Genomic DNA, 72,089 nt, shown 5'->3' on the forward strand with positions numbered 1-72,089 from the left:
ATAAAGTTCTTACACAAAGCAGTTTTCCTCTCCGTAAGTCAAACTCAATGAAAGGCCGCTTCTAGTCGTGCAGGCGCGAGCTGGAGCTCGGCGAGGCGGCCGTGAAAATGGGTCACTGTGTGCAGTTGCAGTCTCTCGTGCTGCACGCGCCATAATGTTGGTCAGGCTTTCTGCACAAAAGGTTTCTTCGCTGGCAACCCCCGCCGCCCGGGAAAAGCATGTCCCAAAAGGGCATAGGTGACGTGTATTTTCCAAATTCGAATTCTGACTACTCAAGCACAGCTCGTTTCAAGAATAATATTATTTTTTGTTAAAACAAACTCTCCGTAAATCATGGTCCTTTTTACTGACATTGTGCATTCTGGTGACTTCTATTTACATGTTTTAGGTAAATAAATATTTTTGAAGGGAGTCAATGATTTAACGGTTTATTATGCATAGGTTGGTCTAGTGGCTATGTCGCTCTTATGTGCCTTCGTTTATTCTGCTTGTATGCTACTCGAACCCTTCAAGTAATGCTGCTTTAATTTGTTTATTACATTGTATTGTGGGTATTTGCAAATCCTGCAGATTGCTGCAAAGGACAATGGAGTGCTGTAAATAGCAACAGGGTACATAACCAACATTCGAGTATACAGAGACATTCCGATATGTTACTATGAGAATCAAGACAATAAATACAGAGAGATGGTTATATGTAGCATGACATAGTCATTATAATGACGCACATATACCCGAAGGGCATCTTGGGGGGAATAATAGTTTTATTGTTACACTACTCAATCGCACTCATTTTATTGCCTTTGGAAGGATGAAATGCTGTGAGGACCCCCTGTGACTCAAACCTGGGCACTTTACCATTGCTAATCAGTGCTAAAGTGCGTGTGCTCGCTCCACTATAACTTGGTATAATTGTTTTACACCTGTTTGGCTTATTTAATTCACCTGTAAGTCCCTTGTAAAGTGGTATACCATATACCCCAGACCTGTAAATTAAATGCTATTAGTGGGCCTGCAGCGCAAATTGTACCACCCACAGAAGTATCCTTTCAAACATGTTTCAGGCCTGCCACTGCAGGGCCTGCATGCACAGTTTACTGCCTCATTGACTTGTCAAGTCAAACTATTTGCCAAGGCCTAAACTCCCTTTTTACTACACCTAAATCACATCCGAGGTAGGCCCTAGATAGCCATGGGCAGGGTGCTGTGTACGGAAAAGGTAGGACATATATCTTCATGTACTACATGTCCTAGTAGTGACAAACAGTCTATTTAGTTTCTCACTACTGTGAATGCTGCTCCTCTCATAGGATTGCATTGGAAATGCCCTGACATATGTCTAAGTGGTATCTTCTGATCTATGGGGAACACGTGGACATGTTTAGTATGTTTGGAATCGTAGTGAGAAATCTTGCTTATTGATGTAGGTGAATTTTTCATTACTATTGTAGAAATGACACTTTTAGAAAGTGGCCATTTCTCTGTGCTTATAATTCTAGTGGTTTTGCGACCTGAATCCAATTCATGTCTGGGGTAGAGTGAAAGTTCCACTTGGTGCATACTTTCCAGACATACATCACACAGGAGAGGGTGGGTGTGACAGTAGAGGTACCGGCATACTGATAGTCTTCCTGGGCTGGGGAGAGGGAGGGTCGTTCACACCTTTCCTGTGAATAGGCTGTGTCCTTCCCGCACACAATGGACTGGTTCCTCCCTACTGATGTCTGGAGACAGGGCTGGATTGAAAGGGTGTTTTGCATGACTTGAAAGGACTCCTTTGAAATTACCCCCTGAAAAAATACATTTTTGAGTATACGTAGAAGGAGCTCTGCCCCTGACAAGAGAGCACTTTGGAACTGGGACTGAACCTCTGCCAGGGGGACTGCTGGACTACACATAGGATCATCTGGACTGCTCTTCTTTTCTTTCTATGCTGCCTGGTGTCTGCTGGGTGGCCCAAAGGACTCATTTGGATTGCTTTTCTGTATGTCCTACTTCCCTGCTGAATTTGACTGCACTATGCACTGTGGGACTGCCAGGAGGAACTGCCACATAGCCACCAGGTATATTGTGCTGGCCTCCCTGCTACTACTGCTGACCTGGGCTGTTCACCTCCAGCACTCTCCAGGGCTTGGTGGACTTCCCACACCCCATGCTCATTTGGGATACCAGCAACTGGAAGGATTCCCCCTTTTTCCCCTTCACTGCTTTGCTCATTGTGGTCAATTGAAGTGCTTTTCCTGTCTTCCCCATTAAGTGCTGGAAGAGTACCACCGAACCGGCATCCACGGCCATCACCCTCAACAACTGGTCCCACATCAACACAGAAGAAACCAAATCCATCATGAACTCTATCCACTCCGGCGCCCCTTCGGACCCCTGCCCGCACTTCATCTTTAACAAAGCCGACGACATCATCGCCCCGCACCTCCTCCTCAACTCTTCTTTTTCTTCTGCTACCTTCCCCGAATGCTGGAAACACGGCGAAGTCAACGCCCTACTAAAGAAACCTACGGCTGACCCGAGCGACCTGAAAAACTTCTGCCCCATCTCTCTTCTGCCTTTCCCAGCCAAAGTAATAGAGAAGACCGTCAACAAACAGCTGACCACCTTCCTGGAAGACAACAACCTGCTCGACCCCTCACAAACCGGATTCCGAACCAACCACAGCACTGAAACCGCCCTCATCTCAGTCACTGACGACATCAGAACCCTGATGGACAACGGTGAAACAGTCGCCCTCATTCTGCTCGACCTCTCGGCTGCCTTTGACACCGTCTGTCACCGCACCCTAATCACCCGCCTCCGCTCCACCGGAATCCAAGGCCAGGCCCTGGACTGGATCGCCTCCTTCCTCTCAAACCGTTCCCAAAGAGTTTACCTCCCTCCGTTTCGCTCAGAACCCACCGAGATCATCTGCGGCGTACCGCAAGGCTCATCACTCAGCCCGACACTCTTCAATGTCTACATGAGCCCCCTTGCCAACATCGTACGCAAGCACGACATCATCATCACCTCCTACGCCGACGACACGCAACTTATACTCTCCCTCACCAAGGACCCCGCCAGCGCCAAGACCAACCTACAAGAGGGTATGAAGGACGTCGCAGATTGGATGAGGCTCAGCCGCCTAAAGCTGAACTCTGAAAAAACGGAAGTCCTCATCCTCGGCAACACCCCGTCCGCCTGGGACGACTCCTGGTGGCCCACAGCCCTCGGCACCGCACCGACCCCCACAGACCACGCCCGCAACCTCGGCTTCATCTTGGACCCTCTTCTCACCATGACCAAGCAAGTCAATGGCGTGTCCTCCGCCTGCTTCCTCACCCTCCGCATGCTCCGCAAGATCTTCCGCTGGATCCCCGCCGACACCAGAAAAACCGTGACCCACGCCCTCGTCACAAGCCGCCTGGACTACGGCAACACCCTCTACGCCGGGACCACAGCCAAACTCCAAAATCGCCTGCAACGCATTCAAAACGCCTCGGCCCGCCTCATCCTCGACATACCCCGCAGCAGCCACATCTCCGCACACCTGAGACACCTGCACTGCCTCTCAGTCAGCAAAAGGATCACCTTCCGACTTCTCACCCATGCACACAAAGCCCTCCACGACAAGGGACCGGAATACCGCAACAGACGCCTCAGCTTCTACGTCCCCACCCGCCTCCTCCGCTCCTCTGGCCTCGCACTCGCTGCTGTCCCTCGCATCCGCCGCTCCACGGCGGGTAGGAGATCTTTCTCCTTCCTGGCAGCCAAGACCTGGAACTCCCATCCCCACCAGCTTCAGGACCACCCAGGACCACTCCGCTTTCCGGAGACTCCTAAAGACCTGGCTGTTTGAGCAGCGATAACCCCCCCTTTTTCCCCTAGCGCCTTGAGACCCGCACGGGTGAGTAGCGTGCTTTATAAATGTTAATGATTTGATTTGATTTGATTTGAAGAGCGAAGAACTCGACTGAACCAAACGCGAGGAGGGCGCTTCCAGAAATCTGGCGTGAAGCACATGGGAAGCATTCTACTTCACCTGCCTGGCACCCCATGGGTGTTTGAGTACATTGTGAACTGGACGCACAGCCTTTCCAGGGACGACCTCACATCAACTACTGCAGATTGGGTCCAAGAGCTCCTTTCCAAGGCCGGCACCCGGGTCAGGATCAACCCCGGGGAACATGAGTTGCAAGGGGGCTGAGGATGTCACCTCAGAGCTTGTCAGCTGCACACCCACTTGTGGGCAGCTGCATTAGGCAACCCCTTCAACAGGGTCTTCTCACCCTGTGCCTCCCTGAAACCAGGCAACATCCACCCTGTGGGAACCCCATAATAGGGCCTGATTCCTTGACAGAGGCTATCATCATCTTGTAACCATCAGCAAGCTTGGAGGGACTGAGTGCAGGGTTGCACCCGTATCTTGCAAGGGACCTGGAGGGATGGGCATGATTTGGTCTGGCACACACAGAGAGAAGTACTGGCCAGTCCAAGTGCCTCAACAGGAACTTTGTTCCTAGTAGCCGTGGTGGAGTCTCTCCTCCCAACCTGAGCCTCTGAACCTCTCCTCTGTGAGGATACATTACTGTAATTCTACTGATAGGGGCACAGTGCTCCCTGTGCACACATGAGCTTACTGATTGCTGAGGGGGTTATGCTGATTTGTTTTTCATGCTTTTGGTGCTTACCATGTGGCCTCTTGTTACAGGGCAGATCTTTCACGAAGGCCCAGTGTATCTTTCCCCACCAGATTCTCCCAGAATTACTGTAATCCTACGCATAGGAGGGCAGGTGAGAATGCCTGGGGATTTGGGTACTTGTGATCGCCATTGCTAATCTATATGTTGACGTTCCAACCTACTGATGTATTTCATGACCTGAGGGTAGGATACCTGTCTTGTAGAAATCTGTACAACCTTTATGATTTGACAATGACGTATGGTGATCCTCAGGCTTCTGTATAACCAGAATGGCAAATCAAATCAAATCAGGATTTACAGAGCGCAACTACTCACCCATAAGGGTCATCCTCTGTGCTTCAGTTGAAGAACCAGGTTTTAAGGTCCTTACTGAATAGCAGTAACAATGATGACTGCCTGAGGTGCAGGGCCAGGGTGTTCCAGCTCGGCAGAGAGGAAGGAGAAGGATCTTCCTCCAGCCGAGGTCTTCCATATGCGGGGTACGGTGGCTAGTGCTTGTTGAGCAGAGTGGAGAGGACTGGTGGAGGAGTAGAAGGTGATGCAGTGGTTGAGGTAGGTGTGTCCTAAGTTGTGGAGGGCCTTGTATGCATGGACGAGGAGTTTGAAGTTAATTATTTTCTCAATAGGAAGCCAGTAGGTGTCTCTTAGGTGACTGGTGATGTGTTTGCCTCAGAGAACGTCCAAGATGAGTCTGGCGGAGGCATTTTGGATGTGCTGTAGTTTCTTCAGGTTCTTCTGGGTGGTGCCGTCGTAGAGGGCGTTGCCATAGTCAAGTCTGCTGGTGACCAGGACATGGGTTAGGCTCTGTGGCAGTCCTTTGGGATCCATTTGTAGATCTTCTGGCGAAGCCGGAGTGTGTGTAAACAGGACGATCTGACTGAGTTGACTTGGTGGGTCATGGTGAGCAATGAGTCCAGGATGAAACCAAGGTTGAGTGCGTAGTTTGTTAGTGTGTGAGGGGTGGTGCCAAAGATGGCTGGCCACCAGGAGTTGCCCCAGGCTGATGTGGAGGGTCCCAGGATGAGAATCTCGGTCTTGTCAGAGTTGAGCTTGAGGCAGCTATCCTTCATCCAAGTGCCAATGGCTTCCACCCCATTTTGGAAATTCTACTTGCCAGCTTTGGGGTCTTCAGTAAGTGAGATGATGAGCAGGGTGTTGTCGGCGTAGGAGACAATGTTCAGTCCATGTTTCCTAACAATGAATGCAAGAAGGGCCATGTAGATGTTGAAGGGTGTGTGGCTCATGGAGGAGCCCTGTGGAACTCCGCAGCTGATCTCCGTAGGTTCCTGACACGTATGGCTGGAGTCTGCCTCTCTGAATTCTGCCAGGCAGGAAGAAGCGTATCCATTGTATGGCCTTTCTGCGGATGCCGGCTGCAAGGAGTCCAATACAGAAGGCAGCCGATATGTCCAGTAGGATGAGGGCTGCTGTATGCCAGCAGTCGAGGAGCGAGCGGATGTCATCTGTGGCAGCGAGGAGGGTGGTCTACGTGCTGTGGTTGCTCCTGAAACCAGATTTGGAGATGTCCAGGATGTTGTTGTCCTCAATGTGGTTACCGGGCTGTGTGTTGATGGCCTTTTCAAGGACCTTGGCTGGGAAAGGCAGCAGAGAGATGTGGTGGCAGTGATTGAGGTCCAGGGGGTCGGCTCTGGTTTTCTTCAGGAGAAGGCAGATCTCGGAGTGCATCCAGTCCTCGGGGAAGGTAGCTGTATCTATGAACAGTTGAGGGTATGGCAGAGGTCAGGTGAGATGGAGGTGTTTGCTTTGTTGAAAATGTGGGGAGGTCAGGGGTCTATAGGGGCTCCAGAGTCAATGGTGCTAATGATGAAGCAGGTCTCGTCTGTGGTGAGGGTGGGCCAGCGGTGCAGGATCTGTGAAGGTTCAAAGCGTTGGACCTGGGGGGGTTGTTGGAGGGCTCGGAGGGTCTTGAGGTCCAAAGCTGTCATATATGTCTTTGATTTTTTGGGGGGAGATGTTGGATAGTCTGTCACAGAGGTCTTGAGATGGAAGGACGTTTGCTGTTTCTGATTGGGGTTTGGCAAACTCTTTGACCACGGCAAAGAGCTCTTAGGTGTTGTGAGTGGTGGAGCTGATATGGTCCTGCAGATGAGGTGTGGTGGGTTTTGACCTTGAAGGCCTCGAAGTCTTCTGGGGACTTGCTGTTTCTCCATCTTTTCTCTAGCCATCTGCAGGTGTGCCTGCAATTCTGGAGTCCGGGGCAGAACCAGCTGGCCTTTTTGAGGTGGTTTTTAGCTGAGGTCTTACGGAGAAGTGCTAGGGAGTTGGCACATTCAGAGATCCATTGGTGGAAGTTCTGTGCTGAGGTGTGGGCGTCTGTGGTGAGGGGCAGGGGAGACTTGCTGAGGGTGTTGTGAGCTGTTCCTCGGTGATCTGGTTCCATTTTCTGCTAGGGCCTTGGTGTGTGCGGAGGTGGGTGGTCAGTGTGTTGATGGTGAAATGAATGCAGTGGTGGTCAGTCCAGTGAAGTGTGGAGGTGTTATCAATGGTGATGTTGTTGCTGGTGGAAAAGATGGCGTAGAATGTGTGTCCAGTGATGTGTGATGGCAAGGTGACTAGTTGCTTAAGTCTTATTGTGGTGAGGTTCTCAAGCAGGGAAGCGGAGTTGGTGTCGCTGCTGTTGTAAATGTGGTAGTTGAGGTCACCGAGAAGGAAGTAGTTCGTGGAGGCAAGAGCTTGGGGAGAAATTATGTTGACAATGGAGTCTCTGAAGGCTGGGTGGGGGCTTGTAGATGAGGGTGCTGCTGAAGTTAGAGTTCGGGGTGGCGTGATCTGGAAATGGAGGTGCTCCATGAGGGGGGAGTGTTCTTCCGAGTTGGTTGTCAGGTGGAGGGTGGATTTGTGTACGATGGCCAGGCCACTGCCTGGGTGAGAAGGTCGGTCTTTACAGAGCAGTTTGTAGTCACTGGGGATGGCAGTGGTGATGTCCGGTGCAGACGCTGGATTTGTCCATGTTTCGGTGAAAAAGGCGATGTCCGCGTGGGTGGAGTCTAATGGGTCACAGAGTTCTATGGCGTGTTTGTGGAGGGAGCGAATGTTGAGGAGGATGCAGCTGAGGTGCTCCTGATTGGTGTTCAAGGGCCCAGTGGCAGTAAGGTCTGATTCTTCGTGTAGGGTGAGGTGGCAGTAGAGGAAGGAGAACGGTCCATGGGTTTCTCTGGGTGATGCAAAATGACAGGCGGCGGAGTGTCCTGTGTTCAGCGCGTGGAGGGTCTCTGCGCTGTAGCAATGGAAGGTCAGAGGCCCAGTGTTCGTGGCACTGGGCGCAGTCCAGGCGTGGATGGGTGCAGACGGGCTCGTTTTTGGTGCGCCTTCAGTGCACCAGTGCCAAACCTGCTGCTCGCAGCCGTGCAGCGGATGACATTAAGAAGGGGAGGGAGGTGTGCGGGTCCAGTCAGCTGGGAGGTCAGAGGGTAGGAAAGCGCTTTGCAGGTAGGGAGGAGGGCAGGCTGCAGGGGCAGCAGTGGTAGGGAACGGAACACAGGGAGAGTGAAAGGCTGAATGAAGAGAGAAAGAGACAAGAAAGAAAAAAAATAAAGATGACAGAAAAATAGGCAAAAGCAAAAGTGACAGCAAGATACTTCATCGCAGATGGCCACTGGGCCACCAGGGATGAGGCCTAGGCGGGAGCCTGTGGGTGGAGGTGGGCCTCGAACTGAGAGTCAGGCAGGCTCTCAGTTCGAGCACAGCAGAGGCAGCAGCAATAGGAGCAACAGGTGGAGCTACGCAGAGGAGAGCGAGCAGACGCTGAACAGGAGGTCAGAGGAGATGCCCTCTCAGTGTGCAGCAGCCACCATTAGGAAGGGGAGCGAAGCGGGAGGGTCCGGTCAGCTGGGAGACGGGGTGGTGGGAGAGCGCATCACAGGGAGGGAGAAAGGCAGCGGCAGCAGCAGCATGGAACAGAACGCGGGGAGAGTGAAAGGCTGAAAGGAGAGAGAAAGAAGCAAGAAAGAATAAGAAAAGAACAAATAAATATGACAGAAACATAGGCAAAAGTAAAAGTGACTGCAAGATACTTACATACAGATGGCCACTAGCCCTGTGATTGAGGGGACAGTGAGGATGTGGATACCAGAGGGACGATCAAGAATGTACCTCTACATATAGCACCTCTTTTTACTCCTGCGCAATGTCTGGCCTGTGCCATCGCCCTTTCTCTCAGCCTGCCCAGGGGCACGGCCTACATACCAGCCTGCAGAGGTTGTCTCCCACTTGTCGCCTAAAAATCTTCCACTTGTCTGCTTACCTGGCAAACAAGATGGGGCACAGGGACCCCAAAGAAAGGAAGATATCCTTCGACCCAGCCGGGGATCGATGCATCAACATCCCCTATCAGATACACAGCAGCCTCCCCATATTGATTCAGTCACTTTGCCTTCAGACAGCACATCTGCTATTGTGGCCAACCTGAGTGCGGGGTTTCAACTGATTGAAACAAATTTTGACACAGTTAACAGCCGCTTAGACTACATGAGCGAGCGCTTAGACTGCTACACAACTTGCCCAGATAGGGCAGAGTGTAGAATCTCTGAAATGGAAGATGATGCTTGCAACATGGTCAAACGCTTGCTCAAAACTGCCATGGTAAAAATTGAAGACCTTGAGGCAAGGTCTAGGCGCAATGACCTATAGATCATGGGACTGGTTGAATCTACAAACATCGGGCACCCAGACATTTTTATTGAAAAACTACTTACTGAGGTTTTCTGCTGACAAGACTTCACTGATAACTTTGTGTTTGAGAGGACTCGTAGTTTTCTGAGCCCCTACCCTCTTCCTGGGGCCCCACCACGCCAGATTATTATAGAATGTCTTCTTAACTTTATGGACAGAGACACAGCCCTCCATCGGGCCCAAGAACGTGGTCCACTTCAATACCAGGGTTCAACATTGTCACTGTTTTCTGACTTTAGGCTTTCAGTCCAGGAAGCTCGATGTACATTTTCTGACATCAAAAACACCCTTAGGAAACAGGACCTCAAGTACAATATGCTCTACCCAGTGAGCCTCCGTGTGGATGTCAATGGACATCAACAGATATTCAACACTTCCGTTGATATGACTCAGTTTTGAGGGCAACATGGTGTAGGCAACGGCCCCTCACGCCGAGGGACACCTGATCGCTCGCCCACTTCTTCGGCCACCATGGCCTAGCAGGACCCACAGAAAGAGATGGCTCAACCTATGTTTAATTGCTCTCTGCTGAATGGAACATTACATAACTATAGCTCCTCAACTTAACAGTGATCCTTGGCCTCTTCACATAAATCTGGTATGTCTGGGTGCTGGCCATGAACCGCCACTTCCAGTGCTTATACTCACCTAGAGTGAGCATAACTCCCCAAAGCGTTGCCACCCCTCTGAGGTCTACACTGCAGTGTTTGATTTCCTGTTGTTTGTATTGTTAAACGGTATTCACCAGTTCTTGGTATTACTGGTGTGGATGGGGGAATGGGTTATTGTTGAATTATTAAGTTTTTGATAGCATGCTGCCCTGGTATTACATTGCACTAAAATAACATAGCAACTCGCTAACTATAGGATTATGTACCCCACTACAACCATGGATCCCTATTCTAGAGGTGTCCAGGGTCTGGACTTGAAATGCATAACATGGAACATTTGAGTCTTGAACAACCCTAGGAAAGGGAACCAGGTTATCTCCTATTTAAACAGACACAGCATCAAGTTGGCGTTTCTACAAGACACCCAACTCTCTCCTCTGGATACATGCATGTCTTCATCCACTTGGGGAAACAATTGTTTCTTTGCATATTATAGCTCATACTCAAGAGGAATCTGTATTCTGATCCACAAAAGTCTTCCATTCATGTGTCATCATAATCACATAATTGATAGCAACAGCACTCTAGCTGGTAATACAGTGTTACACATCAACGTATATGCCCCCAACACTGATTCCTAGGAAATCTATCAGACCAAGTCCACCCTGATGGGTCGCAGACTTGATTCTGCTCAGGGGTGACTTTAACATGGCCTATAATTCATATTTAGACTCTTTTAGTTCCACCACTGTTACCAAACCTCGCTCCTTACACGGTCTAAGATACTGTTGATACCTACCAACTTGCAGATGCCTGGTGCACTCGACACCCCCACTCCAAAGACTATGGTCCTCATTAAAACATTGGAGGTAAATGCCGCATACCGCCGTGGCGACGGCCGCTAAAAGACCGTCGCCGCAGCTAACAGCCGTCTGCCAAATAATGACCACAGCTGGATTTTCGCCACAAGGAGGGCGGAAATCCTGCTGTGGCCATGCTGGAGGATGGCGTTAAGGTGGCGCTGCTACCACCAGCAGTGCCACGCCAGTAGACCGCTGCCAGCCGTATTATGAAAAATAATATAGCCTGGCAGTGTTCTGCTGGAGGGCACTGCTGGCGGTAGCAGCACCCAGTCCTGTCCCATGCCGGAAGACCCCCTGGATTCAGGTAAGTTAGGTTTCTGACAGTGGAAGAGGGTGAGTGGTGTTATGTGTGTGTGTGTGGGGGTGTGTGCATGAATGTGTGAGTGTGTGCATGAATGTGAATGTATGTGTAGTGTTGTTTGCATGTGTGTATGCATGTGTGAGAATGCATGTATGAATGGATATGTGAATGCATGTCTGCGTGTCAGTGTGAATTTTGTACGGATGTGTGCATGAATGAATGGATGCATGCATGTATGAGTGCGTGTATGCCTGTGTGATTGAGTGTGTGTAGGCGTGGTGCGTGTCTGCATGTGTGTGTGTGTAGGGGGATGGGGATTGAAAGGAGAGAGCATGGATGGAGGGGGGATGTGGGGAGTCTGGGAAGTGTTTGGGGGCGGGACCTCCTATCAGTGACAGGAGAGGAATTCCCTGTCACTGGTAGGCCCTACCACCATGGGTTTTGTGGTGTTACAAACGCCACGAAAACCATGGCGGTAGGCAGGGTCAAAATGCCCGAGGCGGTACAATAGTGGCCACCGGGCTGGAGATTCTTATCTCCAGCCCAGTGGCTGCTACCGCCATGGTGGTCAGAGTGGTATATTGGCGGGTTTGCTTCAGCCAACCCGCAAATGTCATAATGTGGCGGTACATTACCACCGACCGCCGGGGTCAAAATGACCCCCTATATGTTCTATTCGGCCCCACACAATACTTGGACTCATGTAGACTACTGGTTCATCTCCAGAGGTACCCTTCTTCAGTTGGTTGATGTGACACACATGCCTTGCACTCCTTCTGACCATGCCCCAGTCAGGACCACACTAAAAGTCCCATACCCAGACTGTGTACCCAGGAAAAAGCGCTTCCCTGAGAATGCACTACATGACACTGTATTCAAATCCGAACCCCAAGGCACCATAAATGATTACTTAAAATTAAACTCTGGCTCTGTCACTAAAACTGACACACTTTGGGAAGCCTTCAAGGCATATACTCATGGAGTCTCCATCTCCAAACACGCAGGGGCCGTCAAGGGCATCCGTGGTGACCTGAATGCATAGAGGGGGACCTATGGGCCACAGTTTAGCTACCACAGATGGTGACAGAACTCACTGTGCCTGAGCCCTAGGCGTGGTGTATTACACAATCACTCGATCCTGCTACAAGAATTTTAAAACTTGGCTGAACACGAACTGGCCTATTTGGGCAAATATGCTTACGCTCAGCAATATGGGGAGAGGAAACATTCAGGCCACACTCTAGTGCGGCTCTTTCATCCTAATTATCAGAACACCTATATAACTAACCTTCTCAAGGAGGAGGGCACGACAGCTATAGATAACACCAATGTACCTAAAATGCTCCTAGCCTACTATCAGAAACTCAATATGACATGCTCAACAGACGACAGGGAGGCGATTGCTACATGCTTAGCTGAAGTAGCAATGGTGTGGCTAATGGTGGGGGTAACACCAGTTCTTAGTGGCCCCTATCACCCATGAGGAGATTGGCCAGGCAATTGATGCCTTGGGCGGATCAAAGACCCCTGGCCTGGATGGGCTAACAGGCAACTTTTATAAGGCCCACAAGCATATCCTGGCCCTGCTTCTATCAGCAGTATATCTTGAAGCCCTTGAGGAGGGCATTCTCCTCATACCTTATGAGAATGTTTTATCACCCTCCTCCTCAGTCCTGGTAAACCAGCTCATCCATGTATCTCATACAGACCATTATCCTTACTCAATAATCACAACAAGATACAGGCAAATGTTATTGTGATATGCCTTACTTTGCTCACAGAGCAAATAATCTCCCCCATCCAAACTGGTTTTGTGCCACACCACTCCACTGTCATTAATCTACACACTATGGGGGTCATTCCGCCGGGGACCGCGGATGCACCGCCAACAGGCTGGCGGTGCATCCTTGGGCATTCTGACCGCGGCAGTATAGCCGCGGTCAGAAACGGGAAACCGGCGGTGTCCCGCCGGTTTCCCGCCGCCCTAGGGAATCCTCCATGGCGGCGCTGCAGGCAGCGCCGCCATGGGGATTCCGACCCCCTTACCGCCATCCTGTTCCTGGCGGGGAAACCCGCCAGGAACCGGATGGCGGTAACGGGTGTCGTGGGGCCCCTGGGGGCCCCTGCAGTGCCCATGCCAATGGCATGGGCACTGCAGGGGCCCCCTAACAGGGCCCCACCAAGATTTTCAGTGTCTGCCAAGCAGGCACTGAAAATCGCGACGGGTGCAACTGCACCCGTCGCACCCCTTCCACTCCGCCGGCTCCATTCGGAGCCGGCATCCTCATGGAAGGGGGTTTCCCGCTGGGCTGGCGGGCGGCCTTTTGGCGGTCGCCCGCCAGCCCAGCGGGAAACTCAGAATAGCCGCGGCGGTCTTTTGACCGTGCAGCGGTATTCTGACGGCGGGACATTGGCGGGCGGCCTCCGCCGCCCGCCAATGTCAGAATGAGGCCCTATATTTGCAGTCCTAAACTATATCTACCTGACTCCCCCAGCTGCAGTTGCCCTGCTGGATGCACAGAAGGTGTTCGATTCATTGGAATGGCCATTCCTGAGGGCGACATTGACCAAAATCGGAATGCCCCCCAGTTCCTGTGATCTTATTATGCTTTTATATACTGGCCCTCCAGCCCAGCTAAGAGTGAAAGATTTACTCACAGATGTCTTTCCTGTAAACAGGGGCACTTATCAAAACTGTCCCCTTTCCCCTTTGATTTTTATTATAGCCATGGATCCTCTGACCCAACACTTACAAGAACGCCACTTACATAGAGGACTGCAATTTTCTAAGGGATTGCTACTGGCTTCAATGAATGCTGATGACATCTTACTGTTTGCACGTGACCCACCCACACACCTCCCTCTCATTTTCTGAGAAATAATTAGATATGGGCATCTCTCCGGCCTTTCCATAAATTGGAGCATATCCAAACTTTTCCCGTTTACAGACTCTACTGTCCTCGGTGATCTTGAGTACCCTCTTTGCTGGTGCTCGGATTCTCCCAAGTACTTAGGAATTGTCTTACACAGACAGAAGGAGGAAGTGATACAATGGAACTATAACCCTGTTATTGATAAATTCGCTACCCTGATAGATAGATGGATTAAACTGCCATTATCCATCGCATGACGTATTGTCATAATGAAGATGGTAGTACTCCCACACTTCTTATACCTTTTTAAATGTTCTGATCACAAAAACTAATGCTTTGTTTGCTACCCTGCATAGACTCTTGGGCCGATGTCTTAGAATAAAATGGGAGACACTGACCCTCCCACATGACAGAGGCGGTTTTGGTGTCCCAGGTTTTGAATTGTATTATTTAGTGGCGCAATGCCATTTCTCCTATTATTGGTAACACCAGGATGCTAGACTCCCCTATTTAAAACAAGAACAAGATCAGGTAGAACAGTTCCCCCTATCTTCAATCCTGCTCTAAGGACTCCCACACAAGCCTTCAGATATACACACACTTTCTATGACCTGTTGGGCTTGATCCAAGCTCCAGAGATACCTTGGTGGCAGTCTATTGTATTCCACCGACATACTTCTCATCAACAGTCCATGGCTACCACTGACCCAGGACGTGCTTATACAGCATACACTTGCATCTAGATCATCAGCTGCGTACAATGGGAGATCTCTTCACGAACGGCAAAGTGGAGAGGAGCACTGCATTCACAGCCACAGGGGGCTCTACAAATGTGGACAGTTTTTTGTTCTTCTCCACCGACACCGTACCCTGCAGGAAAAAATGCCTACCTACCCCAGGGAATCGGCTCACTCCACCCCCCAGCCTTAGTGATATTGGCCACAGAGGATACCAAAATTGTCTTCCAATGATATCAATCTTGCCTAGCACAAAAGCCAACACGAACACTCAAATCCAGACAGGCATGGGAGAATGACTTAGGACAACCCATACCGGACATAACCTGGAGGTACTGTGGCACACAAACAAAACTGGTTTCCACCAGCATCAGGCATAAACTACTCCATTACAAATATTTACACAGGGCATCCACCACACCTTGGGCTCTGGCACAGTTAGCTCTGTCACATTCAAAATGTTGCCCTAAAAGCTCAACCAATTATGCTGAATTTGCACACTTTACTTGGAATTATACTGTTATTCGTGCATTCTGGGTGCTGTTTTCACCTTGCTTTCTACCATGATAGAACACACTGTCAATCCAGAACTGCTCATGGCACTCCTAGGTTATGCCAAGCCATTGAGCCCTGGACTGAGATGTTTTACCGCTGAAGTATTGCTCCTGGCTAAGCGGCGTATAGCCCTATTACAGGGTAGCAGCAGGACCCCAACCATAGGTGACTGGCTGAAAGACATGACATACTGCGAAACTATCAGCGAGGTCTACGCCTCATTGCAACTATTAACCTCTAGACCCAAGGACATTTAGATGCCCCTTCGAACCTAACTTTTAACCATCAAGTCTGATGCCGCTGATGATGCTGTCGCTTAATGAAAATGCTCCGCATTAGCTGTTCACTCCCTTATCCGACCTCTTACTGAGTTATTTATTTTTTCATGTGTTATACCTTTCGCCATACCATCTTCAGGTCTCTCTTATAATGTCTTCCTCCGGTTTGGCCTCCCAAATGCACGTCATCTCTGTATTTGCCACTCAGATTTTCTGTGTCTACCAGATGTATTACAAGCGAGGATGTATTCATTTGATTTATGCAGCACTGTTTGTTCGTAAAACTGAAAATAAATAAAGAAATTACAAAAATAGAAAATTGATGGTCCATTCAATTCGTAGTTGAGTGTGTAAACTGAAGATTTGGTGGCCAGGGTACTCCAACATGTTTGTGACAGAATGAATAGCCTGTCTGGCAAACTCAAAATCAAGTCCTTGGTCTTGATTAGCTTATGATTAAGAATTTGAATGTGTACATAGTTATTCATCAGAGTCTTATGATCCTAATACTGGGCACACCACATTAGAGTTTCAACATGACCATCCCGATCTCCTTGCAATGGTGCCTCATAGAATTGTGGTCTGTCTTCAAAGAAGTCTGCATAACCTAGAGAGCCATTCACCACAGTAAGCATTTCATGTGGTACGTTTGCTTTAAACACTCAAATATTTAGATCATCATTCCGAGTTGAGAGCAAATTGTGATATAGCCAGAAAATGTCATTACATCAACTTCAAGACTGTGAGTGATAAAGGATTATTGAATATAGTAAAACCTCAGGGTTTTCCAAAGACATATTTGCCAGGAAACTACTGGCTTATTATATTAGTTGAAAGTGGCCCGGAATTGGATAATAAACGGTTGAAATTATTGAGGAAACACAATTTTCTCTACAAATTAACCTTTTATAGGAGAAAACTCATTAAACTGGGATTGTTTTGCATCTCTGAAATAGCAATCCCACATGAGTCCATATTTGCTGGAATGATGGCCTCTGTGTCCAGAAAATGCAGAGTTCAGAAAGAAAGTGTCAACATCAGGACAGTGCGCGCTCTACGGGCAACGTAATACAAAAAGCCAATCCTTATGTAATGTAATAATTCATGCATTATCTGTTGATGCAGTATTTTAACCTTTTGCATTGCAGAGATTCATCTTGAAACGTCATTAATGATGTTTGCAATGTATTGCTCATTTTCAAGGCTTTGCTGCAGGATTACAGAGTGTGGTTAGGGTGTGGTCCCTATTCTGAGCCTTTCTAGAATCCTTTCCTGCAGTCTGGCTGGGTGTGGCACGTGGGCGGGGCCTGGGTCTATTTAAGGGACCCAGCCCAGCTCCACGTGCTCACTATTCAGAGGTCCCAGTGCAGAGCAGCATTATTTTCCTGAGCTCCTGTTCTGGAGGCCTACCTAGGATTTCCAGGCCCTGTCCTCATTTCCTTGGTGATCTTCAAGCACGGCGGTAAGGGGGAGGTCGGGTTAGGCCCCCGACTCCGTTTTCAGAAATACTCTAGTTTTGGGCATTTTGGTGAAATCACATGTGCAATGTTTTTCCTGGCATCTGACTCTTGCAGTTCAGATCGGCAGTGTGCGTGATCATTTCCTGGCATTTAAATCATGATGGATGAATCGCCAAGTGTGCACGATTCATTCTTGGCATTTACCTCTTGCAGCTCAGATCGGCAGTGTGCACGATCATTTCCTGGCATTTAAACCTTGATGGTTGAATCGGCAACAGTGTGCACGATTCATTCTTGGCATTTAACTTTTGCAGTTCAGATCGGCAGTGTGCATGATCGTATTTTGGCATTTAAACCTTGATGGTTGAATCAACAGCAGTGTGCGTGATTCATTCTTGGCAATTAACCCTTGCAGTTCAGATCGGCAGGGTGCGCAATCGTATTCTGGCATTTAAACCTTGATGGTTGAATCGACAGCAGTGAGCACGATTCATTCTTGGCAATTAACCCTTGCAGTTCAGATCGGCAGAGTGCGCAATCGTATTTTGGCATTTAAACCTTGATGGTTGAGTTGACAGCAGTGTGCGCGATTCATTCTTGGCAATTAACCCTTGCAGCTCAAGATCGGCAGAGTGCGCGATCTTGTCTTGACATTTAAACCTTGATGGTTGAACTGGCAGCAGTGTGCGCGATTCATTCTTGGCAATTAACCCTTGCAGTTCAGATCGGCAGAGTGTTCGATCGCATCTTGACATTTAGACCTTGATGGTTGAATCGGCAGCAGTGTGCACGATTCTCTTGGCAATTAACCCTTGCAGCTCAGATCGGCAGAGTGTGCGATCATGTCTTGGCATTTAAATCTTGATGGTTGAATCAGCAGCAGAGTGCAAGATTCATTCTTGGCATTTAACTCTTGTGTTTCAGATCGGCAAAGTGCGCGATCATTTCCAGGCATTGAAATCTTGATGTACAGTTTGATATTAAAGTGTATAATAATTTCTAAGCAATTGAATCCTCAAAGTCAAGACAGAGTGTGACCTTGTAGTATCATTTATGAGTCTAACGCAGTTTATTCCTGAAAACTAATGTGTTCATTGATTACTGTTATAATGTAGTTGCTATTCCAAGAAATATCTTGAGACAGTTCAAGGTTCAAAGCATAAGATGTTATTCTAAAAACGCTCATATGAAAGTTTGCATAATCCTTCTTTATTTTCCAGGTACCCAGAGCTAATAAGGTCACGATATAGGAAAGCTCTTGATCATTCATGTTATCCGTATATAAATATTAGGAACAAAGTTTATGAAAGTGAATGTGAATAATCTTGCTATCGTGTTCTTAACTTTTGCTTCCGCAGGTCTCCTTCCCCGCTGTTCCCAACCTAACACCCCATCCCCCACTTGGCCACTCTTTAACTCTGTACTGGTAGAGTTTGGAGCTGCCAAGAGGTGGACATATTGGGAACAGGCGCAAACCCTGAGGATCCGGACTCCCTGACAGAAAGCTATTGATTGATTACTGTCTTCTTGTATTAATCTGTGTGCGGTGCAGTCTGTGTGGCTCCTGTGATCTGCTGTTGTTAACTGTACTGGAGAAGGATATACGGACAATGAACTCAGGCTAAAAGCTTATGTACTATCCACACTCGCTTTCCAGGAATACCAGCCCACAGCCAGGAATATCCATTTGTGTGACATCAAGGAATGGGCACGTCCATGGGGAGCAACAAGAAAAGGTGTGTCTTCAGTCCCCTCTTCACCTACCTTTGTGTGTTAGCTTATCTTCATTATGCATCACACTGCTGCCGCCCATCCCAACTTTGGGCAGCATTTGTCTGGTTCAGGCCGTAAAATCCCTTTTAGAAATATTAGACCTATTGTATGTAAAGGGAGGGGTGTGTGTGTGTGGGTGGGTGTCCTGTGCATTTTGATCTTACTTGTATTCACTCAACTTAATACAAAACCTCCTCCTCCCCCATTAATAGCTGTGTGAGATTGGCGATCCAGGTTTGGCAACATGTGCATGTGATTAATATGGCGCTTCTTGCATAGTTTTCACCAGACTCTTGTATGCACCATTGGAGCCTATTCTACTCTATTCTACTGAATGCATTTCAGTTTAGGATAACAGCATAAGGCGTCTGTCACATTCAAAATGCCTTGCATATTGATACTGGGAAGTTTAATGTCCTGCCGAGTCTCGGCCTGCGGTGGCCATGTTTCCATGAGCGCTCACTAGAAGACACACCTCACTGTATTTGAGCAGCTTCTTTATAGACAGCACTTATGTTTTCCCTCACGTTTATTACAGTGACGTCAATAGTGTACCAACGCCCGAGCATCCGCTCTGGGCATTATGAGGGGTGCTTTTAAAATCATGCAGGGTCGTTTTAAATTATAGGGTTAGCAGAGGCTCCAAATCATGACATTGGGATGTACCTGAAGGATTTCACTTCTCATCTGCCTTCCTAGAACTCAATTCACGCACTGTATTTGCTTTACACTAACATTGTGTTGACATCCGTGATTCACGTTTTCCCTCCATGATGATTTAGCTCCCTTTCTTGAAGATGGTTTCCTTCCCCAGTCCCTACTGACATGAGGTTTCGTTTCCTTGCTTGACATTTCCCAATATGCTTTTAAAGTAAGGTCGTTCAGAGGAACTATCTCATTGCTTCTTCCAAATGTAGATGAGCTCAATTGGTGAAACTGGTTGTCAAGAAGGTAGTTGTTGAACTACACTATTGGGACTCTAAAGTCATTGATTGGCAACAAGGAACCAACAATAAATTGTTGCTTCATCTTTTTACTGTGGTTTAAGATATCTCTCAAGATATACATGTTTTTTCTGTTCACTAGACTTTTAAAGATGTCTCCACACTTTGCACTGTGGTATTGTTTTTTTTTATTTAAACTACTTGGTTAAACACACTATAACGTAGATTCTAATGTAAAGCCGCCCGAGAGACCAAATTCGACCTTTATTTTCTTTATTGGTATTTGCTTCCGGCCCTTGATTGAGGCTCTTGCACCTCGTACGCTTCTTGAACAGGATTACCTTGGAAGTGATTCTTGTAATTGCAGAGTAGGGTGTGTGCACTGTTGAACGAGTTCATAGCCTGATGTTTTCTTTTATCCGCTGAACACCTCTTAATGGGTATGCTGCACACGGAACATTTTCCCAGATGATGATCAGCTTTTAAACTTTAAATGCTGAAAACACTCATAGGCGTTTTAGTCAAAATTGTATATAACGAGGTGATTCATTTTTTAATTAAAATAAACTCTGTCAACTTCTGGGGGCGCAATGACAACTGAAGCCAAAGTATCAGAATGATTGGAGGGAACAATGAAAAATTAAAAATAAAAAAAAAGATTTGTAAAGCTAAACGTCATGCACTGAATAAACTCTGTAGTGCTTTTAACTGAATGAGTAATTGTGACACATTACGATTTGTACGAACCATTGAAGTTCTGCTCAGTGTCCACCTTCAGACTGCATCTCAGCTCCTATAGATTCACTGTTGAACTTTATTAATGTTGCATGAATGCAGCTGGGCCTAATCGAGTTAGATGTTCCTGAAAAAACATTTACATAGGGTTAGACCAATGTTACATATAACAAAGTTTGTTTTCTCGTAAATGGTTTGTCGTTTGAGTCATTGGCCATTGCACTTTATGTAGCAAATCCATACTACTCTCCTTATTAACTAGGCTGGAAAGAAATTATGGCCTCAGTCTCACTTAAATTCTAACATTTTGCATCAAGCTTGCAGGAGAGCAAAGGATCAACACAGATGACCAAAACTCGAGAAATTGTTGTTCACATCACTTGTGTTTTTTTTCTCTTTCTTTTTTTTGGAGGGGGGCTCAATGCATTTTGGAGTTCAAAATGGATGTGAGGTCGCATTTCACACTAAAATATAACTACAAGGCACAGCTTACCCATTTGTGTGATTTAAAAAAAAATGATGTCCATTTACTGAAAAAGAAATGTGGATTTCACGCACATCTAATATCGACCTGTACACTCCACTCACTATAGAAATATGGATTTGTAACATTTTTCCATAGGTAAATACGTCACCTCACCAAAAGTCTACCCTCTTATTTTTGATGGTCCCTGGCCAGAAGGTACCCAGTTTTGATAAATCTGTACACATACACATTTGGACACCACAAAGAAGTTTTAGCTTAAATTTCCTGTTGTGTTATATTTTATTTGCTCAGTTTACATCCCTTTTGTCTTATTTTGGGACTAAAACTCTGCAAGCGTGATTACCCTCTTGTACCAGACAATCATGGCTGAAATTATGAGCCTGCAGAGAAGCCTTCTGTGAACAAAGTACATTTTACAGGGCCTTAAGAAAGTCTCTTAAGATATCATGCAAAGAGTTTTCTGATAGGGGCACCTAAGCCTGTCCACTTGTTGAAAACCATGTTGCTTCTCAGTTCACATGTATTCTAAAGGTTAGGAAGTTATATTTTTTGTTTGTAATTATTAGCTATGGGTGGCTGGACCTATATGCTGGTAGGTTTGCTACCAGTGATCTTGTGTTAGCAAGAAGTGTTGGTGAAGGTTCTTGTATTCGGAAAGTATAGTGTTTTTTAAATTATATGGATAAAGTCTACCCTGCAATAATCTACCATAGCTTCAGTTTGTGATGGTAGAGAGATGGAAGCTGAATACAAAACAGTGGGAAATGTGCTATCTTCTTTTAGACTTTGATAAGCCCAGTAACTCTGTTTCAAGATGTTACACTGCATTACAGCTGGTAAAATGTTCTAGTATAGTGTGCAGTCTATCCTTGCCCTCTTCCAGGTGCTTCTCAGTCTGGACGTCATGGCAAAGGATAGAGAGGACAAGGCCGACTTTCCTGTTTAGGCCTCTACCACATGAACATTGCCCACAAGATCTACCCTCTGTGGACCAACACCACCTTCCTCATTTCACCCTGTGCCCCACCCTAGACACAGCTTTAGGTAACAGGAGGAGGAACACTCTTTATTCTTTGTTTCAGTTTGGCCTTAACCCAGTTCTGACTGTTTGAAAAATATAACTTAGAGTAACATCTGTTACTTTGTAAATTTTTGTACTACTCACTAGCCCATTTGGATTTTGCCCCTATTAGCTATGTGCTCTCTTCTTGCTGAAAGATCAATCAATCAATCAGTGTTTATTAAGCGCAATTACTGACCCGCAAGGGTTTCTAGGCGCTGACCGGGAGGGGCTAGGGGTGTGCAGGATCCAGCAGTGAGGTTGTTCTTAAAAAAAAACATGTCTTTAGCTCCTTCATGAAGTTGAGGGGGGGTTGTTTGTCTGATGTGGAGCAGATGGGTGTTCAAGGATGTGGCTGCGAGATGGGAGAAAGAGCGTCCCCCTGTTCTTGTTTTCCTGATGCAGGGTACTTCGGTGAGAGAGAGCTGGGCTGAGTGTAGGGTCCTGTGGGGTACGTGGAAGTTGAGTCGCCTGTTCAGGTAGTCTGGTCCAGTGTCGTGGAGGACTTTGTGTGTGTGGGTGAGGATCTTAAAGATGAATCTTTTCTCTACGGGCAGTCAGTGTAGTGTGCACAGGTGTTGAGAGATGTAGCAGTGTCGAGGAAGGTCGAGGACCAGTCTGGTGGCGGCATTCTGGATGTTCTGCAGTTTGCGGGTGAGTTTCTTGTTGATCCCAATGTACTCTAGTCTGCTGGTAATGAGGGTGTGTGTGATGGTCTTTCTGTGTTCGAGGGGGATCCATTTGAACGCCTTGTGTGGGAGGCAGAGGGTGCGGAAGCAGGTGGAAGTGACTGAGTTGATTTGGCAGTCCAACCAAGCAAGTTGAGTTTGGAGTCCAGGATGATCCCGAGGTTGCGGGCCTGGTTCGTGGGGCTGGGCGGGTTTCCGAGGGTGAGTAGCCACCAGGAGTCATTCCACATGTTGGGTTGAGGGCACAGGATGAGTACTTCTGTCTTGTTCACGTTGAGATGAAGGCAGCTGTTTTTCATCCAGTTGGCGACTGCTTCCGTGCCTTCGTGGAAGTTGTGTAAGGTCGTGTTGGGTTTGTTTGATAGGGAGAGGATGAGTTGGGTGTTGTCGGCGTAGGAGACAATTTTGATTCCGTAGCTTCTGATGATGGTGGCCAGCGGGGCCATGTAGATGTTAAACAGCATGGGGCTGAGGGAGGATCCCTGGGGAACTCCGCAGGTGGTAGATGTGGGGTCCGAGAGGAAGGGGGCGAGTCTCAAACATTGAGTTCTGCCAGAGAGGAAGGATTGGGTGCAGTCAAGGACCTAGTCTCTGACACCGGCCTCGTGAAGTCTGCGTATCAGGGTGTGGTGGGAGACTGTGTCGAAGGCCGCCGAGAGGTCCAGCAGGATGAGTGCCACCGTCTCTTCCTTGTCCAGCAGGGAGCGGATGTCGTCTGTTACAGCCAGGAGGGCTGTTTCAGTGCTATGTTTTTTTCTGAATCCGGATTGGGAGGCGTCGAGGATGTTGTAGTCTTCGATAAAAGTGGCAAATTGGTTGTTAGTGGCTTTCGTGATGACTTTCGCTGAAAATGGGAAAAGGGAGATGGGCCTGAAGTTGTCGAGGAGGGTGAGGTCTGCAGAGGGTTTCTTGAGGAGGGGGTTGATCTTGGCGTTTTTCCAGGCATTGGGGAAGGAGGCGGTAGCTAGGGATTGGTTGATGGTGAGGTGGAGCCTGGGGGCGATGGTGTTAGTGGCTCTGTTGAAGATGTGGTGGGGGCTTGGGTCCGTGGGGGCCCGGGAGTGCATGGACTTTCTTGTCTTCAGTGTATCTTCGGTGGTGAGGGGGGTCCAGTTGGAGATCGTTGGTTTGTTGGTGTCGGGTTCCAGTGGAGGGGGGTTCTGCGATTAGGTTGTCCTCGTTAAAGCTGTCCTAAATGATCTTGATTTTGTGGTGGAAGTAAGTGTTGAATCTGTCGCAGCGGTCCTGTGAGGGAGGGATGTCTGTTGTTTCACTGTTGGGTTGGGCTAACTCCTTGATGATGCTGAAGAGTTCCTTGCTGTTGTGTGCATGTGAGGAGATTCTATCTTGTATAGCTTTCTTTTTGGTGCTCCTGACGAGTTGTTGGTGTGCGGTGGTGACGTCTCTGAAGTTGCTTTGGGCTTCTGTGGCTTTGGTGTTTCTCCAGATTTTCTTGAGGCGTTGACAAATGTGTCTGGATTCTCAGAGTTCTGCGGTGAACAAGCTGGCATTCTTGGCGTGGGTGCTGTTGTTCTTTTTGGGAGGGCTATGGTGTTGGCGCAGTAGGCGATCCATTTGTGAAATGTGCGTGCTGTGGTATTCGGGTCGTCGTTGTGTGCAATGGAGGGGGAGGAGTTGGCGAGGGTGACGGTGAGCTGGTCGTCGGTGATTCTTGTCTAGCTTCTATGGGATGGTTGGTGCTGGGGTCTGATGACGGTGGGTGTGGTGAAATGGATGCATCAATGGTCTGTCCATGTTTGGAGGTGTTGCTGAAGGTAACAGAGGTTCCTGTTGTGAAGATGGGGTCGTGGGTGTGTCCTGCTGAGTGCGTTGGTTACGTCACCATCTGTCGCAGCCCTATGTTGTGGAGGTTGTCTAGGAGGGATGTGGTGTTGGGGCTTTTAGGTTGTTGAGGTGGAAGTTGAGGTCTCCCATGATGGTGTAGTTGGTGGCTGTGATGGCTTGTGCGGTGATGCAGTCAGTGATGGAGTCAGCAAAGGGTGCGTGGGGTCCAGGTCGGCGGTAGATGAGGGTTCCCCTGAGGGTGGATATCGGGCTGGCCTGTAGTTTGAAATGAAGGTGTTCCATCAGGCTTGTGGAGCCTTCAGAGTGTGTGCTCAGATGGATGTAATACTTGTGGACGATGGAGATTCTCCCTCGGGGGTGGCTGATGCGGTCTTTCCGGGTGATATTATATCATTGGGGAATGGCAATGGTGATGTCCGGGCATGAGGTGGTGTTGGTCCAGGTCTCGGTGAGGAAAGTGACGTCCGGGGTGGTGCTGTCAAGGAGGTCTCGGATTTCAGTACTGTGTTTATGGAGGGAGCGGATGTTGAGGAGGATGCATTTCAGAGTCTTCGGTGTCTGTGTGTTGTTGAGAGTGGGTTGTGCTGGGTCCAAGGTCTTGGTGGTGGTGTAGGATTGGCGGCAGTGGAGGCAGCTGAAGGGTCCGTGGTTGTCAGCTGGTGATGCATGCTTACAGTTGTTCCGTCCTGGGTTGAGTGCGAGGAGTGCTGCTGGCGTGTAGAGGTGGGGGGTGGCAGGTCGAGGGGTCCTGCCACTGGTCACGGTCAGGCAGCGGAAGGGTGCAGATGGGCTTGCCTTTGGCATGCCTTAGGCACACCAGCGGCGTGCCCACTGCGCGCGGGTGCACAGCAGCCACCATTAAGTAGGGAGGGGGGGAGGAGAAACAACTCAGAGGCAGGAGTGGGAAAATGGTGCGATAAAGGGGTGTGAGCTGCGGGGACAGAAGCGGCGGGGAGAGGGAAGAGGGAAAAGAGAGAAAAAGCGAGAATGAGCGAGGTAAGAGAGAATGCGAGAAAAAGAGGAAAATGATAGAAAAAAGCACAGAAAGTGAAAAAGGCACAATACAGCACACTAGAAAGAAAAAACACAAAAGGGAGAGGACAGAGAAAAAAGAGGTCAAGGCCAGCCTAACAGAAGAGCAGAGCTCTCCCACTAGACACCAGGGATGAGGCGCAGGCAGGAGCCTGCGGGTGGAGAAGGGCCTCGAACTTCTGACCGGAGTCAGAGTTCAAAACACACTGGCTGCACTTACTGGTGGAGCTACACAGAGGCATAGCGGTTCACTGACCAGGTCACTGGGGTTGCTCTTCCTACCACGCAGCGGCCACCATAAAGTGGGGGGGAAGGAGGAGAGGACAGCTGTGAGGTGGGATCGGGAAAACAGCATGAAAAAGGAGGGCGGGCCGTGGGGGCAGCAGTGGTGGAGAGGGAATAGAGAAAAGAGAGAAAACGTGAGAATGAGAGAAATAAGAGAGAATGTGAGAAAAAAAGGAAAAGTATAGAAAAAAGCACAGAAAGCGAAAAAGGCACCATACAGCACATTAGAAGAAAAAACATGAAAGGGAGAAGACAGAGAAAAAAGATGTCGAGGGCAGCCAAGCAGAAGAGCAGAGCTCTCCCACTAGACACCAGGGATGAGGCACAGGAAGGAGCTTGCAAGTGGAGGAGGGCCTCGAACTTCTGACCGGGGTCAGAGTTAGAAACACATGGGCTGCACTCACTGGTGGAGCTACTCAGAGGAAGAGCAGTTCACTGACCAGGTCAGGCCAACTCAAAGTAAATCAGTTTTTGTTGCTGAGGTTTGTAAGACCCCCTTCCTTCTCCTCTTTTGAAGCCATGTTTTTTTTTTTTTCCTGTCTTCAGCTTTGGCTCTTTCTCTCTTTTTCTTCTCCACATGCCCCTTGTTTGATATCACACTCCACCTAACCCCACCGACTCACCTCTTACTGGGTATGCCCCCTATCTTTGCTCTGCTTTCCTTCTTTGCAACCTTGTTTTTGTTTCTCTTCCTCTTAGCCATCTAGCTCTCCTTTTCCTCTCCCTTTACCCTGTACGATCCTGAGTACTTTGACTTTCCCTCAAGCTCTCTCTGCCCCTTGCTTCTACCTTCACAGGCCCCACTGACTATCTGACTCTGTCTTTCAGCTCAATAGTTCCATACGCCTTTGACTACAATCAAAGGGACCCCTAAGGCATAATCTGAGTCAGAACAGAAGGAAGGGAGATCAGATGTACATCAGGTTTTGTGACAAAGTGTGCTCCTGTTAGCTGTAAAGGTTTGTGAATCTTGTGCAGCTCTGTCTGCTTGTCATTTACGCATCTTAAAAGCTGCTGGACCTAGTCTTCGAACCCTTCCCCTCTCACCCTCCCTTCTTTGTCCCTTCCCCTCTGTCTATCTGCCCTCCCTGACACCAATTTATAAAATAAATTATATTTGTATTAATTTTAGAGGCCTTGATCTTCAAAATCCACCTGGGGTTCCGGAGATACAGATATATGAAGCAATAAATAACTGTCATATCAACTGCTACTAAGCACTGGCCAATAAAAAGTTTGGAAACTTTTGAAGAGTTTTAAACAGTTAATTTGGCAATGCCTGCCCGAGTTGGATGACCAAGTCCGGCAGGACAGAGGTCTAGGGGTCCAGAAAGGATACTTTGGGCAGGTACCTGGCCACCAGAGTGTTCTTAAAGCAAGAGCGCATCTTTACAGGACAACTGCCATAGACATCAATGGAGTGGTCGCGATACTGAGGGATGCAGGGCAAAAGATGCTTAAAGGATGCTCTTTTTCTGGTGCGGTCGAAGGGGGTGTCTTTGTGGGTTCACCCCGGTCCACTGGTAAACTGGGGTGAACTTGGCCATAGAAGTCTGGGTCCTTTGAAGTCTTCTATGTTGCAGTAGCAGGCCACCCAATAATGGGCTATTGGTCTGTCTGCACCGCAGTTGGGGGTGGAATCCTTTGGTGAGGGCTAGTATCCCTTAGGTACGATGAACCTAGACTCTGATAGCACTTCCATCTCCAGCCGATATGGGTGCAGGTTTTGGCTATCTTTGATTGGTCCTCCTGAGTGCCCGGCCACTGGTAGCGTTAAAACGTCTGCAGTGGCTACCAACTTGTTGGTTTGGGCTCTTTCAGCTCTTGTGTCCCTGGAGCTGGTTCCAGGAGATCAGCTGACTGATCCTTGGAGTCACCGCTGTTGTTGGATGTTAGGAATCAACTTTTCCCTGAGCCATGAGCCACAGGCCCAGTCCAAGCTCTGCTAGCCCAAAGTGCAAAATAAAACCAGATGATGGACGGAATGCTAAACAATGCAAATGTTCATCCCAAGTCACAAAGATCTGGGATTAATCCACAGTTTTTTGCCTGCCCCACCATTCAAGCTTTGACCCAGCCATATGCAAATCAGTCTGGACCCTGTTCCCCATGGAAAAAGTCCAGCCTAAACTGCAAAGCCAGGCCCTCCCTGGACTGTAAACCAGCATCCTGGGACCAGTTGCAGGGTATCACCCTTCATCAGCCAGGCTAGGTTAAATCCAGTGGCGCAGTGAGCATGGAACCATATCTGGGAATACCCTTCCCACTCAGGGTGACAAAAGTAAAAAGAACAGATGATGGAAGGAATGTTGAACAATGCAAACATTCCCCCCCAGTCACGAAGATCTAGGTTTAATCCATCCTCTTTTTGCCCACTACGCCACCCCGGTTTGGACCTAGCTATATGCAAATCAGTCTTGACCAGGTTCTCCATGGGAACATTTCAGCCTGATCTGGCATGCCAGGTCCTCCCTGGACCGGAAACAAGCATTCTGGTACCTGTTTCAGGGTATCACCCTTCATCAGCCAGGCTAGCTTAAATCCAGTGGCCCAGTGAGTATAGGCCCCACGTCTGGGCACACTCTAGCCACTTAGGGCGCACATGGCAACACCACAAAATAAAATGATGGAGTGCTGAAACATCCGTTCTTTTTCCTTTTGCAGCCCAAAGTGCAGTAGGTGGAGTCCTTCTAAGCATGCTGCTTCTCTTTGTGCGGGTCCCAGAGCAGCTGGGCAGTCCTTCTTCTGTCCTCTCTCCTAATCCAGCATGGTCTGAGGGCCAAGAGTGACAGGAGTGTCACATTTATCCCAGGAAAGTTTCCTGAGGAGAACACATGATCACTAGCCAATGGGCTACTGGGTCCCCTCCTACATAGTGAAGCCATTCCTGTGACGTGTGGCATCTGGCTATCCCAAAATGCTACATTCTTGCCCCTTTCAAGATGGCACAACCCTTCCTGGGTCATTAGGAGATTGGTAGTCCACCCAAGAGGTGTAGCTACCTGAGGACTACATGCCCATGGTAACACCTGTTTGGGGGTGAGTTTCCCCTCACTGGCCCTGTCTTCATTCTGTCTACAAGAATAAAAAACATCCTGCTCAGGCGTGTTGTGGCTGGCGGCCCATCAAAGGTGGCTCCCCTTTGAAGCATACCTTGTGGGCTAAACACCTCCTCCTCCTCCTGTCAGAGGAGGTGACACCTCATTCTGCAGCAACTGCTTTTGTTCCTGAGCCTGGGAGTCATTCAAATGTCTCCCCAGGCAGGTAGAAAGATGTCTGTATGTATATGCCTTTGTGAGGCCACTGGACTAGGTGAGGCACAGAGTGGCAACTTTCCAAAAGTTGCTTAATTTTTAATGTGACATTAAATTTGATTTGACCATCAATTCCCATTTAATTCCACAATTAATTTGATCCCTTACTGACCCAGTTAGGTAATCCCAGTCAAAAGGTAGCCGAGTTGGGATGTCACCTGGTATCTCTGTATTAGCCAATGGGGATACTAACTTTACCAAAAGCAAAACTAAAATTTGGAAGTCTTGTAGTTAAGAAATATCAAAAAACATATGTCTTTCTTAATAAGATACAGCTCCCTGCCTTAGGGCACCAAAGGCCTTCTTAGGGAAGACATATATAATGTTAAGCAATAGAGTGGCTTTGCCATTGGTTTAGAGGACAAATGCGAAATGGCAGTGGAAACATTGTCCTTCCAGTCTGTAGTGCAGGCTGGGAGCCATTTTGTACCTTTTTGCATGAAGGATTGCACAAGTGGTGCTGCGCCCTAAGTGGACACTCTGGGGGTCATTACAACTTCGGTGGACGGAAAAGGCCGTCTGCCGAAGTCCTAATGGTCAGGTTGCCGCCAGTGCGGCTGCCTTCCCGCTGACCCCATTAAGAGTTTCCCGTTGGCCAAGCAGAAAACGACTCACAACATTGACGCCGGCTCATAATAGAACCGGTGGCAATGCTGTAGTGCGGTGGGTGCAACAGCACCCATTACAATTTAGATCGTGACAGTGCTGGCCGGGGGGGCCTGCACTGCCCATGCCGCGTACATGGGCAGTGTAGGGGCCCCCCGGGGGCGCACTGCACCCCATCTCCACCAGCAGTTACATGGCTGTGCTACTGCCATATAACCACCGGTGGAGAAGGGAATCATAATCCACAGGGCAGCGCTGCATGCAGTGCTGCCCTGGTGGATTAGGACATGGTGCATGGCCTGACTGACATAAAGTGGTAATCTGGCGGTGCTGGCGGTCCGACCGTGGCAGTCGTAATGTGGCTGTCGGACAGCCACATTTGCGGCGGTCCGACCGCCTCCACGACACTGGCGGTCTCAAGACCGCAAGGGTCGTGATGAGGCCATCTGTCTTACATGCCCTGGATACCATAAGTACCATATACTAGAGACTTACGAGTATGTCAGTCCTTGCCAATCAGGTGTATCCAATTTGCCATGCAATTTGTCTGGGGTTAGAACACTGGCACCAATGTCTTGTTAACAAGCCTCAGTGCACTCTCAGAGTCGAAATACCAGCAGTATTAGTCCACAAATGTGGGAGTGAACATGCAAAAAGAGGCATTTCCTCGCAACACACCCCAGCTCTGTGCCTGAATCCAAAATAAGAACCCTCAGTATGCTACTATCGCACACACAACATATCTATACTTTCCTCTGTCTGATGCATTTCAGAGTCTTCGGTGTCTGTGTGTTGTTGCGAGTGGGTTGTGCTGGGTCCAAGGTCTTGGTGGTGGTGTAGGATTGGCGGCAGTGGAGGCAGCTGAAGGGTCCGTGGTTGTCAGCTGGTGATGCATGCTTACAGTTGTTCCGTCCTGGGTTGAGTGCGAGGAGTACTGCTGGCGTGTAGAGGTAGGGGGTGGCAGGTCGAGGGGTCCTGCCACTGGTCACGGTCAGGCAGCGGACGGGTGCAGATGGGCTTGCCTTTGGCATGCCTTAGACACGCCAGCGGCGTGCGCACTGCGCACGGGCGCACAGCAGCCACCATTAAGTAGGGAGGGGGGGAGGAGAAACAACTCAGAGGCAGGAGTGGGAAAATGGTGCGATAAAGGGGGGTGAGCCGTGGGGACAGAAGCGGCGGGGAGAGGGAAGAGGGAAAAGAGAGAAAAAGCGAGAATGAGCGAGGTAAGAGAGAATGCGAGAAAAAGAGGAAAATGATAGAAAAAAGCACAGAAAGTGAAAAAGGCACAATACAGCACACTAGAAAGAAAAAACACAAAAGGGAGAGGACAGAGAAAAAAGAGGTCAAGGCCAGCCTAGCAGAAGAGCAGAGCTCTCCCACTAGACACCAGGGATGAGGCACAGGCAGGAGCCTGCGGGTGGAGAAAGGCCTCGAACTTCTGACCGGAGTCAGAGTTCAAAACACACTGGCTGCACTTACTGGTGGAGCTACACAGAGGCAGAGCGGTTCACTGACCAGGTCACTGGGGTTGCTCTTCCTACCACGCAGCGGCCACCATAAAGTGGGGGTGAAGGAGGAGAGGACAGCTGTGAGGTGGGATCGGGAAAACAGCATGAAAAAGGAGGGCGGGCCGTGGGGGCAGCAGTGGTGGAGAGGGAATAGAGAAAAGAGAGAAAACGTGAGAATGAGAGAAATAAGAGAGAATGTGAGAAAAAAAGGAAAAGTATAGAAAAAAGCACAGAAAGCGAAAAAGGCACCATACAGCACATTAGAAGAAAAAACATGAAAGGGAGAAGACAGAGAAAAAAGAGGTCGAGGGCAGCCTAGCAGAAGAGCAGAGCTCTCCCACTAGACACCAGGGATGAGGCACAGGCAGGAGCTTGCAAGTGGAGGAGGGCCTCGAACTTCTGACCGGGGTCAGAGTTAGAAACACATGGCTGCACTCACTGGTGGAGCTACTCAGAGGCAGAGCAGTTCACTGACCAGGTCAGGCCAACTCAAAGTAAATCAGTTTTTGTTGCTGAGGTTTGTAAGACCCCCTTCCTTCTCCTCTTTTGCAGCCACGTTTTTTTTTTTTTCCTGTCTTCAGCTTTGGCTCTTTCTCTCTTTTTCTTCTCCACATGCCCCTTGTTTGATATCACACTCCACCTAACCCCACCGACTCACCTCTTACTAGGTATGCCCCCTATCTTTGCTCTGCTTTCCTTCTTTGCAACCTTGTTTTTGTTTCTCTTCCTCTTAGCCATCTAGCTCTCCTTTCCCTCTCCCTTTACCCTGTACGATCCTGAGTACTTTGACCTTCCCTCAAGCTCTCTCTGCCCCTTGCTTCTACCTTCACAGGCCCCACTGACTATCTGACTCTGCCTTTCAGCTCAATAGTTCCATACGCCTTTGACTACAATCAAAGGGACCCCTAAGGCATAATCTGAGTCAGAACAGAAGGAAGGGAGATCAGATGTACATCAGGTTTTGTGACAAAGTGTGCTCCTGTTAGCTGTAAAGGTTTGTGAATCTTGTGCAGCTCTGTCTGCTTGTCATTTACACATCTTAAAAGCTGCTGGACCTAGTCTTCGAGCCCTCCTCCTCTCACCCTCCCTTCTTTGTCCCTTCCCCTCTGTCTATCTGCCCTCCCAGACACCAATTTATAAAATAAATTATATGTTTATTAATTTTAGAGGCCTTGATCTTCAAAATCCACCTGGGGTTCCGGAGATACAGATATATGAAGCAATAAATAACTGTCATATCAACTCCTACTAAGCACTGGCCAAAAAAAGTTTGGAAACTTTTGAAGAGTTTTAAACAGTTAATTTGGCAATGCCTGCCCGAGTTGGATGACCAAGTCCGGCAGGACAGAGGTCTAGGGGTCCAGAAAGGATACTTTGGGCAGGTACCTGGCCACCAGAGTGTTCTTAAAGCAAGAGCGCATCTTTACAGGACAACTGCCATAGACATCAATGGAGTGGTCGCGATACTGAGGGATGCAGGGCAAAAGATGCTTAAAGGATGCTCTTTTTCTGGTGCGGTCGAAGGGGGTGTCTTTGTGGGTTCACCCCGGTCCACTGGTAAACTGGGGTGAACTTGGCCATAGAAGTCTGGGTCCTTTGAAGTCCTCTATGTTGCAGTAGCAGGCCACCCAATAATGGGCTATTGGTCTGTCTGCACCGCAGTTGGGGGTGGAATCCTTTGGTGAGGGCTAGTATCCCTTAGGTACGATGAATCTAGACTCTGATAGCACTTCCATCTCCAGCCGATATGGGTGCAGGTTTTGGCTATCTTTGATTGGTCCTCCTGAGTGCCCGGCCACTGGTAGCGATAAAACGTCTGCAGTGGCTACCAACTTGTTGGTTTGGGCTCTTTCAGCTCTTGAGTCCCTGGAGCTGGTTCCAGGAGATCAGCTGACTGATCCTTGGAGTCACCGCTGTTGTTGGGTGTTAGGAATCAACTTTTCCCTGAGCCATGAGCCACAGGCCCAGTCCAAGCTCTGCTAGCCCAAAGTGCAAAATAAAACCAGATGATGGACGGAATGCTAAACAATGCAAATGTTCATCCCAAGTCACAAAGATCTGGGATTAATCCACAGTTTTTTGCCTACACCACCATTCAAGCTTTGACCCAGCCATATGCAAATCAGTCTGGACCCTGTTCCCCATGGAAAAAGTCCAGCCCAAACTGCAAAGCCAGGCCCTCCCTGGACTGTAAACCAGCATCCTGGGACCAGTTGCAGGGTATCACCCTTCATCAGCTTATGCTAGGTTAAATCCAGTGGCGCAGTGAGCATGGAACCATATCTGGGAATACCCTTCCCACTCAGGGCGACAAAAGTAAAAAGAACAGATGATGGAAGGAATGTTGAACAATGCAAACATTCCCCCCCAGTCACGAAGATCTAGGTTTAATCCATCCTCTTTTTGCCCACTACGCCACCCCGGTTTGGACCTAGCTATATGCAAATCAGTCTTGACCAGGTTCTCCATGGGAACATTTCAGCCTGATCTGGCATGCCAGGTCCTCCCTGGACCGGAAACAAGCATTCTGGTACCTGTTTCAGGGTATCACCCTTCATCAGCCAGGCTAGCTTAAATCCAGTGGCCCAGTGAGTATAGGCCCCACGTCTGGGCACACTCTAGCCACTTAGGGCGCACATGGCAACACCACAAAATAAAATGATGGATGGAGTGCTGAAACATCGGTTCTTTTTCCTTTTGCAGCCCAAAGTGCAGTAGGTGGAGTCCTTCTAAGCATGCTGCTTCTCTTTGTGCGGGTCCCAGAGCAGCTGGGCAGTCCTTCTTCTGTCCTCTCTCCTAATCCAGCATGGTCTGAGGGCCAGAGTGACAGGAGTGTCACATTTATCCCAGGAAAGTTTCCTGAGGAGAACACATGATCACTAGCCAATGGGCTACTGGGTCCCCTCCTACATAGTGAAGCCATTCCTGTGACGTGTGGCATCTGGCTATCCCAAAATGCTACATTCTTGCCCCTTTCAAGATGGCACAACCCTTCCTGGGTCATTAGGAGATTGGTAGTCCACCCAAGAGGTGTAGCTACCTGAGGACTACATGCCCATGGTAACACCTGTTTGGGGGTGAGTTTCCCCTCACTGGCCCTGTCTTCATTCTGTCTACAAGAATAAAAGACATCCTGCTCAGGCGTGTTGTGGCTGGCGGCCCATCAAAGGTGGCTCCCCTTTGAAGCATACCTTGTGGGCTAAACTCCCCGCCCCCTCCCCAAGTGGTCATCCTGTCAGAGGAGGTGACACCTCACTCTGCAGCAACTGCTTTTGTTCCTGAGCCTGGGAGTCATTCAAATGTCTCCCCAGGCAGGTAGAAAGATGTCTGTATGTATGTGCCTTTGTGAGGCCACTGGACTAGGTGAGGCACAGAGTGGCAACTTTCCAAAAGTTGCTTAATTTTTAATGTGACATTAAATTTGATTTGACCATCAATTCCCATTTAAGGCCACAATTAATTTGATCCCTTACTGACCCAGTTAGGTAATCCCAGTCAAAAGGTAGCCGAGTTGGGATGTCACCTGGTATCTCTGTATTAGCCAATGGGGATACTAACTTTACCCAAAGCAAAACTAAAATTTGGAAGTGTTGTACTTAAGAAATATCAAAAAACATATGTCTTTCTTAATAAGATACAGCTCCCTGCCTTAGGGCTCCAAAGGCCTTCTTAGGGAAGACATATATAATGTTAAGCAATAGAGTGGCTTTGCCCTTGGTTTAGAGGACAAATGCGAAATGGCAGTGGAAACACTGTCCTTCCAGTCTGTAGTGCAGGCTGGGAGCCATTTTGTACCTTTTTGCATGAAGGATTGCACAAGTGGTGCTGCGCCCTAAGTGGACACTCTGGGGGTCATTACAACTTCGGTGGACGGAAAAGGCCGTCTGCCGAAGTCCTAATGGTCAGGTTGCCGCCAGTGCGGCTGCCTTCCCGCTGACCCCATTAAGAGTTTCCCGCTGGCCAAGCAGAAAACGGCTCACAACATTGACGCCGGCTCATAATAGTACCGGTGGCAATGCTGAAGTGTGGAGGGTGCAACAGCACCCATTACAATTTAGATCGTGACAGTGCTGTCCGGGGGGGGGCCTGCACTGCCCATGCCGCGTACATGGGCAGTGTAGGCGCCCCCCGGGGGCACACTGCACCCCATCTCCACCTGCAGTTACATGGCTGTGCTACTGCCATATAACCACCGGTGGAAAAGGGAATCATAATCCACAGGGCAGCGCTGCATGCAGTGCTGCCCTGGTGGATTAGGACCTGGTGCATGGCCTGACTGACATAAAGTGGTAATCTGGCGGTGCTGGCGGTCCGACTGTGGCAGTCGTAATGTGGCTGTCGGACAGACACATTTGAGGCGGTCCGACCGCCTCCACGACACTGGCGGTCTCAAGACCGCAAGGGTCGTGATGAGGCCATCTGTCTTACATGCCCTGGATACCATAAGTACCGTATACTAGAGACTTACGAGTATGTCAGTCCTTGCCAATCAGGTGTATCCAATTTGCCATGCAATTTGTCTGGGGTTAGAACACTGGCACCAATGTCTTGTTAACAAGCCTCAGTGCACTCTCAGAGTCAAAATACCAGCAGTATTAGTCCACAAATGTGGGAGTGAACATGCAAAAAGAGGCATTTCCTCCCAACACACCCCAGCTCTGTGCCTGAATCCAAAATAAGAACCCTCAGTATGCCACTATCGCACACACAACATATCTATACTTTCCTCTGTCTCACAAACCCTCACCGTTTTCTCCCCAAATCCTCACAATACTCTATGCCAACTCCAAAATATTGTCCATGCCAGCCTTCTCAACCACCTATTGAAACCTGTATCATACCGTCACCCTACACAACTCTTTTCTTCTTGTCACATGAAGCCCATGACAAAACTCTTTCAAAATCCTTTTCCACCAATGCATTTACGTCTCTCCCCTATTCACCATACAACTAAACCACCTAACCCGATGATCCCCTAACACACTCCACAGAGACTCTCTTTAAATACTCAGCCTTACTCACTTCAACATCTACACCGCCCAATCCTTCAATTCAAATCCTACTTTTCAGGTCACTGCACCAATAACAGACAGTACTACCCCACCAAAGCAGTCCCCAATATCCACACAACCTTTCTCTATAAAACACCTGAGACATTGTCCATTCCTCTATACACAACCAAAACGTATCAACTATGCAATTAATGACCACAGAGATAACTCAAACTCCCACCCATCTTTACCTCACAATTTCCAAGCAAACAAGACACAAATTACTGTCTACTAATAAACAACATTCCTCGCTTACCTGTCTAGCATATGCTGCAGAATTTAGAGCAATAAAACCAGCCCCTCATTCTCCACCATCACCTCTCACTTGTACCCCCTGCATCTTCAACACACCAATAGAAAGCCATTCTATACCATTCTTCATAACCTCACACCCTCCTTAGTACCACACAACAACATTATGATTCAAAGTCAACTTCACAGCCCCATCACCTCAAGAACATACACTTTCCACCACTTACACAAATGGCCCTATGAATACAGCCTCTATTTAGCAGTGATATATGTTGTATTGCATTTTAATAATGAAAGGGGTACAATAGCTCCTTGTGTTTCTTCCAATTTTAAAAAAATGCTCCAATATTTTTAAGTTAGAGGACTATGAATATTTACTTTGAAGTAACAGTTCCACTTGGGCCACAGCGCAGTTGTTTGTTAACATTGAAGACAGGTGTCAACTGAATTATTTTAGTAAAAGACAATTTCTTGCTCAAGTGTCCATTGCATTGCTTTCAAGTAAGTATGATATTGCTGCAATGCATTTAGTACCTCTAAGTCCGTTTACATACCCAGGAAGCATAATGCACCTTTTTATTTAAGGATATTGTCTGTAGGGGATTTGCAGGATTACAATATAGACCTCTGATGTTATTTTTATTACGTGTAAATCATTATTCTTTTTGTCATAGCCGTACTTCAGAATTTTACTTTTGGACGACATTCAGCACCGTCAAAAACACTAAACAAAATTGTGCTTGATAGAAGATATAATTTGATCCACATGAAGCCAATATTTCTAAATGCTTAAAACAGCCGAATCCACAGGTTGAATGTCATACTTCCCTCAATGGGAAATAATGATTTCCTGATATTTGAAGAATTTCCCATGATTAAGAAGATGTACAAATTGCTTCCTATGCAAAATAAATGAGGTTTTATGTAAAAACTTTGCAGTCGCTGCAACCTTTGTGAAATCTGCAATGTTCTAATTGTGGAACGAAAATCCTAATAATGTGGGTTTTGCAGGTAAAATAACTATCCAGATTTCACTTTTAGTTTAATAATTCTAATACAAAAAGTTTTTTACAGTAACGTCTTCCACAAGCAACGTTTTGCAAAGTTCACAAAACCTTGCAAACTCGTCTAAGGGCAAAGTTAGTTAATTCTAGGGATGACATTTACATTTCAGTAAGTCTTAAAAATGTTTTTTTTTAAAGTGAAATATATTTGTTCCTCATTATACCTCATATTTTCCGTAAGTGGATTTTGTTTCTGCAAGAAAAGAATGAAATGTATTTCCGCTGTTGTTTTTCCATTACGTGAGTGGCCGTGCAAGTCAATGGAATATAGAAAATGGTCGAATATTGGCTATTCTTTCAGTAGCTGTTGACTTTACGTAAATTTAAATTGAGGGTAATAGCACTGGGCCTAATCAATCCTGTGTTTCTGTTAACAAAAATTGTAAAAAAATAAAAAAAAATAGAAGATCTGGACCTTTCCTTGTTAGCGCCTTTCATCTAGTTCATGTGTTAGAATTTGTTTTAACTGCCCCGCACTGTGTGTTAAAGACAAAACAGCAGCCTGGGTGTCAGAAGAGATGTAAAAACAAACAGGGTGTCAAAAAAAATGTAAATACAAATGCAATTGGCATGTGTGAGTCATTAATCTTTAACTTATTTGAATAATCAGTATCACAGTACTACTTCTAGCCCCTGTTTTGAACTTATTTAAATGCATCCATTATAATGTTCATTATCAGATCAGACCCGGTCATTCTCTCTTCTCATATCAGTCATCAAGCCAGATGCAATGTACTGTCCACTTCATCAGACCTAATCCACAACCCATCCATGTCAGTTACTTGAGAACTGTTAGCACAGAGGAGTTTATACAACCTACAAATAGTCTACACAAATTCACAGATATATCTCCTCGCAGGAAAATCATTATAGTGATATATCCATCACTCTGTAGAGCCTATCCACTGAAAGAATAAAGAAAAACAAAAGTCGGAATAACTATCCTAATTTGGACAATGTAGATTTAACTGAGATCAGACACACAACTGCAACCTAGCAACCGAAGGACAGAAGTTACTTGCAATTTATAGCTGTTATCTTGCAAAATACATTCATGAAGTTCCAAACAAAAAAAGCTTATTATTTAATATAAAAGAGGAGCTATCGACTGAGGTGTTTAAACGACAATGCTTGTACGTTCTGAGACTGTGAAGACCTATTGATTTTTTTCAGATTGAAAATAAAATCTGGAACTCCTTCCTACCATTCCGCAGCATTACTGTCTTGGCTCAGCTGCAACCTTCTTTCCTGGTATTGAAAGATTTGGAAATGACTGCTCCTTTACTTGCAGTGGATATCACACCCTCCTAAATTAAAACTTCCTGAGCCTGAATTAAACATGCCATCACCCCCTTTTTGGAGAAACCATCAAATCTGGTGTGTGGCTAATTACCAGCAAATGTGAAATCTACCTAACCCTAGCAATATCATTTAAAGGGAGTTTACACAACAACTTAAGAAATATGTGGAACAAAACCATCTCTTCGCCATCACCAACTGGGGGATCAGACTTTTAATGGATACTAAGACTACTTTGATCAGCTTCAGAGAAGATATCCTCAAGCATAAAACCAGTAAGAGAGGCCTAACAGTGCTCAACATCTCAGATCTTTGGACAGTGCTGAGTTAAGCTCACTTTTGGAAAGACTGAAAGAGTAAGCAGGTGTGGCTGGCTTGCTCATACGTTAGATCCAATCTTTTCTCCTCAACCATGGCTATGATTTGCAGATTGGGTTTGTGGTGTTATACTCATACACAGAATAATTCAGAGTATCATCATATGCTGACTGCTTCTCATACATATATGCCACATGTTTTAGTTTCTAAAAAGATACCAAGCACACTTCCTTATTTACGCCAATGGCACCTACGTTCACTTACACTTGAATACAATACCTGAGAACTACTATAATATCACAGCGAGCTGGGGCCCAATGCTTCACTGGATTAATGAGCACATCTTGTGCCTGAAAGGAGCTGTAATTGAGATGTTTAGTGATGGGTGATGGAGGAATGCCCCCCAAGCTTAGGAAGGGTTCCACCTGCCTAACTGAAAGTGAAAAACCTAGAGATCCTTTTCTACTCTAATATCTTGCTTGCTCCCCATTATAGCATAGTGGTCAAGGACAGTGAAATACAGCTCTCCATACTCTAGAAACCTCTCTGATTGCTTCAAAACATCCACTGGGTGGAGCGATTAGAGGCCTGGGCATCGCACTCCAGTCTGAACAAAATCAATACTTGGCTACCTAAGAAATATGCGGACAGTTTGCAAAGGTTATTGAGATCAGGTTCTGGGAATTTTGTAGGTAGCATAAAACCCAATGTGAACAAGGAGCAGGATACATACAGACACTGACCACCCACTATTCACTGACTTGAAGCCTATTATCAGCAACCCCACACCTGTCCAACAAACCTTCAAGTACCTAAATCTAGAAGCCCAAGCTTTCAAAGACCCTGAATATGAACACATACTTGTGCAATACAAAAAGCACTGTCTGCTGGTGACGTAAGGAGATGCTACAACAAAAAATAAATGAATAAATATAATCCCTCTGTCCTACAAAATGTAAGTGGGTTTCTCTTACTTGCTACCCACTCCCTTACTTACAATAACAAACTACCACCTAAACCAAGCATACTAATGCTATGTTCTTACATCTAGATATGTATTCTCTCGACTTTTGAAAGGTATGCACAAATTAGACCTGTAACATCACACAATCCATTGGTACATGTATTTACTACCCCAGTGGGTATATGTATATTCAAAACCTCTTCCATTCATCACAATATCTTTACAAACCTAGATCATATTATGGTAAGCTAAATTAAACAATTGAGTGCATGCCATGATTTCTGAAAAACTGATCGAAAAGTTCTAATGGTACCTCTTTTAAGCAAGTATTGTTGAGAGGGTTTTTGAGGTATTTGCACACATACATAAATAGTGGCTTGTTTTTGAAGCAGTGTGACAAATACGCAACCCTCCAATTGGACAAGCAATTGTGATAATCATAGATGGGAGATTCTGTATTGATGTTTCTGTGAAAGCAAAGTTAGGTAGCCTTGACATAAGTGGAGAATGAATTTGGCTATTTAGAGCCTACTAGAGCAGGTACCCTAAGCCAAGTTTTGAAAATTTGTATTGTTGTAATATTGTAAGGAGGATTGTTGTATTTGTTTTGCACATGTCAACATAATGTATTATGATATCCTTATAAATGTATTTTGACTAGGATTTTGCCATAGTTTACTGTATTTATGGAGCTTTTACAAAATCTTTATGACTTCTTGAAGTCAGTGGCCTAAAACTACTGGTGAGCCGAAACTTCGACAGAACTTCGAAGACTAAATCATACCTCTGTCAATGTTCATTTAGAGCACATAAAATGAATTTCTGTAGCTATCCCTGTTTAGGTCTGGCCTGAAGATAGTTTTAGCTGGGTGCCAGCCTCGTGTTTTCCAAACAATTCATAATATAAATAGGTGCATATAGGGGACTTTTAGTCAACCCTCTGCATCCATTGTCAAGTGTCACTCAAATGATGTTTCCTCCCACTATAGCAAACATTATCAGACACTGCATCAGCCAACTTCAGCCTCTGTATACTTTCACTTTTTATGACTGCATGTTGCTTGTGCACATGTATACATTCAATAAAAATAGCCCCCTAATGTTAAATATTTGAAGGCACTTTCAATTAACAGTGACTACCAGTAAAACTGCTTAGTAGGGTATCATCATTTCCTTTGATAAAACTCCAATTCTTGATGCCTTTTTGTTATTAAACATCTACCAGATCCTCTTCCAGTTATTTTGTGCACAAGTGAAATTTAAGGTGTTTTAGCAATGATCATTTGATCCCTTTGAAATACAAATGTGTTATTTGTCTTTGTCTTGTTTGAAAATATGTATAATATTATAGCAAAAGTCTATATACAGTTTGGATTATTTTTATAATTGCTTTTGATTCACTTTAGTTTTGTGAAAACATGTATGGATGTTTTGCGCATAAACGTAGTATATCCTATTTGGGTTCAGCCAATTTTTTATATTTCGTCCAACATACTTTTAAAATGTCAAATCAGTTAATAGTTTCTTTGATCTGTATTCTAACACTTTTTCAAAACATTCTCATAGGAGTTAAATTAAATATGGCTTCCTGTAGGTATTGGCAGTGAACAGCCGCTAGGTATTTGAGGCACTTGATGTAGAGTCTGAGAACTTGCTAAGGAGACAGTGTTGTATTCCCAAAAGTCAGATGGAGAAGAACCACGCTGAAGCCCCACTTGACCTTCAACATCGTAACATTAACAGAGCAGGTGAGCAGCCACAGAGCCATGCAGTATAGCATCCAAAAGGGAAGGCCCGTGAATTGGTTCAGATGGTAGTCTGAAGAGCTCATCAGCACACTCTTGAACACCAGAAGATGAATGAAAAGAGCCCCAGTGTTAAAAGGAGAAAACACCTGTAAACAGGTGTAATCCTAAGCAAAATGCAGGCTCACCAGATGCCAAACAAGGTGAGATCTGGGCTTCTGCCTGCCAGCCTTTGGTAGAAAATATTTAATTGAGTGTCATGTGTTGTCTCAGTTGTTGGTGAGCCATTGGATGGAAGATTATCAGCATCACCTTACAGGAAAAAGAGTGAATGTCAAGACTTCAACTGTAGGATTATAGAATCCCACAGGAGACAGCCACTGATAGGTTGACAAAATTTGCCAATGGTACTCACAGTCAACTATTGCTATTAGAAGAAAGCTTCTTCTCCATTCACATGTTGACTATATATTTCTCATTAAACCAGTGCAGTGTTCTAATGCCTTTCAGGTGGGTTTGCGCTAAATAAATGCCAGATACATAAGTAAAAAGATGGCTCCATCATACCAAATTGAAAATGCATCAGGCAAGTGAGCGTCCAGGAATCCTCCCAAGCAATTCACTTAAAATGCTTTCTAGTGAGTAGAGTCGGAGCTCAGCAGAAAGTTTTTGCAAGACAGTGCTTCGCCCTCTCTGCCACTCAGCATGGTAAATCGGTTTTACAAATAATAAATCATTAAAGTTCTTGAAAACTGAACTCTACAAGATGGCATTCAACTAGAGAATTGAGACCTATTTCAGGCATTGAACAACAGTGGACAATTGATTAGATGGTGGCAGGTAAGGAATACTAGATAGGGATATCCTTTTTCATTCAGTTAGGCTCCTACTATGATAAAACTTTGAACATGTATCCAGAACTGTACATCGCTTTCAGGTAACCCTAAAGTAACATGCAGCTCCACTCAAATTCCTGAATAGATAAATACAATTGAATACACATATTCAAACAAACAGATATCTGTTTTATCAGCCCTCAGGTATATTGTTGAAAATAAACACATACAACTAATGACAGATGCTGAAGTGGCAATTTATGTGATTATTGAATTATATTGACATTTTGTCCAAATATTTCACATAGCAAGTGAGAGTAGATTGTTGCTAAAATGGATAAATAGAACATAAGTGAAAGTAGGTAATTACCTCCTAAATGTAAACATGCATTGGACAAAATATTAAGTGATGTAGTAGTAGAACAACTAAGAAAACAATTGTGTGTACAGTTCAGAAAGGATCCAAAACATGAATAGTTGCAGATTATATATTTAAAAACCTTACACAACCAGTTAAAATGCAGCAGCTAAACAGACTCATTGGCTCCTGTTCACAACTGCCTTCAAACTTTAATGTTTTTACTCTTCATTAGCACATGCAGTGGGAAGTATGAATTGAGACTTTCAATATGATTGCTTGATTTAAGGAAATACGCTGTATGTAGCTGTCAAATCAAGGTTTCAAAGATGGGTCAGTGTGGCCAGTTTCCATACCTTCTACTGGTGCACAACCTTTGTAACTTAGACCTTCCTGTTTTTTTTTCTGGTGATAGGACTCTCTCACTGACTCAACACACAAGACCCCCTCTACTGCCCCTAGCAAAAAATAACAAGTGCGCCCTGGGCTCGCTTTAGCGCTGGTGGAGACAGCTGCAATAATCTCTGTTTGTGCCCTCAACTACCTCCTTTTCAATGGATCCCCTCAATACCACCCCACAAAAGTCCCTCTCATCTCTACATAGACCCTCTCTCACATGGATTTAATTTATTATATAGAGATACTCATACCAATGTAGTGAATCAGATCGCTTTACATCATACATACATTACACAGAGACAATGAAGCAAACAAGTGTGTAAATCAAGGTATCGGAAATGTGACATAAGACAACGAGGACTACAAGCTGTAGGAGTCATGCATCATGCATACTAGCAGGCAGACAGTTTCATTTGAGTGTTTGATCTGTAGAAGCAGAGACTCAGGATTAAAAACATAACATGGTGATAGGGGTTGGCTTTACTAATAAAAACATTATTTATACCCAAAAGTGTCTTTTTTAGTAACCTTAGAATAACAGAGTAGTGGGAAAAAAGCATAAGGTTCTAATCCTGTGACTTGTAGTTTGCATGCAGAGCTTTTATGCCAGTTCCTACCTCACTGTGCTTAATTATGAATTGCAAGTAACAAAAGGATTTCTGTGAAAAAACAGTAACCCACTAAGCTATCTACATAAAATACAAATCTGTGATATGCAGGTTACAGGTGCTTTGCAGCAGGCATATCAATCCTCTGAGATACTTTATGATGAGTCAAATCTAGATGAGAAAAAACTTTGATCTCTCCAGCAGCTACATTAATCATCAGATTTCTTTTGGTATTTTTTTTATTGCCTGAAAACTGCAGAGCACAAGGAACTTGTAGCACTCCCTTAAAGCCAGCATTGACCATGCCCAATCACACCTCCCCTTGTCTGCACATGAGCAGACACACATTCATGCACAAAATCAGCATATGTAAATTCTATTAAAATATCACCTATACTATAACACATGCATCCATTTCACGCTTAAAGGAAAAAATGTGCTAAGAACTAACTCACATTAAAATATTTTAAAACAAACAGAAAGTTACAAAGATTAGGAACTGTGCGCCTTTCACTGTCAATGAATACATAAAATGTACTACTTAGAAGTGTTTTCGAAATTTATTTTTTATGTATTCAAAGGAAAAGATGGCAAAGAAAATCATAACTTAAAAAAAGCTGTGCTTTTTATTTACCCAATGACAGCTCACTGAAGGCTGCTTTTCAGATGCATATAAGCTCCTTGATAGCAGCCTTCAGCGCGCTGATCACAGTGACATATTCTTTGAGACCCTGACAATAAAGCAACCAAGCAGTAATGACAAAAGTTGCTGGAAGCAAGAAAGGAGTTTGCACTCCTTACCGTCTGTTCCCTGAGAGAAAGGCGTGAGTGTCCTATGTTGTAGGGTCAGCATGTTCAGCACTTCTCATTTAAAAAAATGCTGAATGGTGGGTCTGCAGTCCTGTTTTCGGGTGTGGCTCATGGTGTGCGTAGGACATCACATGAGCACGTGATAGCACCAGATATCACCAACAGTCTTTGGCATACGCAAGATTAAAGTGGGTCAGATGGACAGAAGTAGGCCATGGAACCCTAGCAAACAGGAAGGTATTTTGGTGTTGGGCAGGGAGAATCAGTGGACAGAGGATTCTACGTGAGTGGTGCCAGGGTCACTATGGAACTCTGAGGGATGGCTATTCAGCATTAGTCTGTAAATAGCTTTCATTTGTGGAGCAATAACAGCTGTAAATTAACCATTCCCTTCTTTTGGGACCTCATATGTGGCTCGGGTGGCTTTGGTCTATTATTGGAATAACAATGGATTATCAGTTGTTATTGCCCACACCCGGGGGCAATAGCACTTAATGTTGTTACACCCTGTAGAGATAGAGGGAATTGAGGAGCTCAGCAAGTTAAAACCAGTGGAGGCTGGCAATCTAACAGTACTTTTAGCATGCTAACACCTGCCTGTTTCTCAAGCAATGCATCCATGCACTGCCCAACTCTGACGTCTGTGACTAGTAACACAGCGCTCAGTCCAGCCAAAAGGTAGCCTGCACAATGACACACTACAACCAGGTACCAAAGAAACAAGCACTTCCCCTCAGGTAATGGAGTACTTACCCATAACCTGAGCCTGGCCAGTGATGCTTGTGAAAGCTGAATTAATTACTAATAAATTTGCATTGATTAATGGCCAAGAATTGACATGAATTAGGCTAATGTAATAAAATCAAGTTTTATGAAAAATGTGCCCACCTAGGTGGCAGCCATCACATGTACGACATCGATAAAGAAATGACATTAACTGCTTAGAAATAAAATGCACGTGTAGGATAAAATGTATTAGTGGAACATATTACCGTTTTAATATGATGTACTTTGTTAACTTTATTAGGCATCGAGAAATTGTGAAATAATGGGCCTTGTCGACAGATCCTCATGTTAAGCTTCATGACATAAATAAATAAATGTTCATAAATGTTTTGTAGGAGCAGAGAATTTGTTTATCAATTGTTCACACAGACCTGACCAAAGATTTGTAATGTTGCAATGTTGTACTAGTAAACGTCTCAAACTTTCTTGTGAGAACTGTCTGCTGTAGTTCCATGTTCTATCTTTGGTTTCATTTGTAACCTTGGTGTGTGAGAAGTAAATGTTCCCAGGAGTAAACAAATACTTTACAGACTGGAGTTATGATTGCAACTAAAATGTTACCTGACGAAACTGGTGATGGGAACAGGAGGAGAGGAGCCAATCATCGAGGTGTAAAAGACTGTCTAACTATATCACTGTTTTGAGAATTAAGGTTTATTGGTTGTACTGTGAACACCCAATTTTCTGACCAACGACGACGTGGGAAGATGCCTTATGTATTTAGTATATCCAGACTACACTTTGCAAACACTCAAATTCAGTTCTATGGCCATTCTCGCATTCTGGTGGTTCGCGTCCCGTTCGATAGATAGAGCAGTTCCTGATGTCTTCGCCATCCTCTTCCTTAGCCGCATCGTTTAATTACTAATATTGATTGGAAATACTAATTAATGCTGTTTTCCATAGTTTGATGTTCTTGCCCAGTTAGTTCAGTTAACCTAGAGCCCACCTTGGCTGAGCCAATCCCCTTCACTTTCCCCATGCCGACGCTGACCAGAGGGATGTCCCAATGACAAAGAAGTCTATGCTTGCTGATCCATACAGGAGAGGTATAACAATCATAAATGTCTTTGTTGTAGGTTTTGTCTTTCTTTATGTACCAACCGCTATTTTTGCAGACCAATAGCCAGATGTTTCCAAATTGACTTTTGTCTAAATTACTTTTGCATGAAGCCAAACATGCCATTCGAATTAGAGGATTAGTTAGTATGCCATGTGCTGACAAATGTTATTAACAAAGGTTTGCTTTTACTCACCTGTTAAGTCTAGATTAATGCCATCTCTGTTGTTCAGATCTTGTTACTATTAATCTGTACGGTAAACCTTGAATGTTTAATGATAAATGCTTTGATTAGATTGAAATTTTTCCACCACTTTGGTCAGCCGGTGTTGTTTGTATATGTTTATCATTTGGTTCTGAGGTTACTTTAGGTGATATTAGCATTGTTAATCTAGAGAAATAAACTTTCAAATTTTACCAAAAGGTGTGGTTATTCACGGCCACATGGGTCATGGTGTGTTAGAAAATTACTAACTCCTAAAAGTTGATGTTGACTTATTGAACTTGTTGTCCTATTGTTAGTTAAGTTTATGAGAAATATTTGTTCCCATGGTGGAATCACTCTAAGCATAGTCAAAATGTCCATCAAACCTCTAACACGGCCCCTTCATCAAATGACATAGAAAACCAAATAAGGCCAGACGTGCTCACAGTTTTGGTAGTAGAAACTGATGGTTATATCTCCTTAAGAGGCCACCACGGTTTCCCTGTATGTAACAGAATAAATGGTTTTGTCTCCTTAAGAGGCCACTATGGCTTCCTAGGTTTAGGTGACAGTGTCAGATGGTTTTGTCCCCTTAAGAGGGACTTGATGGTTTTCCAGTTGTAGTGGTACACAGTTTTGATAGCAGGTGGACAGTTACGTTTTCTCAAGAGACTGTCATGATTTCCTAGTTTTAGGTAATAAATTGAATGGTCACATCTCCTTGAGAGAATGGCAGGGTCTCACAGTTTGTTGGCAGAATTGAAGGTTATGTCTCAAGAGGCCGCCATGGCTTCTTGGTAGGAAGTACATTAAGTTTTCTAATAGCAGAAACTAAAGGTTATGTTCCCTAAAGAAATAACCATGCCCTTAGAGTAGAAACACACTTCCTGATTTGATTGAAGCATAGCATAAACCAGCAAATGAAGTTTTTCAAAGCACTAAAAAGTGCCCTAAGGGGAGATGCGTTCCTTTCAGTTAGAAAAGGAGAAGTTACACCGCCAGCAGGTACACACGCAAATATTGTACTTGAGGAACAAGGTGCTGTGCCATGTTTTTGGTTAAAGCAATGGTGCAAAGATACAGAGAAAAAAGGGAGCCTAGAGTTTCTAGTCCATGGAACATTTAACGTGAGAATTTTATAGAATTTGAGGAGAGTACTGTATGATTCAAAACCTCCTCTGAGACCTGCCCTGATAAAAGCATTAGCTATTTGGGAGTTAGTGGCCAGACAGCAGCGGCAACAGAAGTTTGAATGGAGAATGAGAAAAGCAGAGAAAACTTTAGCTGAGGCGAGATGGGACAGAGAGCAGAAAGTTTGGAGAACTGAGACTTTACAGGGAATTAAGATGTTTCCAGCAATTACACAAGAGAATGAGAGCCATGTCAAGCAGAAGGCCAAAAGGAAGGGTTTGTATCCTTCTGAGGAAAAAGAGCAGGAGGCAAAAGAGTATAGAAAATCCTTGACCTATGATGAAGCCTCAGATGATGATGAGTTTATCTTGCAATTATTGAGAAGTCGTCCCCCACCGTATACAGCACGTGAGACAGGTCCAAGTACTAGGGCCGATCCTACTGCTCCAGTGCCTACTGAAGCAACACAAAGCCAAGTACAGATTAGCCATATTGTCCATACCACTTCCATGATTCAGGCTCCTAGACCGCAGGTTGACATACCTAGGATTTATCCAGACGTCCCTATTGTAAGTTCAACACCATGTTTAATAGTGCCGACAGGAAAAGAGTCCTAAATGAGACAGGTTTACCTGAAGCCGACATTGATTCAAATAGAATCTACACCTAATTTTATATCCCCAATGCAAGCCGAGACAATCCCAAGATACACATCCATAACTATATCACAGACAAATACATCTGAATTGACAAATCAGAATACAGGAATAGTGTACCCTAGAGATCACAATGTCCAGCCGAGTCCGGACGCTGTGTCAGTACCTGTTACTATTGTTCCCGTTATACCATTGTTTGTTCAGGGAAATAACAAGAGCCATGACCAGAAAACGTTCAATTTGAGGTCAGGATTGGATAGATTTAATGTAAATACAGGGATTTTGACTCCAGTGAACAAAACACTTGACATGAAAGGACCATTAATCGACTTGAATTATTCCAGGACTCTACTGAATATCTCAGGGAGACCAAACATGGGGGGTGATTCTGATTCTGGCGGGCGGCGGAGGCCGCCCGCCAGAATTCCGCCCTCCAAAATACCGCGCCGCGGTCAAAAGACCGCGGCGGGTATTTCAAGTTTTCCCCTGGGCTGGCGGGCGGCCGCCAAAAGGCCGCCCGCCAGCCCAGGGGAAAACGACCTTCCCACGAGGATGCCGGCTCGTAATCGAGCCGGCGGAGTGGGAAGGTGCGACGGGTGCATTTGCACCCGTCGCGTATTTCACTGTCTGCCAAGCAGACAGTGAAATACTTGTAGGGGCCCTCTTACGGGGGCCCATGCAGTGCCCATGCCAGTGGCATGGGCACTGCAGGGGCCCCCAGGGGCCCGTGACCCCCCCTACCGCCATCCGGTTCCCGGCGGGCGGACCGCCGGGAACTGGATGGCGGTAGGGGGGGTCGGAATCCCCTCGGCGGCGCAGCTAGCTGCGCCGCCTTGGAGGATTCAACAGGGCAGCGGTACACTGGCGGGAGCCCGCCAGTGTTGCCGGTCTGACCGCGGCTTTACCGCCGCGGTCAGAATGCCCTGCGGGGCACCGCCGGCCTGTCGGCGGTGCTCCCGCCGACCCTGGCCCCGGCGGTCTAAGACCGCCGGGGTCAGAATCACCCCCATAGATTCTAACCCACTCATGATGACTCCAGAGACTCCATGTTAAACTTTGCAACAAATGCCCAGTGTAAGCAATAACAATATCTCATTGCAAGGTTTGACAGTCTAGCAATTAACCAAATGTTTGGAAAAGTTGAGTAACACACCAGGAGATTCCAATGCAGGAAGTCCACTAAACTTGACCAGGCTTACATTAGAAGTAGAAGAATTAATTGAGGGAACAATTGAATTAAACAGCATAGATTCACATTGTGAAGATGAATTGTGCTTGTTATGCAAATTAGTTACCAACAAAGCAGGATTGGTACACCAGAAATTAGCAGACCTGGCAGACAAATACGACATAGAGATTGAGAAAATGAAGCATTTAAGAAGAAGTTGCAGGTTAGAATTTGACTCAAAAGATATTGAGAACATGAGATTACCAGGAATGAAAATTCACATTAGAGAATTAATACAGAGCATTCAGACATGGTGAGCATTAAATAAATGGGAAGGCAGGTGGGTAAAGACAGGAGACAAAAAGAAAGTGGACTCCTCAAATTTAACTGCTAGTACACAGCAAACTGACGATCGAGTACAAATATCACCAATGAGAGAAATTCCTGGAGGGAATTTTGTACATGACCCTTGAAGCAGAAGTGACATTTTGTCATTCACAAATGACTACCCGAGATTGAGGGAGAAACCAGTGGAATGGTACCAGCAAAAATACTGGTTTGTGAAACTTGCAAAATGCCTGTTGGAAGATTTGAATACACTGTTGGAAATAGTGGTTCCAGCTGATTTATGTGTGGAATGCAAAAGGAGTATAGATTGGCCAGTGAGAGAGCCTCCACAAGCCCTGTCCACAGGTGCACCATCTCTTGATGTAATTAAGTACTATTACAAAGTGAGTGAATTCTTAAAAACAAGAATTCCTCCCCAAAATATAGATTGGCAGAAAATAGACAGGACAGCACAGGAAAGAAAAGAGTCCATACATTTGTACTACGAGAGATTGTTGCAGGCATTCAAACATTACAGTGGCACAGAAACAATTGAGCTAAAAGACATGATTCATTTTGTGTTCAGATTTGTTGAAGGATTGAGACCTGAAATCCGCCAGATGATTAACAGTCCTTTGATTTGCTGGCAAGCAAAACTGATTGATGAAGTACTATTTTGGCAAGTACTGTAGCGGTCGAGATTGAATTGAAGCAGAGAAAGTTGAAAGAGAAGGCACTAGTGATGCAGATTAAAGCTGCACAATCAGGAATACAGGGAGTTTTTCCACAACAGCAGCAGGGAAACATGTTGTTTCAGAATCAGGTGAAAGGTAGAGGTCAAGGTGGAAATGGAAGTACGAATCGAGGCGTCGATCTGAGCACTGTGGTTACTCAGAATGATATGCAGACAATGAAAAGAACATTACCTTGTCACCCCTGCGGTGGCCTCGGACATTGTAAGTGGAAATGTCCAGTACTAGGTCAGGAAGGGGTTGTCACACAGACAATTGAAAACATTCCTTTTATAAACATGAAAGGACCAAGAATGAGAGGGCAAACTTTCATTTTTCAGAATAATACGAATCAATTGCAGATCCCCAGCCAATACAACAAATGCAAATGCCACGTTTTCAGATGCCACAGTAACAGCAAATGCAACCCCAAGTTCAGATGATACCTAAGCAACAAATTCAGATACCTCAAGCTCCAATGGAGCAGCAGCAAATGATGCTTCCTCACCGGAGCACAGATCAACAGGTCAACACCAGTAATAACACAATACAACAATTCCCATTACACAGTGTGGCTGAATCGAATGACAAGTTGATGAGTGAGAGTTCAGATGAAATAGAATGCATGTTAGCAGCTTCCTTAGAAGTAGGCCAAAAGGGTCCATATGTGATTGGGAAGGTGGTGAGTCACAAGTCTCATTCTTAGTCAATACAGGAGCTACAAGTTCTACTGTAAGAACTGCAGAAGTCCCAAATTTGCCCCTTTCAGTGAAAACAGTGCAAATCGTGGGAGCTGCAAATCAGTTTTTGATAAACCTGATTACAGAAACAGTTTCAGTTAAGACTGGAAACTTCAAAGGTTTACACAAATTTGTAGTTTGTGACAAGTCCTGATTCATTACTAGGAAGGGCCTTGCTATGCAAAACAAGATGTTCAATTACCTGTTCAAATGATGGGATTGCCATTCAAACAAATAGTGATGATGAGGACGATCAACCTGGGGAAACCGACTGTAATTCAGTAAATGAAGAGTACCCCTTGATCAGTTTCTTTCCTGTCTTCCCAATACAAGATCTTCCTTCTGACTTGCAAGAAACAGTTAAGATGAAAGTATGGGATTTTTCAGTAACAGACATCGGTCAAATCAAAGGAGTTGAGCCAGTTAAAGTCACAGTCAAGCCAAATGCAGTTGTTGCACAGATTCCCCAATACCATATGGAACCAGGCACTATTGAAGGGATTGCACCTATAATTGTAGGATTCGTGAGAGAAGGTGTCCTAAAAGAAGTACTGAGCAGCCCATGTAATTTACCTATCATGGGTTTACGAAAACCCTGTGGGAAATTTCGAATAGTTCAGGATTTGAAGAAAATAAATGACATTGTGATTAAATGTTGTCCAGAGGTGCCAAATCCAGCAGTAACATTATTTCAGATCCAATGCGATGTTGAATGGTTCACTGTCGTGGACCTATCTCAAGATTTCTTTTCTGTACCTCTTCATGAGGATAGCAATTTGTTTTTTGCTTCAAATTCCTTAATCGAGTATTTTGTTGGTGCAGAATCCCACAAGGTTTTTCAGAGTCCTTGACCATCTTTAATCAGATATTAAAGAAGAGCTTGGAAATTCCTTTCCAATCAACTTTGGTTCAGTACATTGATGATTTGTTGGTTGCTTCAAAAACGAAGGAAGCATGCAGGCAAGATGCTATTGCCTTACTAAATCACTTGGGAAAAAACTGAGACAAGGTGTCCCCAGCAAGATCAAGAAGGGAGCAAGAAATATTTCCAGAGAAAGAGTCACTGCCATACTAAAGATGAAACTTCCAGCTACACAAAGAGTTGTTAGAATGTTTTTAGGGCTGGTGAGCTTTTGCCAGTGGAGTCCCAATTTTTCAGTCATTTCCAAACCACTGCAGAAGCTGACTCACAAAGAGGTTACTGACCCTCTACAGTTAGACCAAGTTTGTATAAAAGCCTTTACTGAGTTGAGAGAGAGTTTGTGCAAAGCTCCAGCTTTGGGAATACCTGATTGACAAAAACCAAGGTACATGGTGGTGCAAACCATCCTGTAGCATATTTTTCAGCTACTTTGGACCCAGTTGCAGCAGCCTTGCCTGGCTGTTTGTGAACTGTGGCAGCAGATGGATTGAGCCTCACTCAGAGTAAGAGCATTGTGATGGGACATCCTTTAATTGTTTTGGACTTTCACTCCATTGAAGTTTTGCTCATCTGAATGAAAACCCAGCATCTCACGAATACTAGACTGACCAGATCAGAAACTCTGATTTTAGGTTCACCAAATGTTGCTCTGAAAAGGTGTACAGTGCTTAACCCAGCAACATTGCTACTGAAAGAAAATATTGAAATTGACAAATTGAATGATGTTGAACATGACTGTTTGGAAGTTACTGAATTTTTCACAAAACCCAGACCTGACATTCGAGATACTCAACTGGAAGAAAATAATCAAATTATATTCATTGATGGTTCCTGTTAAAAGGATAACATGGGAACATTAAAATCAGGATATGCTGTGTGCACAATTTCTGGCATACTTGAAGCTTCCTGGCCTCGAGGAGTATTTTCCTCACAAGTGGCTGAATTGGTGGCTCTTACTAGAGCATGCCATGTGTCTGCAAAACTTAAAGTTACCATTTACACAGACAACCAGCATGGATTTGGAATAGTGCACGACTTTGGCCGGTTAAGGTCACAGAGAGGTTTCCTGACCTATTCTTGTTCGCCAGTTAGAAATGGTGATAGAATCCATGATTTGTTACAAGCTTTGCAAATGCCTGACAAAATTGCTGTGGTGAAGTGCAGTGCTCACCAGAGATCTCAAGATTTTGTCTCAATGGGACATGGATATGCAGATCAAGTTGCAAGGGTTTGCGCATTGAATTGTATATCCTTCAAGGAAAAATGGGAACTGTTGCTAGAAGAAGAAGTTGCCACAAATTATGCCTAAACTGTTGTTGATAACTGGGAAGAGCTGAAGTGCTTCCAGGAAAATGTTAACAAAGAAGAAAAGAAAGCGTGGGTTAAAATGAAATGTGTACAGAGGGAAGATGACATTTGGGTGTCTGGGGAGGGACAAATAGTTCTTCCTAATTTTCTACTGACCCAAATGGCTAGATACTATCATGGAAAAGCACATGATGGGAGAGATCGAATGATTCGAACTTTCAAGCAATCATGGTTTAACCTAAAATTTAGACAGGTTGCCGAAGCAGTTTGCCACTGTTGTATCATCTGCCAACAGATGAATGTGGGAAAAAGAACAGTTGTTAACCTGAGCCATATTGACAAAGCTAAAGGTCCATTTAGCAGAATGCAGATGGATTTCATTGAAATGCCTGTGTGTGGAGGATTGAGATGTGTATTGGGGATTGTTTGCATTTTTAGTCACTGGATTGAAGCATACCCCACACGTAGGAATGACAGTCTTACTGTAGCAAAATTATTGCTTAAAGAATTGATACCACATTTCTGGTTTCCCAGTCTCTTTAGAATCAGATAGAGGAAGTCACTTCAATAACCAAGTAATTAAATTACTATGTTCAACCTTAAACATTGAGCAGAAGTTGCACTGTTGCTATCGCCCTGAAGCATCAGGTCTTATAGAGCAAATGAACAGTACACTACAGTCAAGACTTGCAAAAATGTGCACATCCACAAACATAAAGTGGCCAGATGCACTGCCATTGGTTCTGATGAGTATGAGAAACATACCCGACAGAAAGACTGGACTGTCGCCGCACGAGATCCTCATGGGCAGAGCAATGAGGCTGCCAGCGGTTCCCGCAAATGTTCTTGTGAACATAACAGACGGTATAGTGTTGGACTACTGCAAGGGTCTAGCTGATGTTGTTCACTCTTTTTCTCATCAGGTAGAGGGAACAACTATGCAGCCATCTCAAAAACAGAGTCAACAGTAGATGTTCCCAGGATTCAACAAAGACCTAACAGACTTTAGTTATGATTGCAACTAAAAGTTACCTGAGGAAACTGGTGATGGGGACAAGAGGAGAAAGACTGTCTAACTATATCACAGATTTGAGAATTAATGTTTATTGGTTCTACTGAGAACACCCAATTTTCTGACGAATGACGATGTGGAAAGATGCCTTATGGATTTTAGTATATCTAGACTACACTTTGCAAACCTGTTCACTTCTATGGCCATTCTCGCATTCTGGTGGTTTGCGTCCCGTTCGAGAGACAGAGCAGTTCCTGATGTCTTCCCCATCCTCTTCCTTAGCCTGATCGTTTGATTACTAATATTGAATGTAAATACTAATTAATGCTGTTTTCCATAGTTTGATGTCCTTGCCAAGTTGGTTCAGTTAACATCAGGTAGAGGGAACAACTATGCAGCCATCTCAAAAACAGAGTCAACAACCTGAGAGCTGGAGACTGGGTTGTGATCTGAAAACACGTGAGGAGACTTACCTGGAACCCAGTTGGAAGGGACCCCACCAAGTAGTCACTACCACTGCTATGAAGTGTGCAGGAGTTCCAAATTGGGAACACGCTAGTCGCACTCGAAAAGTACTGTGTCCTTTGGACAATGAAGAAGAGTTGTTGAGATTACCAACACAGTCCAGACAAACTCCAGAAGCAGAAAGGGAAACTGGAGAGTCAGAAACTGTCTCTGAGCAGGAGCAGACAAAAGAAAATCCAGATACACCTATAAGAGACAAGATGGCGGAAATACAGGAAGTCGACGTTGAACAAGTCTCAACTGAGACAGCAGGAGAGTCTGATCAGAGGAGGGCTCTCCCAGAAGCAGACAATCTCGAGACTCAGACAGACCAGCCCAAAGACCCAGTGGAAGGGGTTGAGTTAGATCAGAGTCAAACTGATCTGACTCATCCTGAGCCAGTTGCAGGTACATCAAGTCAAAATCCTGCAGAACAAGGAGAATTTACAATTCCAGCACTGAAAAGAGCACTTACCAAGGGAACACATAAAGAAGACAAGTGGCCAAAATCACAAAAGAAGGTAAAAGACTCAAGCACATTGTCAATAATCGAAGAAGAAGTAGACATCACAAGAAAGGAAGACTTGAGCGATGGAGAATTAAGTGGAGATTGAAGAAAACGAGTTGCAAATTGAAGATATTCACGATCTGAATGGTCATATGCAACAACTAGCAAATGGCAGCACAATTTTTTTTCTTTTTTTTTTGATCAAGAGATTCCAGGTCAGTACTTTGGCACTTGAAGATGTTTATGAACTGAACTTTGAGCATAGTTTGGTGAAACTGAAAACCAAAAGAGACATTCAATAAACATGATAAGACTTTTAGAAACTGATTTGATAAGCTCCTGAACCAATTTGACAACCATTACTGATTTTTTACAAAAAGCCGCAGAAAAGATACTGAAAGCTGTAAATAAGCGCAAAGAAGATTGAAGTTTTTTTTTTGTCTTGCTAAATAGTGAATTTTCCTTCTTCTGCTTTCTGATTTTTTACAGATCATGAGTAATCAAACCAAGCAAGCTAGAAACAATAAGTGTTGTAAATACATAGGTATTGGCTTAGCAATTGTATGCATGACGGTATGTTTGGTATTGATTATGAGTATGAGTTTTCTCAACAAACCTGAAACTAATCACACCTCTTCTTTAGAAGCTGTACCTATACTTACAGAATTAGATAAGTTCAAACAGGATGAGAGATATTTACACATAGATAAATCACAAGGAGTTCTTTCCTCTAATGTTTTCTATTGACTGCTTTATGAATATGTTGAGACAATGAATGTGTGAGAATGTTATGTTTGCAGGCAAAATCCTTCATCGGTGGAAGAAGGGATAACCTATCACAGCTTGCCACTAACATATGCAATTAGTTGCATTCTTTTACTAACAAGGTTGTATAACCAAGAATAAATATAGTATTTCTATTCCAATCACGATGTAGTGATTTATTTTGTTCCTATTATTAAGTATTTGTGTAAACTAGCTAGAGATAAGAATATGGATTTAGTAAGAGGCTTCTTTGAACCCACACTAACCTTTGGTACTGATTACGCTCGCCACAATAGCCTAACATGCTTACTTTCACCAGTAGAGAAGAGTTTCTTAGATCAAACTGATGACAAAAGAAAGACTTTAAAGGAGAAAATAGATAAGGGTTTAGAAAAAGAACTGTTAGGAATGATCATGCGTTTAGTGAAACTAAAACACAAGGGAAATTAGCTTTATATGCGTTTCATGTAGGGAAACTTTGCATATATAGACCGCAATCTAGAGATGACACTTTATTTTTCGGAATGATTTACTGTAGACGTGTTTCTTTTCCAAAGTAAATGGACTTTCATGCTAAATGGACAGGATCCAGCGACAGAATGCTTATTACATCCATCCTCCAAAGGGGAAGTTCCTAGTCCTCTTCTTTCTTGCAGAACTCCAAGCTTGTAACATGTCTAAGATCATGGAATTGTAAACCCAATGCCATCCTGGCATTGGGGGGACAATTCCATGATCCCCCGGGTCTCTAGCACAGAACCCGGGTACTGCCAAACTGCCTTTCCGGGGTCTCCACTGCAGCTGCTGCTGCTGCCAACCCCTCAGACAGGTTTCTGCCCTCCTGGGGTCTAGGCAGCCCCGGCCCAGGAAGGCAGAACAAAGGACTTCCTCTGAGAGAGGGTGTAACACCCTCTCCCTTTGGAAATAGGTGTGAAGGCTGGGGAGGAGTAGCCTTCCCCAGCCTCTGGAAATGCTTTGATGGGCACAGATGGTGCCCATCTCTGCATAAGCCAGTCTACACCGGTTCAGGGATCCCCCAGCCTTGCTCTGGCGCAAAACTGGACAAAGGAAAGGGGAGTGACCACTCCCCTGACCTGCACCTCCCATGGGAGGTGCCCAGAGCTCCTCCAGTGTGTCCCAGACCTCTGCCATCTTGGAAACAGAGGTGTCTGTGGCACACTGGACTGCTCTGAGTGGCCAGTGCCAGCGGGCGACGTCAGAGGCTCCTTCTGATAGCCTCTTACCTCTCTTGGTAGCCAATCCTCCTTCCTAGGTAGCCAAACCTCCTTTTCTGGCTATTTAGGGTCTCTGCTTTGGGGATCTCACCAGATAACGAATGCAAGAGCTCACCAGAGTTCCTCTGCATCTCCCTCGTCACCTTCTACCAAAGGATCGACCGCTGACTGCTCAGGACGCCTGCAAAACTGCAACAAAGTAGCAAGAGGACTACTAGCAACCTTGTATCGCTTCATCCTGCCGGCTTTCTCGACTGTTTCCAGGTGGTGCATGCTCTGGGGGTAGCCTGCCTCCTCTCTGCACTAGGAGCTCTGAAGAAATCTCCCATGGGTCGACGGAATCTTCCCCCTGCAACCGCAGGCACCAAAAGACTGCATCATTGGTCCTCTGGGTCCCCTCTCAGCACGACGAGTGTGGTCCCTGGAACTCAGCAACTCTGTCCAAGTGACTCCCACAGTCCAGTGACTCTTCAGTCCAAGTTTGGTAGAGGTAAGTCCTTGCCTTCCCACGCTAGACTGCATTTCTGGGTACCGCGTGATTTGCAGCTGCTCTGGCTCCTGTGCACTCTTCCAGTATTTCCTTCATGCACAGCCAAGCCTGGGTCCCCTACACTCTAACCTGCAGTGCACAACCTTCTGAGTTGTCCTCCGGCGTTGTGGGACTCCCTTTTGTGACTTCGGGTGGACTCCAGTTCACCTTTCTACTAAGTGCCTGTTCAGGTACTTCTGCGGATGCTGCCTGCTTCTGTGAGGGCTCCCTACGTTGCTGGGCGCCCCCTCTGTCTCCTCTTCCAAGTGGCGACATCCTGGTCCCTCCTGGGCCACAGCAGCATCCAAAAATCTCTACTTCAATCCTTGCAGCTAGCAAGGCTTGTTTGTAATCTTTCTGCGTGGGAATATCTCTGCAAGCTTCATCGCGATGTGTGACATCCATCCTCCAAAGGGGAAGTTCCTAGTCCTCGTCTTTCTTGCAGAACTCCAAGCTTCTTCCAACAGGTGGCAGCTTCCTTGTACCCTCAGCTGGCATTTCCTGGGCTCCTGCCCACTCTCGACACTGTCGCGACTATTGGACTTGGTCCCCTTGTCTTACAGGTACTCAGGTCCAGAAATCCACTGTTGTTGCATTGCTGTTGTTTGTTCTTCCTGCAGAATCCCCCTATCACGACTTCTGTGCTCTCTGGGGGTAGTAGGTGCACTTTACACCTACCTTACAGGGTCTTGGGGTGGGCTATTTTCCTAACCCTCACTGTTTTCTTACAGTCCCAGCGACCCTCTACAAGCTCACATAGGTTTGGGGTCCATTCGTGGTTCGCATTCCACTTTTGGAGTATATGGTTTGTGTTGCCCCTATATCTATGTGCTCCTATTGCAATCTATTGTAACTTTACACTGCTTGCATTACTTTTCTTGCTATTACCTGCATAATTTTGGTTTGTGTACATATATCTTGTGTATATAACGTATCCTCATACTGAGGGTACTCACTGAGATACTTTTGGCATATTGTCATAAAAATAAAGTACCTTTATTTTTAGTACTTCTGTGTATTGTGTTTTCTTATGATATTGTGCATATGACACCAGTGGTATAGTAGGAGCTTTACATGTCTCCTAGTTCAGCCTAAGCTGCTTTGCCATAGCTACCTTCTATCAGCCTAAGCTGCTAGAAACACCTCTTCTACATTAATAAGGGATAACTCGACCTGGCACAAGGTGTAAGTACCTCTGGTACTCACTACAAGCCAGGCTAGCCTCCTACAGCCTCATGTTAAGCTTCATGGCATAAATAAACACACATTCAAAAATGTTTTGCAGGAGCAGAGAATTTGTTTATCCATTATTCACATAGAGCTGACCAAAGATTTGTAGTGTTGCAATGTTGTAGTAGTAAACCTCTTAAACTTTCTTGTGAGAACTGTTCCCTGTAGTTCCATGTTCTATCTGTGGATTAATTTGTAACCTTGGTGCGTAAGAAGTAAATGTTCCCAGGATTCAACAAAGACCTAACAGACTTTAGTTATGATTGCAACTAAAAGTTACCTGAGGAAACTGGTGATGGGGACAAGAGGAGAGGAGCCAGTCATCGACGTATGAAAGACTGTCTAACTATATCACAGATTTGAGAATTAATGTTTATTGGTTCTACTGTGAACACCCAATTTTCTGACCAATGACGATGTGGAAAGATGCCTTATGGATTTTAGTATATCTAGACTACACTTTGCAAACCTGTTCACTTCTATGGCCATTCTCGCATTCTGGTGGTTTGCGTCCCGTTCGAGAGACAGAGCAGTTCCTGATGTCTTCCCCATCCTCTTCCTTAGCCTGATCGTTTGATTACTAATATTGAATGTAAATACTAATTAATGCTGTTTTCCATAGTTTGATGTCCTTGCCAAGTTGGTTCAGTTAACTTAGAGCCCACCTTGGCTGAGCCAATCCCCTTCACTTTCCCCATGCCGACGCTGACCAGACAGATGTCCAACTGACGAAGAAGTTTATGCTTGCTGATCCATACAGGAAAGGTATAACAATCATAAATGTTTTTGTTGCAGGTTTTGTCTTTCTTTATGTACCAACTGCTATTCTTGTAGAGCCATAGTCGGATGTTTCCAAATTGACTTTTGTCTAAATTACTTTTGCATGAAGGCAAACATGTCATTCGAATTAGATGGTTAGTTAGTGTGCCATTTGGTGACAAATGTTAACAAAGGGTTGCTTTTACTCACCTGGTAAGTCTAGATGTATGCCATCTCTGTTGTTCAGATCGTGTTACTATTAATCTGTACGGTAACCCTTGAATGTTTAATGATAAATGCTTTGGTTAGATTGAGATTTTTCCACCGCTTTGGTCGGCCTGTGTTGTTTGTATATGTTTATCATTTGGTTCTGAGGTTACTTTAGGTGATATTAGCATTGTTAATCTAGGGAAATAAACCTTCTAATTTTACTAAAAGATGTGGTTATTCATGGCCACATGGTGTGTTACAAAATTACTGACTCCTAAAAGTTGATGTTGACTTATTGAACTTGTTGTCCTATTGTTAGTTATGAGAAATATTTGAACCCATGGTGGAATCACTCTAAGCGTAGTCAAAAGGCCCATCGAACCTCTAACGCGTCCCCCTTATCAAATGAGATAGAAAACCAAATAAGGCCAGACGCGCTCACACGCTTCATCAGGCACTGCCACAGTATGTGCGACTCATCATTTCCTTCTTTTAATTGATTGTAATTCAGAATATCAAACCCAAACATATTGTGCTACAAAACTGGAGTAGCCAGAATAGTGACTATCACGATATCATGCTGGTTAGTTTATATAAGTATATAAAGATGAACTATTCATAACTCAACATGTGAGTGTTTAAAATTGTTAAATCTATACCTAATATTTAAACTTACCTTTCATATATTTTTGTAGTCAATATTCTAGCTACAATATTTTAGTAGCACAATATTTAGAACTCGATTTTTTGGTAGTATGCCTTTGTGGTTTATTAGTGCAAGATTAAAAATCATAATGAGCCATAACTGTTCAAATACATTGTTGTTGTTTTTTAACTTGCCTGGCACTCTTTTATGTGTATTTTAATGTTTCGATGTCAGGCAGGCAGAACTGACACAGTGCTTCAGAAAAACTATGCATAAACTAAATCTGAGGAAGATTTGTCTGTTTGAAAGGTAGGGCAGAAACAGAATTCCCAGGCCCTGCTAATCAATGGATTACACCTCTCTGGCACAGAGCGTGTTTCAGGATATCTGGACACTGTCAGCAAATTTTAGAACATTTCCGAAAGTGACTTTTGTTGTAAGAAACAGTTTCACTTTGTGCTCATTTCGCAGACTTGTGAAATTTCCACATTAAAAAGCAATCACATCTTTCAAAGCAGAAATGATTGTGTTTGGCATGACATTTATAAACCTGTGGTGTGGTGAGCATAGCTTGTTTTGACTTAAACCAAATTAACTTTCCAAAGAAATAATCTCAAAAACATTATATTCCACAAATTGTATAATCCTATTAACAAAGTGTGTATTTTTTTCTTCCTTTTCTGGAGCACCGACTAGATTATTCATGTTTCAACATGGAAAATTAAATACGCTGAATGGGACCAATTAAATACAAAGCAAACCTGTTTGTCTTTTCACTGTCTGTGCTTAGAAGCTAGTGTGACTATTGTAAAATCTGCTTATAATCATTTGACTTCCACGTCCATCAATCATCTGACAGATTACTTTGTTATCGAACTGTGATTTAACTAAATAAATAGACCAGGTTTGCTCCATACATACCAAATACATACATTCATATATACCTACCTCATCAAATACATGGGTACATGAAGACGTTACAACTCCCTTTTCAGCGACTAGAGACCTGTGGCTGCATTCCAAGAACTGTGGCCACTGCTCAAGCAAAACCTTTTGCTGTTTACTCTGCAGAGGCTGCATTTTTCCATCACCATGCGTGATGCTGAATGTACAGCTCCTCTGTGATACTGAATGTACAGCTGCTGGGTCTTTGGCCACACAGTCTCTGTGTGGAATGTACTTCTTTGAACGGGGGCGTGGCTCATTGCTAATTGCTGTTCTTTCTTCTTGATATGACACAAATTCTCACTAAGGACAAACGTTGCATCACAAATACACAAAATGTACCCAGTTGCAAGGACTTTTTAATTTCAGAATTTTTAAGTTACCACTATGGGAACGGCAATGAGGGTTCCAAGGTTCTAATAATTTGGATTTCTTTTACATTTTATGGCCCTGTGCATCTCCACTAAAGAACACTAGAAACCCAAATAGTATGAGAAGATGATTCCGCTCAACACGTGTTGTCTGACTGTGACATCAGTTGTGATCTGATATCCTACAAATGAATAAAATGACTGGTTGGCTGTGAAAATAATTGCGATCCTATGGCCTATAACTGAATTCAAGGACTGGAATAGTGGGCACTCAGGGGCATATTTATGATGGCCTAAGCACCACCTTGTGCCACATGTGCATCATTTTTTTACACAAATGTGGCGTTAAGGTGGCATTTCCCATGCACTATATTTACAAAGTGGCGCAATGTGAGCATTGCGCCACTTTGTAAACCCTTGCATAATGTATGCAAGGGGGAGGTCCTACGCAGGGAGGCCCAGAAAGATGGCACAGTGAAATTTACTAGATTTCACTGCGTCATTTGAAGCCTCATTAACACCTGCCTAAGGCATGCGTTAAGATGATGCTGCCATTGAAAACAATGGGCCTCCATGTGCTTTGCTGCATTAGCGCCATAATTTATGGTGGTAATCCCGCAAAGTGCCACATCAGTGCCATAAATTATTACGCTAATGTGGACACGACTGCCAGGATGTGTTGTATTATAAATACGGCGCACACATGGTGTAGTTAGGGGAACGCAATGGGGCACTAGAAAAGTGACGCATCATGAATGATGTGCCACTTTTCCATAAATATGCCCCTAAATGTGGTGATAATTGAAGGAAATAATAGTGATATGGTTATTAAAATTCTTATACTATGTAAAGTGATACTATGTAAAGTAATTGGGAACAGATGAAAACAACTAACACAAAGTGGAGGTTTTTATACCATGAACTGGGTTGTAATTATGTAGTATGAGAGTAAAATGCATCTATCTTTCATATACGACGATAAAACTAGCAATTTTTACTCCCGAAGTAAAAACCCTTTCTTTTTGAGAGCACAAAGGATCACCCGGCACCATTCTGGGTGGACAGTTATACACTTTAGACTTATTTCCATAGAGCGGGGCTATGTCCTCTGAAATGTGGACTAGGCATTACTTCTTGCTAAACCAAGCCACAAGAAAAGGAGATCAGACCGTGGTCCAATACTCGATCTAATTGTGTGTGTTGTGGATCGGGAATTCCAGGAGGGTGCATGAAATCAGTGATTACACCCACCCTTGCAGGTACTCTTATGCTGTCACCTCGAAAGTGATGAGCAGGCTAGTGCACCTTGGAAGGATTGCCGGCATCATAACAAGTCTGCCATGGTGCACAACGATATCTGCAGAGAAATTGTCTCTGTGCCACTCACATTAACCATCCAACTCAAGTGTACATAATACGAACTCTGAATTTTATGTGTTTGATACACAGACCCATTACATTAGCTAGATTAACAACGGGTCATCGTTTCTGGCCGCAAATCAAACGAACTGTAAAACTGTTGTTTCTTACGTTGATCACCAGGTTACGTGTATATATATATATATATATATATATATATATATATAATGGAAATATATTAATTTTAAAGTCACAACTTAGTCATTACTTGTTTTGATCTGTCTTTATAGTCTTGGCTTTGTGATGTATTATGAGTTTGACTTATGCATAACTGAGCACTCTGTAAGCCAACAGAATTCTGGAGTGTACACGTTGGACATACAGAGAAGTATGATGCAATATTTTTTTGCAAACCTTTAATAGTGTTGTAAGAAAAGAGACAGATAAACGGACATACTTGTAGTGAACATGTAACGTCTTAAATATGTACACTTCAAACTATATATGATATGTGGACTTTGCAATAGAATGAGAGAGGAGAAGGGGCAGGCTATCCATTGGATTTTGCAGTTCCTCGGTTCAATATAGGGAAAGCCCTGGATTCTCGCAATTTCTGATACATTTAATTATTTCTCCAAGTAAATCACATAAATGTAACTTAAAATGTAACTTGCTGAAGAAGACTGGTTTCATTTTAAAGCTGAAACTGGATCTTTTACCAAATGAGCCATTTAAACTTTTGCAGTCCAATGTTGATTTTTTCAAGTAGGAGTAAAATCTATTTCAGCTTTATGTCACTTCTCCAGACTTTATTATTTCCGCTCAAGTGCATTTTAGAGTATATCGACAAACATATATACCTAAAGTTAGAAACAAGTGCCAGTTAAATGTGGCCCAACGACATGCTTGAGAGGTAATGACCCCGGGAAGGTTTTCAGGCAGGCTTGGGACATGCGAATATTCAAAACTCTACAATCCTTGCACAGTGACTGGGCACCTGAATTTTTAAAGTACCACGTATAGGTCATGTTCGTAGATAGTTAACCATGAAAGGACCTGGCAACTAAGTCTACTTTCCTAAACAAGAAAGATGTTTCACATAGGAAGCCCTCGGAGACCCTTCTACGGCAGATCAGCAGTTGAAGAGTAAGTGGATGGAGCGCGTGATTCATCTTTTGAAAGGTTTTCGTCTAACAAGGCAGGGGAACGTCAAATGTTCGGATCTGATAATTAAAGAAAATATAATAGGCGACACTGTTGTACGACATCCGCGATCAATACACGGCACGCGGCCTTCCCACTGTTTTACTTTCGGTGTGAATGAAAACCATGCAGCCTGCGCTGTGACGTGGAGCTCGCGATCAAAGCAGGAAAGCCAATCAGAGCTCCTTCAAGAGGCTAGACTGCAATTTACTAAAGGGTTCGGACATTCGGTAGCACAAATGCTTTAACTTTACACCCTCCCCCACGCCCCTCCATTCTCCTACTTCAGCACAATGACTTCAAAGGGCTGGCGATGAACTATATGTTTGCACGTGAGACTACTGGTCACAGTTTATTGGCGCTCATTTATTTGCGGTAAATATGAGGTAGTCCGGAGGAGGTAGTTACCTTGAGGTTCAAATACTTTTATGCATCCTTTCTGTGACACAGCGCTCCTTCTTAAGTCTCAGCTTTGAAGTGCGCACAAACCTAATAAATACGTAAAGGGACCCATAATGCCTGAGAAAATTGAGTTTTAAAAAGGGGAAACTAGCTGGAAGTATTTTTTGACTTCCTTTACTACAGCAAGAACTAATATAAAGCTGGCACAAAAATGCAAATAAAGGCTTATATTTTCCATGTTAGGTTTTTATGAGTTTACTGTAGCTACAGAGGATCTCTTGTGTTAGAGATAAAGCAATAAATATGTTGAGTCTCTTACACCAGAGAAAGGAATTTTCACAAGAACTTAAAGATTGAGTAAAGAAGTTGTGATGTAAGGCATGGCCTGAAAGGTAATCGTAAATGATTGGAATAGGGAGGCATAATTTCATAATGTTAGACAATAAAAACAGCTACATTTTTTTTTTTTTTTTTTGTAAGCGTTAGCCATGTCTGACAGAAGTGCGTGTCCTGCTTCACTTCGGATTTGGGATGTCTAAAAATGGCTCCAATAATTAATGTAGGTGCAAGAATGTTTTCTCTGATCACTGGATACTGGAAACATGTTGTACGTTCTAAACACCTTTTCTATGAAATCAGAGGCTGCTCACACCTTGGTCCCACTGTGGGCCATTGGCCACCATTCAGTAGAGCTCCGTCTGCAATTACGTTTTGCAGTGAGCAACTTGTTACCTGGACCCCTAGCATGCACATGGGTGGAAGACCGTAGGCAGGAGCAGCTGATAACACTTACTTAAGAAAGCTGACAGGTAGCTACAGACCCCTCAGGCGAATGCCCAGCCAGGATCTCAATGCCCCATAAGTAGCTTCTCACCAGTTTGGACCCATCAAGATAAAGTCTCAAGTTGGCGCCTGGTGACACAACAAACTGTGTAACAACAGTACATAAAGCATCCTGTCGCAAGATTTCAAGCAAGGCAGGCCAGGTTAAGTCAAGACACAATGGTCACTGCACCAGTAACTGTGCTGGCAGAAACCCATAGGCTGTGGGATTTAGCCAGTGATTTTTATTGGTGCCACATGGTTTAAAATTGTTTTACATCAACTCACTCCACTAAGTTATTCCCGTTTCTAATGCTGATTTGAAAATTCTCTATGAAGAATGAATTTTCAATTTCAAAGGTTACTACATAGTCAACAGGCTTATCAGTTAAACATGTAACATTTAAATACTTAGCTTTGCAGCATGTTCTAATGAAGAGCTGAACTTTGTGGCAAACAGGACCAACCCTCTACAGTCTAGTTTCCCACACTAATTTCACTTTACCTTCTGATATAAGCATAGGAAGACTCACGTTTAGTGCCAACCTTTTAAAGTAATAGGCACCTTGGCAGGAAGCTAGCATACATATCACATTTGTGGGACTGTCTGCAAGTCACTCAATAAGTATTTAGCATTTGTATTCAATAGTGATCTCTGCATGTACCTCGCAGGGCTCGTCTTGAAATGTCATTAAATCTGATGTATTTCTGTTTGATGCCATTGATGTTTTATGTTTAAGAACACGATGCTTTGCAGTACCTCCTCACTGCATATTATGTGATTGTGCCCAAAGAGGGAGCTGTATAGTTGTACAAAAACAAAACAAATTACAGTAAAATGGTTTGCAAAAAAAGTGAACTCTGCATGTACCATTGTGAAACCTATAAGCACACAAAACTTGCTTATTGCAAGGGATGCTTTCCAACTGAGCACTTAAGCCATTCTCCCAAATCAATTGACACCCATCTTTATGCAGAAGAGGAAGGTAAACATGAAAACAGAAAAGTAAGAGTAATTGTGCGAATTAAATTTGTGCCGATCCGCTGTGCCAGATCTGGATCATATCAGTTTGGCACTTCTCGGTATTTGGAAACTGTTAGACCTGACATGCCTTAGGGTGGTCACCCCTAACTTTTTGCCTGCCTCCCTCTACTTTTTGGCCCTGTTTTGCTGGCTTTTAGACTCTGCGCACTTTACCACTGCTAACCAATGCTAAAGTGCATATGCTCTCTCCCTTTTTAAACATGGTAACTTTGGATCATACCTAATTGGACTATTTAATTTACTTATAAGTCCCTAGTAATGTCCACTATATGTGCCTAGGGCCTGTAGATTAAATGCTACTAGTGGGCCTGCAGCACTGGTTGTGCCACCCACTTAAGTAGCCCCCTTAACCTTGTCCCAGGCTTGCCATTGCAAGTCCTGTGTGTGCAGTTTCACCGCCACTTCGACTTGGCATTTAAAAGTACTTGCCAAGCCTAGAACTCCCCTTTTTCTATATATAAGTCACCCCTAATGTGTGCCCTAGGTAACCCCTAGCGCAGGGTGCTGTGTGGGTAAAAGGCAGGACATGTACCTGTGTAGTTATATGTCCTGGTAGTGTAAAACTCCTAAATTCGTTTTTACACTACTGTGAGGCCTGCTCCCTTCATAGGCTAACATTGGGGCTGCCCTCATACAGTGTTGAAGTGGCAGCTGCTGATCTGAAAGGAGCAGGAAGGTCATATTTAGAATGGCCAGAATGGTAATACAAAATCCTGCTGACTGGTGAAGTCGGATTTAATATTACTATTCTAGAAATGCCACTTTTAGAAAGTGAGCATTTCTTTGCACTTAAATCTTTCTGTGCCTTACAATCCACGTCTGGCTGGGCTTGGTTGACAGCTCCTTGTGCATTCACTCAGACACACCCCAAACACAGGGTACTCAGCCTCACTTGCATACATCTGCATTTTGAATGTGTCTTCCTGGGCTGGGAGGGTGGAGGGCCTGCTCTCACACAAAGGACTGCCACACCCCCTACTGGGACCCTGGCAGACAGGATTGAACTGAAAGGGGACCTGGTGCACTTCTTAGCCACTCTTTGAAGTCTCCCCCACTTCAAAGGTACATTTGGGTATAAAACAGGGCCTGTGCCCTACCTCATCAGACACTTGCTGGAGAAGAAACCTGAACCAGAAACTACATCCTGCCAAGAAGAACTGCCTGGCTGCTCAAAGGACTCACCTGTCTGCTTTCTACAAAGGACTGCTGCCTTGCTGTTGGCCTGCTGCCTTGCTGAACTCTTGTCTGGCTGTGAAAGTGCTCTCCAAGGGCTTGGATAGAGCTTGCCTCCTGTTCCCTGAAGTCTCAGGACCAAAAAGACTTCTCTTTTTCACTTGGACGCTTCGTGCGCTGAAATTTTCGACGCACATTTTGTTCCGCGGCGAGAAAAACGCCGCACACCGACGCTGATCGAGGTGATGCCTTCGGGACGACCGGAACTTCGACGCTCGGCCTCGCAAGGACAACGCCGCCCGACCTCCAGAGGAGAAATCGACGCGACGCCTGCCGTGAGAGCGAAACTTCGACGCACAGCCATGCAGAACGACGCGCAGCCGGAAAACAAGCAGGAGAATCCACGCACAGACCCGGGACATCTGGTAATCCCCGCGACTCATAGAGAGAGACTGTCCGTGCGCCGGAAAATGACGCACGACTTCCCCGCGTGAAAAATAACGACGCAAGTCCGTGTGTGCTGGGGAGAAATCGACGCACACACTATTTTTCCACGTATCTCTTCTTCTGCAGCCCTTTGCGGAGATTTTCCACTCCAAACCAGGTACTTTGTGCTTGAAAGAGACTTTGTTTACTTTTTAAAGACTTAAGACACTTTGGGCCTGATTCCAACTTTGGAGGACGGTGTTAAACCGTCCCAAAAGCGACGGATATACCACCTACCGTATTACGAGTTCCATAGGATATAATGGACTCGTAATACGGTAGATGGTATATCCGCCACTTTTGGGCCGGTTTAACACCGTCCTCCAAAGTTGGAATCAGGCCCTTTATATCACTTTTCAGTGATATCTTCTCAAATTCACATTGCAACTTTATTCATTTTGACCTACAAGTATCCTGATAAATATTATATATTTTTCTAAACACTGTGTGGTGTATTTTTGTTGTGCTATATGGTGGTATTGTATGATTTATTGCACAAATACTTTACACAGTGCCTTCTAAGTTAAGCCTGACTGCTCGTGCCAAGCTACCAGAGGGTGGGCACAGGCTAATTTTGGATTGTGTGTGACTTACCCTGACTAGAGTGAGGGTTCTTGCTTGGACAGAGGGTAACCTGACTGCCAACCAAAAAACCCATTTCTAACATTGAAACACTATCTCTTTGGTCTTTTAACTGAGGTACATCCCATTTCAAAAGGTCTTATGACTGTCCATAATTCATACTCAGTATGTGTCATTTGCTACCTGACAAGCGCAAAAGCTGATCTATTCTGCTTCCTCCACACCCTCACAAGCACAATGTGGTATCTTCTCCTCTACATATAGTGTTGTGCCATAGAATATTAAGAAATTAAGACGGTTAGCTGTGAACAACAAAGACGGTTTTCAATGAGTGGTTGGCGGAGACATCAGACAGACAAGAAGGGAGCTCCAGCTGTCTATGATATCACTCAGAACTCAAGGCTAAAAACGTGTCCTCTATTCACAGATAACAACCTGCAATTCTTTTATGTATGACCCCCAACCCCACATCGTCTTTCCCGCTCAGATGAGCAGTGCAACAGTATAGTAGGAAATCGGTGCATACAATGTTGTCCTACTACCCAAACCCACCATAATTTGCATTAAATGCTTCGACTCCAATTAAACATTAAAACATGACCTTGTGACCAGCCATCTGCAACCGTTGACATTACCCCCATAAACAATAAACAAACATTTTAAAAAACAAAATCCCAGCATTCTGCCTCCTTCCTTATATACCCTTGTTAAAACCCTCCTCTCACCACTGCACAATCATAAAATGAGATCTGCCATCCTATCATCCTCTCCATTTATTTGTCTCTAGATTCCTCCCCTAACACTTGCTACCATGCAAAAAAATAGTATCTGCCATCTTGCCTCTTCTCCATGAACCTTTTGCAATGCTCTCTTTTCAATGTTCTGGCTCAATACAAAAACATCCATACCTTGCATCTTGCCTCCCTCTCACACACCCTCTGTGCAACCCCTTCCCTCACCCTTCCTCATACAAAAATATCTACCTTGTGTCCTTCCACCATCCCCCATACAAAACCCTCCTCTTAACCCCCACACCACCCTGTCTGCACTCCCTCTCCCTCTCACCTAAACTCATGCTCCCCATTCTCACGTTTATAGTACAGAACCGTTCTTGCTGACACCAAATGAACAAGAGCTGCTCTTCAATGCAGCATGATTTCTTCTGTCAGCCCAGGTATGCAGACATTCGGAGCTGACAGTGTGATGGTGCTTAGTGATGCAGAAGCAAAACTTACATCACTATTCCTCCTTTGGGTCTCTCAAAGTCAGAGGCATAGTGTCTTGATTCAATGATGCAAAGTAGGCAGATCAGGTATGTGAATCGTTTCTTTATTCTGGTTACAGGATACCACATCGATGTGTGCCTCCTGATTTCTCTTCCTCCAACTGCCCTGTGTTTCCTCTTTCCATCCCCTTCGTTCCTCCTGGCTCCACTCCATATTCATAATTGTCCCCTGGGTACTTTCTGCCACTGATTGTGGTGTCCTTGGATCAGCTAGATTGCTAACCAGCAAGGCCAGTGTCATCTAATTGGAACACAATTCTTCAATGAGCTTCATGGGTTTTTTGGGGGCCTCATCTGATTGTCATGGTGGATTTGCACACTCAGGAACAGGGTGATTGTCACTGTCTTTGTTATCTTCTGCATCATTAAATGCTGAGTCAGACATGATATTTTAGGGATTCTTCTAATATGTGTTAAAGTAAGAAATGCTTTGTGTTATTTTTCGGCCATTCACCTTCAGTGTTATCATTGAGCTGTTATGGGTTGTGATTTTGTTAGACCTGTCAGTCGTAGAGTGGTCTCCCTCCAAATGTTTTGCCTTTGCCCTTCACTTTTTGGTTTTTTTTGCCTTACGACTCTGTGTACCTCACCATTGCTTATCAGTGCTAAAGAGCTTGTGATCACTGCTTAAAACATGGTAAAATTGGCGTACACCTTATTGGCATATTTAATCTAGTTATCAGTCCAGTGTTGAGGTGAATACCATGTACCAAGGCCTGTAAATTAAATGTTACTGGTGGGCCTGCAGCACTTATTATGCCACCCACTTAAGTAGCCCCTCAAATTATGCCACCAGGTCTGCCATGGCAGCCTTAATGCAGTTATAATCTGCCACTTCGACTTGGCAATTTAACCTACTTACCAAGCCGTAAACTCCCATTTTATTGTATAAAGGTCACTACTAAGGTAGGCCCTACTTAGCCCATAGGACAGGGTGCATTGTAATTAAAAGGTTGGACATGTAGTTTTAGGTTTTACCTGCC

Source organism: Pleurodeles waltl, chromosome 10, assembly GCF_031143425.1.
Source record: "Pleurodeles waltl isolate 20211129_DDA chromosome 10, aPleWal1.hap1.20221129, whole genome shotgun sequence".
Lineage (NCBI taxonomy): Eukaryota > Metazoa > Chordata > Amphibia > Caudata > Salamandridae > Pleurodeles > Pleurodeles waltl.